The following is a 72,089-nucleotide window of genomic DNA, read 5'->3' as shown; positions in this document are numbered from 1 at the left end:
TGAACTATTTAAAAATCATGAGAAATTAGTCAGTTACGACTACCTCTCATGGAAATGGTCATACGTTTGAATGACTTACTTAACGCAGTTGAATCCCAAAAATGATATCTAATATAATGCACTGCGTAAATCCCCCATACTTAAATTCAAAAAGAGTCAAGGGATCTCTACTTGAATGGTTCATGAGGCACAATACTTGCTAAGGTTTTGCAAATGGGGTAGCAAGCTAAGTGGGCTTGATTGTGGGGAAAAACTCCACAGTTAAGCGCGCTTGAGCCAGAGGAGTTCTGGGATGGGTGACCTCCTGGGAAGTCCTGGTTACCGGGTGCAAGCCCCGGAAGTGATGATTGATGCTATGTGATTCGTTCTCCACATTTCACTAGTTTCAATCCCACTTCTTCACCCCTGTGAGCACCCGATGCAATGAGTGCTAAGTGAACTATTCAAAAATCATGAGAAATTAGTCAGTTACGACTACCTCTCATGGAAATGGTCATACGTTTGAATGACTTACTTAACGCAGTTGAATCCCAAAAATGATATCTAATATAATGCACTGCGTAAATCCCCCATACTTAAATTCAAAAAGAGTCAAGGGATCTCTACTTGAATGGTTCATGAGGCACAATACTTGCTAAGGTTTTGCAAATGGGGTAGCAAGCTAAGTGGGCTTGATTGTGGGGAAAAACTCCACAGTTAAGCGCGCTTGAGCCAGAGGAGTTTTGGGATGGGTGACCTCCTGGGAAGTCCTGGTTACCGGGTGCAAGCCCCGGAAGTGATGATTGATGCTATGTGATTCGTTCTCCACATTTCACTAGTTTCAATCCCACTTCTTCACCCCTGTGAGCATCACCCGATGCAATGAGTGCTAAGTGAACTATTCAAAAATCATGAGAAATTAGTCAGTTACGACTACCTCTCATGGAAATGGTCATACGTTTGAATGACTTACTTAACGCAGTTGAATCCCAAAAATGATATCTAATATAATGCACTGCGTAAATCCCCCATACTTAAAGTGAAGTAATACTTTAAATTACCAAAATAAAAATAGTAATAACAAAATAAATTATTGTCTACCATAAATAAAATACTTCAATTTGCACCTTAATTTTACATAATTTTATATAGAGATATAATATAACCAAAAGTAAAAATAATAATAATAATAATAAAAAAATTAACTTTTAGTATGAGAAAGAAATGTAATTTCTTCACTACTTAAGATTTAGATGAAAGAAAATAGTATTATTGATATTACATGGTGTGTAATTCATTTTACATTCAGTTTACATGTGATATTTAATACAAAAAAATATTCCACCATCAACAATAAGTAAAATATTTCAATGTCCATATTAAATAACATAATTTTATATCTACTTTATATGGAGAACAATAAATTCTTATTCCATTAATAATTTCTTTCTAATTCATTGAATGAATGATCTTTGTAATTCTTTCAATTTTTAATATGGGCTTGATATGTAAGATTTTAAAAATATTAATAATAAAAATAATTAAATGTATGCATACATGAAAAATTTTGAGGGGACATGTTTTAACATTTTAAGGTGGAGAACTTAAATTAAATAAAATATTTCAATGTCAAATACATATATATTATACCAACATAGATCCATCTTAACTCTGAATCTACCAAGGAGGATCAAATCTCTTTTAAGAGGATTGCATCTCAAAATATTTGATTGAAAAAATTTATTTCATCATTTTACTTATTAATACACTCTATATTCTTAATACTAAGGCAATTGATCCATCTTAAAATAAAATGATCATATTACTTAGATATTCAACAAATTTTGTGTGACTTTGCAAAATGGAACCAATCTATATCTTAACTCTCGATCTAGGAAATGCCTAGAGGGATCAAATCTCTTAGGGTGCAAACCTTTCCTCAAGTTTCACACTAAAAAAAGAGGTTTGAAGCTCAAAAAAATTGATCCCTCTAGTCACTTAATAGACCCAGAGTTAAGATAGATCTAAATTTTTTATTAAATGGATCAGATTGTTGAATGTATTAATGACTATTAAAAATATTATATGATTTATCTATTTAATGGATATTTATAATTAATTTTAATTTAAATTTGATCAAAATTTTAATAAGTTTAATGATTAAGATTTAGAGTTCATATACAAAATTAATAGTAATTTGAAGAAATTTAATGGCTAGGATTTTGAATTGAAATCTATCGTAATTTGAATAGATTTAGTGGTTAGGATTTTGAATTGAAATCTAGAAATTATTAAAATATGTCTTAATAAAAAAATTTGAAAAATATAGGAAATGAAAAGGGTGTCATAAGGATTACATACACCAATGTATTACTATTGAATGAATAAATCGGGATGCACTTATTTTTATTTAGTGAATCCACACGAACTATGAATTTCACACTTTTTGATTGATGGTGTTTTGGGTCGATGGTGTTTTCCACTCTCTGCCCTTTATTCTCTCCCTTTACCACTCTTGGACCATTTGCACCCCTCTCACCTGCCTTTACCTTCGATGGGGCTTGAGGAACTCGTCACTCCCTTCCCTCCCCGGACCTTTTCTACTCATACTCATGCTATGTTCCCCTGACTCTCACTTCTATCATGGCTTCCCGGAATGGTTTGTATGTGCTAAGGATGCCACCGATTTCTTGGGTGGTTTAGGAGCAATGTGGAACCCAAAAATTATTTTTATGTTGCCTTACTATTATGACACTAGAATTCTCCTGACAGGGCATCTATCGATCACCAGCTACCGCATCTGCATCATCAATTTATATGCCCCATATGCTGGCAGGTGGACCTTCTGGGAACAATTCGCTATCTCTAACATTCTATCATTGCACTCCATCATTTTATCTGGAGACCTTAACCTCTCAATGAGTAGATAGGAGATATGGGGGACACTCGTCGCTGTTGATCTGTTGACCAATTTATTCAAGGACTTGTCTTGCTCCCTTAGCATGTGCGATATTGTTTCAGATTCCATAGTCCCGACCTGGCGGAATGGACACACAAGGGTGGCTAGCATCTCGAAGAGGCTCGACCGTTTCCTCATAAGCTCCTCACTGCTTGGGGTTCTATAAGGGGTTAAATTGTCAGTCATCACTTCCTTTTTCTTTGACCATATCCCTATTATTCTATCATGGGAAGGAATGGGAAATAAGGGGAGCATGCCTTTCAAATTCGATTCATCTTGGCTCAGAAATTCGGAGTCAAAAATGGTCAAGGAGGTTTGGTGTTGCCTAGTCACCACCTCAATAGGAGGCCCAATGGACATTATAGTAACCAAGTTGTGGGTATTAAAGAAGGAAACCAAGATCTGGATAAAACATAAGAAAGCAGCAGACCACGAGAATCTTTCTGACATCGATATTTCTATGAGTTATTACAATGGCCCCATTGATCCTCTTTTTTTCTCTGAAGCATAAAAGAGATGCTTTATTGATTTGGATGGGGTTAAAAACAATATCCTTTTGTCACAGGAGGTAGAGAGGAGATTGCAAAGTCGTGCTATTTGGGTGGCGGTTGGGGATAAAAACACTAAATTTTCCACGCATTTGCTAATAACAGGAAGCAGAGGAACACCATTAGGAGCATCAGAGATTCTGATGTTCAATCCATTCATGACCAAGCTGAGATCAAACGGGAAACATTCTATCATTTCACGACCCTATTTGTTGCCTGGGAACAGGACTTTGCTTCTTAATGTGTTATGATTGAACACTTGCCCATCATGTTTTGTTGGAAGTTTGACAAAAATTTTTGTAAATTTGGGTAAAATGTAACAAGTTAGTTTTATACCAAATCATCAGTTATGTAACTGAGGAGGCACATATAAAACCAAATGAATGCCCAAACTATTGTATGGAGAATCATTATTGATTGAATAGAGAATCCAATCCCTTGCCCCGTGGATGTTTCCTTAACACCCTGTCAAGGTTTTACCATGTAAATCCTATGTAGTTACCTGTGTGTGTGAATTCAGTTTTCCAATCAGTTATATGCTTTTCTTGGTCAATGTTTAACTAAATGTTTTTCCTTCTTTCCTCATTTTCCCTATTTGAACTACAAATGGTATCGGAGCTAATGCGTTGAGTTGAGTCTTGCGTGAAGAAGAGGTTCAGAAATCTGCCTGTGCGTGAGGGAGAACTCATTGCTTGAGAAATCATTCTACGTCTGTGTGAAAAGTGACCAGTTTGCACTGCCTTGCGCCATTGCTGCGTGAAGAAGCCCATTTGCCTGCATTAAGGAAAGGAGGACGAGCCTACCTACAGACATCATTGCTGGAAGACTAGAGCTGACCATTGCTGCGTGTTATGTGACCACTTTGTGTGCTGTCCGGAGTCCCCTCTGCGTGTTGGTTGGGTGAGAAGCGTGGAGCAGTTGCAGAAGCGTGGAGTAGTCAAAATCCTCTGCGTGTTGTCCAGAGTCCCCTCTGCGTGTTGGTTGGGTGAGAAGCGTGGAGTAGTTGTAGAAGCGTGGAGCCGTTGCAGCCGCCAAACCCTCTATGCGCTGTTATCGAGAGGCTTGCGTGTTGGGTGTCTGCCGTTTTTGTTTTAAGGAGACAGTGCCTGCATGAAGGACTTGCGTGTGAAGGAGCATATGAAGGCTACCCCTGTGTGAAGGGCAACACTGCTTCGATAGAGGAGCCTACGTGCCGCCAAAAGCGCTTCCAGTTGCTAGAGCAGAGCCTGTGTGCTGCCAAAGGCCTAGCTTGGCTTGTGGATCTAGGTAATTTTTTAATTTTGAGAGAATTTTTTTTTCCCGAGAAATTTTTTCAGAATTTTTTTTGAAAAAAACAGAGGGGTTGATTTGTTTAAATTGAAGGAAAGAATTCATTTAATTTGAACAAAAAAAGCAAACAAAGGATTTGAAAATAAAATCTGTACAAGGGTTGTTTTGGGGGAATTTTTTTTTTTCATAAAATGTTTTTGAAGGAAAAATATAAACCCTAGTTGAAAGACTGAAGACTGAAACCCTAAGAAAAAAATGGCCAAGATGTCGAATGCAAATTTCGAGGTGGATAAATTCACCGGCAAGAGAAATTTTTCTCTTTGGAAACTGAAAGTTAGGGATCTGCTTGTGCAACAAGGGTTGCACAAGCATTGGATGGGACAACTAAGAAACCTGCAACCATGACTGATTCGGACTGGGAGGACTTGGATGCCCAAGCTCTCAATACCATCAGGTTATGCCTAGCGGATGAGGTTCTCTTCAACATTTTTGAAGAGAGTACAAATTCAGGATTATGGGAAAAACTGGAAAAACTCTATATGACAAAGTCGTTAACCAATAGAATTTATCTGAAAAGACAACTGTACAGTCTTTGAATGAAAGAGGGTTCAAAAGTTGTAGAACATTTGAATGTTTTTAATACACTTATATGCCAATTAACAAATATCGAAGTTAAAATTCAGGAAGAAGATAAAGCCATAACTTTGCTGTGTTCTTTGCCCGAATCATGGGATCACTTTGTGACTTCAATCAGCTTGAGCACTGCTGATTCTTTAAAGTTTGAATCAGTCGTGGGAGCTCTCTTGTCTGAAGAAGTATGAAGGAAATCCAGTACTGAAACATCTGCATCAGAAGTCATGATAGCTAGAGGACGGTAAAAGGAAAGAGAAGAAAAGACAAGGGGGTCTTCCAGATCTAAATCGAAGGGAAATAAGTGTAAGGCAAAATGTTGGCATTGCAATAAAATTGGACACCTGAAGAAAGACTGTTGGAAACAAAAAGAATCTGATAACTTGAAGAAAAAAGCGAATCAGGTCGATTCAGGTATGATAGACGAAGTTTTATCTGCTGAAGAATTATGTATGATAGATGAAACTTCACCTGAATGTAATGCCTCTCAGGGTTTAGAAAGCCGGTTGTTAGACTCTGGTGCTTCTCATCACATGTGTCCACACAGAAATTGGTTTACTTTGTATGAAAATGTAAATGGTAGTTCTCTGTTTATGGGTAATAATGTCAGACTATTGGGATGCGAAATATCAGGATTACAATGTATGATAACACAGTTAGAACATTAACTAGTGTTAGACATGTACCTGATTTGAAGAAAAATTTGATTTCTTTGGGAGTGTTGGATTCGAATGGTTATAAGTTTACAGGTCAAAATGGCATGCTGAAAGTCTTTAAAGGATCCCTAGTGATTATGAAAGCAGAAAAGGTCGGAAATCTTTACAGGTTAAAAGGAAGTACTCAGGTCAGTAAAGCAGCAGTTGCGTCAGAAAAGGAAGAAGCAGGTACTCGTCTATGGCATCAGCGATTGGGTCACATGAGCGAGAAAGGTACTTCAGATACTGATGAAACATAAATCTCTTCCCAATCTGAAAACTTTGAAGTTAGATTTTTGTAAACATTGTGTATATGGAAAATAGTGTAAACAGAGATTTTAAACTGGAAATCATAATAGTAAAGATATTTTGGACGATATTCATTCTGATCTATGGGGACCATCCCCTGTTGTATCATATGGAGGTGCTCTATATTTTTTAACGTTTATTGATGATTTCTCCCGTAAAGTTTGGGTCTTTATGGTAAAAAGGAAAGCTGATGTATTTAATGTCTTTAAACAATTTAAAGCAATGGTAGAGAAAAGAACAGGCAAATCTATTAAATGTTTAAGAACTGACAATGGTGGTGAGTTCACTTCCATTGAATTTGAACAATATTGTAAGGATGAGAGAATCATTAGACACAAAACTATTGTTTATACTCCTTAGAAAAATGGTGTTTTGAACGTATGAATCAGACTCTTATGGAAAGAGCCAGAAGCATGATCAGCAATGCTAACTTGCAAAAGGAGTTGTGGGCAGAAGCAATATCTACTACTTGTTATTTAGTTAACAAATCACCTTCAGTAGCAATTAACTGTAAAATTCCTAAAGAAGTTTGGACAGGTTAGTCTTGTGATTATTCGAATTTAAGGATATTTGGCTGTGATGTTTATTCTCTTATTCCTAAAAATCAACATTCAAAATTAGATCCAAAATCGAAATGTTATGTGTTTGTTGGATATGACTATGCAGTGAAAGGATACAGGTTGTGGGATCTTACATTGCGGAAGATAGTCATTAGTAGAGATGTAACATTTGATGAATCTTCTCTTTTAAAATCAAATGTTGAAAGAATTGAATAGGAACAGGTATCTCCAAATCAACAAGTTTAGTTGGAGGCTAGACCTTTCGGTGACAGTCAAAAGGAAGGAGAGACTTCTAGAGAAAAAGGTGTTGAAGATACAAAGGAAGCTGTTGAAGTTTCTGAACCAGTTCAACAACCAGTCACTCTAAGAAGGTCTACAAGGGAAATAAAAACTCCCAAAAGGTATGAAGATTCTGCTTCATCTTTTTCTTTGATTACTCAAGATGGGGAACCTTCTTGTTATCAGGAAGCAGTAGATGATACAGATAGCAAAAAGTGGAAAACGACTATGGAAGAAGAAATGGATTCCTTAATCAAGAACAATAACTGGGATCTTGTAGAACTTCTTGAAGGGAGAAGTGTTGTTGGATGCAAGTGGGTCTTAAAACTAAAACGAAAAGTTGATGGAAGTATCAAAAGGTATAAGGCGAGACTGGTAGCAAAAGGGTATTCTCAAGTTGAAGGTATAAAATTTCATGAGATTTTTTCTCCAGATGTAAAACTTGTTTCTATTCGTACTGTGTTGGCACTAACTGCATTAATTAACCTTGAGTTAGAATAGTTAGATGTTAAAACAACTTTTCTACATGGTAATTTGAATGAAGAGATACATATGGAACATCCAGAAGGTTTTGTACAAGGTTGCAGTAGAAGATTAGTTTGCAAGATTAGGAAATCATTGTATGGTCTGAGGCAGTCTCCCAGACAATGGTACAAGAAGTTTGATTCCTTCATGGTGAGCCAAAACTTTATAAGAAGTGAGTATGATCATTGTGTATACTTCAAAAATTTCAATGGCATATTCATTATCTTAGCTTTGTATGTTGACGATATGCTTATTGCAAGCAAAAGCATGGAAGAGATCAACAGGTTAAAGGCTCAACTCTCTAGGATGTTTGATATGAAGGATCTTGGAGCAGCAAAACATATCTTGGGCATGTAGATACACAGAGACATGAAAAATGGTAAGCTTTGGTTATCACAGCAGAAGTATGTGGAGAAAGTACTTGAAAAGTTTTGCATGAACAATGTGAAACCTGTTAATGTTCCATTAGCTTTCCATTTTAAGCTTTCTTCGGTTTTGAGTCCTAGAACTGATGAAGAAAAGCAGTATATGTCTCATGTACCATATGCAAATGCTATAGGCAACTTAATGTATGTGATGGTATCTACAAGACCTAACATTTCACATGCAGTTGGAGTTGTCAGCAGGTTCATGGCAAATCCAGGTGAAGAAAATTGGTGAGCAGTGAAATGGGTGCTTCGATATCTAAGAGGCACAAGTGACCATTGCATCATCTTTAGTGGTAGTGAAGGATCAGTCTACGGATATGTAGATGCTGATTATGCAGGTGATTTGGACAAAAGAAGATCTACTACAGGTTATGTCTTTACTCTTGCAGGTGGAGCAATTATTTGGATGTCAAAGCTTCAAGAAATAGTTGCATTGTCCACTACCGAAGCTGAATATATAGCTGCTTCAGATGCCAGTAAAGAAGCAATCTGGTTAAAGGGTCTGCTTGATGAGATTGGAAGGACACGGGAGAAAGTGAATGTACTTTGTGATAGTCAAAGTGATATTCACTTGGCTACAAATCATGATTATCATAGCAGAACCAAGCACATTGATGTAAGGTATCATTTTCTGAGACATGTGATCGATGGCGGAAAAGTATCCCTTCAAAAGGTCCACAAGTGAGAGAATTGTGCAGACATATTCACAAAGCCAGTTACAATAGAGAAGCTGCGATGGTGTTTAGCTTCTCTTGGCTTGCAGAAAAGAGGATGAATGGGCATGGGCAAGGGATTAGGAAAATTGTTGTCAAGGTAGAGTTTGTTGGAAGTTTGACAACTAATTGTGTAAATTTGGGTAAAATCTAACAAGTTAGTTTTATACTAAATCATTGGTTATGTAACTGAGGAGGCACATATAAAACCAAATGAATGCCCAAGCTATTGTATGGAGAATCATTATTGATTGAATAGAGAATCCAATCCCTTGCCCCGTGGATGTTTCCTTGACACCCTGTTAAGGTTTTACCATGTAAATCCTATGTAGTTACTTGTGTGTGTGAATTCAGTTTTCCAATCAGTTATATGCTTTTCTTGGTCAATGTATAACTAAATTTTTTTCCTTCTTTCCTCATTTTCCCTATTCGAACTACATGTTTACACAGATAAAGAATGCGAACCTGGGCCAACCAATTCTGAAAGAGGAGATCTTGGAGGTCATCCAAGCCACTGCAAAGGATAAAAGCCCAGGACCTGATGGGTGGGGCGTGGACTTGTTTCTTCATTTTCATGAATTGATGATCCCAGAGATTCTCGCAACTACTGAGGAATCTCATATCAAAGGTTTTATTTTTGGGGCTTTAAATTCCACCTTTATTTCTCTTATCCCTAAGAAGGACGTCCCTATCTCTTTTTTGGACTACAGGATAATCTCCCTCTGTAATGAACTCTATAAGATCATCACCAAGAAAATTGCTAGAAGGATCAAGAAGACTCTCGACATTCATCTCCCCTAAATAATTTTATTTTTTAGAAGACAAACAGATTCAAGATGCTGTAGGTATTGCTCAGGAATGCCTTCATTTGATGAAGGTTAGTAAAAGATGAGCTAGCTTGATCAAGGTGGATCTGATTAAGGCCTTTGATTGCATCGATTGGAATTCTTGAGGATGGTATTACACAAGGTGGGCATTTCCTTGGGAAATATCAACTGGATAATGGCATGCATATTATCCATGAATTTTTCCATTATTATCAATGGATATCTGACTGGTTTCTTTAATGCCCACCAGGGACTCCACCAAGGTTGCGCTTTATCACCGCTTCTCTTTATTCTTGTCATGGACTGTCTGAGCCACAAGTTGGGAGAGGCAAAGGCTAGGGGAATTATATAGGGGATGAAGGTCATAAAGAACATGTAGATAACTCATTTATTATTTTTCAATGACCTTCTTTTTGGCGGTATGAATGACACCGAGGATTGGTGGCACATTCACCAGATCCTCCATACCTTCGGTGAGACAACCAGCCTATACATGAGCCATGAAAAATATGTCTTGATCTCGGATGACTTGGGCGACCCACGCTGCTAGGAGATTGGTAGCCTTTTATGGATTACAGCGACAGACGTAAATGTGGGAATCCAATACCTCGGTTTTCATTTAAAGGAAAACAATTATTGTATCCACGATTGGGACTGACTTCTGGATAGATTCAATAGGAAACTGAATGGATGGGCTCATAAGCGTCCTTCTCTAGGGGGTCAATTGACTCTTGTCCACTCTGTCCTACAGGACTTATCGGTGTACTCGATGCATTTTTTTATGATGCCGATGGAGGTCTGCCATAAGACCGATGCACTCATGGCTAGATTTATTTGGTCGGGTGCAGAACTAAAGGGGAAGAATCACCTATTTCATTGGAAGGCAATAGCTAGACCGACTAAAGAGGGTGGATAGGGCATTTTGTGCACACAAAACTTCAACCGAGCCCTGATCATTAAAAGCCTTTGGAGGGCCACAAATGTCAATGGCTTATGGGGGAACTGTAATATCCCTCCCCTTAATAATAAATAATAAATAATAATCTAATAATAAATAATAAATAATAAAATAATAAATAATGAAAAAATAATAATAAATAAATCACTTAATAATAAATAATAAAAATAATAAAGATAATAAATCATAAATGCTAAGTAATAAATGATATTAAAAATATATACAAGAAAATAAATAAAAATAATAAAAATAAAAATAGTAATAACCATACTAAAACTCTAAATAAGAATAAATAGAAATAAATTAAAAAGAAGGAAATAAAACAAGAAAGCTAAAAATCAAAAGAAAAGTAAAGAAATAAAACAAGAAAGCTAAAAATCAAAAGAAAGTTGCATGTAGACACAAGGAGTGTGTGCATGTGGTTCCCCTTCCAATGTTGTTCTATTTAATAGATGGTGAGGAAGGTGAGAGGCATTCATGCATTCCATCATTCCGAGATTCTATCTTTCATTATTTTGGGAGAATGGTGTTTTAAGACTTAGGAGTCACTAGCAGTAATACGTTGATTGAGGGCTCGGGGGTGGCCAGTTGTAGCAAGACTATGCACAATTGAGCCTACGGTTAGGTGGAGAGTTGTCCCCAAAACCTTGTTGCGGTAAGCCTACTTCTACCACAAGTAAACAGGTAAGCACTATTCATTAAATTTGAATTTAGTTAATTAATTACATAGGTAAGTGCCACTCTTATTTAAATTTAATGTTAATAAGTTAATTAGATATTTATTTTGAGCTGTTACATATGGTATCAGAGCGGGACTTAACCCTTAGGGCCTATGGGCATCTAATTTTTTATTTGTCAGGATATTTAACTTGACTTGTTCCGCAATTCTGAGTTGTTTTCATTAATTCGTTAGCCATTTCTAACAATTGTTTGCAGGCTCTGCCACACACTGAGTGGTGTGTATTATGATAGGCATCAGATAAAACTTGTTTATCATAAATTTATATATTGTGGTTCTGAAGGATAATTTTGTTCTGCGATCATTTTGTCTGGAATTTTTTATTTATTTATTTGAATTTAGTCTTCATATTTGAATTGTCTCTAGCCCATAGACGTCTTCCACAGCGTCTAGAATATCAAATTGGATTCAATCAAAATTTCAAAAATCTAATCTAAAATTAGAGCGTACTCGACTAGAGCTGAGTCCCAAACATCTGAATGTTGCCCCTAGCATAGGGCTAGCCGTTTTGTGCATTTGCAATTTCGTAAGTGGAAAAGGACCCCAAGCAGCAGAATGATGGGACATTGTCCATTCTTCACCGCGCGACCCAACTTTCTGCCTCTATTGAACTTGCAATAGCCTCTGCTATAACCATCCCCTAGCTCCCCTTGCCACATATTGCTACCATAATCATGTGACCTGAATATAGGTCCACCAGATGAATTAGTCCAATCCTGTAAAGGTTCGCTCCCCTGCCTGCATAAGGCCATGATAAAAATTACGAATTTTGAGATAAAATGTCCGCAAGATGCAGGATTCAGGATGTTCGTACAAGCGAAATTTTTCGATGCGTGAAGATTCGAAGTTTACCCAGCTGATTCCACCATTTTGTCTCCCGAAAATAGCGAAAGTATGAAGTTAATTCAGCTGCTTTCAGCAGTTTATTTCTGAGATCCCTCGACGAACCGAACCAACCGAACTTTCAAAAGCTCCCTTACCTGCGGTGCGGTGCGGTGAGGTGCGGAAACCACCTGCAACAAAGCTGTAACCAAATACATCACTTCACATGCTTTGCTTTGAATTGGATTACGTGTGTGGTATTTTTATAATTATAATTAAAAAGGTTAATATCAAATTATTTTCGCTTTTTATTTCACAATTTCACCCGTTAAAAATAAATCTGTAATTTATTGCAACAGTTAAATGTTTGTTATTTTACTACAAGGGTCGTAATTATATCCATGATTTTACCATCCATCGCGATGATCAGTACTCTAGCTTGTTACATGTTTTATTTTGATTTGAAATTTAAAGTTTTTATATATCTTGGGATAAATAAGTTGAATAAGTTAAAATCCACCGCCATTTCTAGGACTCTCGATTTTTGTGGCTCGAAGAGATTAATTTCTATTTTTTTAGGCATGTGAACCATTTATTTCTCAAAGGAAAAAAAAAAGAAAAGAAAGATTATCTCTCTTTTAAAATGACAATGAAGAAATCTGCAAGGACACCTGTCACGTGTTAAACCGAATGTTTCCTCGTTCTCTGAACATTTCATTTATATCAGCACTACTGTATTTTTTGATTGCTGTAAAAAGTAATTTTTATAATTGTATTGATGGGTGTTCAGATTGGCTCTTGGTAAGAGAGCGCCCAGAATGCCTTTATTTTCTTTACAATTTGTCTTATTTATAAATTATTTCAAGTTCAACGAGGATTGGAAGTCACAAGTCATAAGTGGATTAATTAAGCATAAAAGAGAAATTTGATAAGTTATTTTTGGAATATTCTATATATATAGAATATTAATTAATTGACAAATTATATTTAAGATTGTGAACCAAGATTGATTATAAGTGAAGATTTTTAAGAGCACTTTCTAGCATTAGAGTTAGTGTTCTAACATTTTTATCTAATTATCATTTCCTTTACTTGCTTTATTGATTATAAGTGAAGAGGTATTTCTTTTTGAAGCATCTTGTTTTGAGAGATGAGAGTTTGACATTGAGAGAACCAGGTGACAGTTGAGAGAGAACTCTGTGTGAGCCATAGAAAATTTTAGGGGCGAATGTTCACCCTTTAGCGAAATTAAGGGGTTTTAAATTTTTAGTGGCGAATATTTTGTATCATAGTACATTTTTACAAATCACTTCAAATAGCCCACCTTATTTTAAGGGAGAGGTAAAAAAAGTAAATTGAGCCCTTGAAAGTAGGAGTTACAACCTTCCATTCACCCATTTTCAAGAATAGGTTTTATTTAAGTGAATCCATTGGCCCATTTTGAAATAGGTTTTATTTAAGTGAATCTTATGGGCCAAAGGCCCAAATACCATATGGTAAATTAATAAAAATATAAATAAATGAGAGCTATGATAAACAAATAAAACATTTTTTATATGTACTCCATAAGTCACCTTATATTTACGAACACTCAAAAAATGTGTTATATTTAGGTGAAACCTATGGGAAAAATACTATGGGACAAATACCATGGACTAGATTGTTATTAATATCAAATATCGTGATATGCAAACTAGCATAGAGTGAAAAAATATTTGATCCGATCAAGAGTAAAAGTGGATGTTGTAATTTAATGTATGTTAAACATTTTAGTTTGGTTAAAATAAAAAAATAAAATAAAAATCAACTATTAATTTTATTAATTTTTATAAATTACTAATAGTAATTTTTAAGCTCTAGGTTTATGATAACCCATGGTATTGACCTATGATAATACCATGGTATTCATGTGAGCATAGACTATTTAAAGGGGAAATTCTATCATCTTAGATCCATCTTAATTCTGGGTCTACCAAGTGCTCATAGGGATAAATAGATTTCATCCCCCTAAAAGTGGTAGATGTGGAGTTAAGATGGATATAGGTTGGTTTTTATGATAATGAAGATATGAAGACAAAGCCAGATTATCTTCCACCCCTTTATTGGCAAGGAGGTCCGCTAATCTATTTGCATTCCTTCTGATATGAACGAAAATAATTGCTCGCCTTTCTGCAATGATTGCTGCTAGTGGTTAAACACCGTGGTCCAAGCGCCAACAACTTTTGCATTTGTGAGCTGAAGAGCCACCAAGTATGCAATTGGCTATTTGAGTGGGTGGAGATTATGTGATCGGGCTATTATTATTCCTTGCATGAGAAAATGGTACTATTAACTGTGTAAATGGTACTATTGACCTTATAGTGTGTGCAGATTTCTCGACATTGTTGTCGAAAGGAACAATGGAAATTGCAGGAAAACGCATAGCCATGGCCACAAGCTTATAATCTTATGTCTTATGTAGGCAATTTTATGTCTTATCCGAGAAATTAATATGGCTAAATGTATTGTAATTTAAGGGATGGTGTTGCCTTCGTGGGTGCGCTTGCAGGCAGGCCATATAATTAATAAAATGATTTTATTTTGTGTTGGGGAGGGATAACATTCCCAGTCATCTGATCCAGTTCTGGGTCGGGTGGCGGTGTCTTTTCTTTATGGTGTGGAATATTTCTTTGGTTATTTGATTTCTTAAATTTCTTTAGAGTAATCATTTAATAGCCATAAGAATCTCAAGATACATTCAATAAATTTGTTTAAACGATTTATTTTGTTAAAAGCAGTCCATTTAATTCTTCTAACATAAGTTATGATTGCTTAAACAAATACTCACAATATTTCACTCTACAACACATAATTTCAATTTATCCTAGCACATAAGGTTATGAATTTGTAGACTTAATCATGGTGTGACATATCATTTCAAAAGTCATGGTGAATTTTCTTTCAGAATTCAAGTACCTTCTTAAAACAATACTGCCACTAATATTCTTAAGCTTTACTCATTGGAATTTTGATTTTTATGGAGACAATTCTCTAAGTTTTAATACTACAAAGTTAGTGATTATTGATAATTTGCAATGGTCTGATTGCATGCTGAGCAATAGGGGAAAAATATATAAAACAACAAATTGAAATGAATCAAAAATATTCAAAACTTTGTTGAATAAATTTGGCATGGTTAATACATACCTGGTTAAAAATTCACTGCATAATTATCACAACAATAATCTAAGTATTTTGGCTCTTATTTTATGCTTCTTCAGTGACAAATCTTGATATTGAGTGACTGATGACAGTGTTTGACTATCATTGCACTATTGATATGGTATGCTAGCATGTTTTTTTTAACAAATCTTTAATGCTGGTGTAACTACTCACCACCGGTTCATTTTACAACACAGTTTACATAGCACTTGAAGTATTTGGATAATTGAAGTTGAAATTCGTCACCAATTAAAGTGCTTTAAAATAGTGAAATATGTTCCAATTCACAATGGATAAACTCTGATTACCTTTAGATGATCATTGTTCACTAGCATATGTTCATTATTTTATTGTTCAATCTGATCTAAAAACACAGAGATAACATTCCTTGAATGTTGATCATACTATTCACTAATTATTTGGGTTGGATTGTTGTTCTCATTGTCCTTTAGCAATAACAGTTGCTTGGCATTTCTCTGGTCTATTATTACAAGAACACAACTCTCTCAATATGATCTTCTAATAAATTTAATTTTGCACTGCCATTGCCATTCAGATTACATGTATCTGCTCATGTACTATTATATTCTCAATGGAAAATTGTACAGACTTGGATTTCAGTTTAGATGTTGAGTATAATGTTACATGAGGTTTCGTGATTCAAGTTTAATTGCATATAGTGGATAAATATGTCTAAAGAGAAATGGAAAGGAGAAACTTGCTAATGATAGTTCATGTGATTATGGCCAACTTGGATCAAATGTTTAAGGCGGTAGAGAAGAAGTATCACAACAGGGGTAAGAAATCAATATGGAGAAACAACCTAATTTAAAACATAATGGAAGAGTTTGGTATAATCATGACTTGGTACTCTAAAGGTATCACTATAAGGTCTATCTAAGGATAATGCACATAAAGAAGAAAGTATTGGCAATCAACTAATGAAGTTGAAAAATCAGGGTAATAATGAAGGTTATTTTAAGGAACCTGTAAGGTATGATAAATAGAATGATTGGAGAAGATAAGTTGTGTGCATAACAACATCTATAACAATGGAGAGCCACATTGTAAATATTTCATAGGTGACTAACTATATGAATGAATTATGGATAACAAGATGTATGATCAAGAGATTTTATATATTACCCAAGTTGGAAATAGTAACAACATTTCCAAGGATATCAATGCTATAGGAGAGAAGGAGAAGAAACCACAATTCAAGTCAATTTAATGAAGTGAAGAAACTTCCATGGAAATCAAGACAGGGAAAAAAATAAAAATATATCTATGAATATCGGGTAGGAGGAAATGAAGGGATGTTCTATCAAGAAGAAAGTTCTTTTAAAGGTATTGATGAGTAGAGCTAGAAACATGATTGGTAATGGTCATAATGATGATCTACATATTTTTAAAAAAAAGTGAAGGTGAAGTTGCATGATGACCAAATGATAATAAACGAGAAATATATAGGAAGGAATGTTGCTAGAAATTTTATACGGATACCTTGAAAAGGATTGTGTACATAGTGACAAAAGAAGTAAAAGTCAATTAATAGAGATTGTACTTGACTCATTATTTCACGAGTAAGACTTCCCATAGCAGAGGTGGTTTCCACATAACACCTCACATATAAGTTGCCCATGGATAAGGGTGGTAGTAGTGTTTCCCACTGTTTCAAAATCTAAAATAATGATACTATTTAATAAGAAAGAGTCTTTTGCCCAACTTGAGGAAACTGAATTTATGATCAAGAAATCAAGTGGTATTGAGATACGAACTTTACGAACTCGATGAGATAAGAAAATATTTTTGGTGGATGAAGTGCTAATTGTTAAATAAGTCAACATGGATCAACAAATCCTCACGATATAAAGATTAAATCATGATGAAATAGTGTTTATATGCAATTGCATATAGCGATATTGGAATCAATAAGCCAAAGGGTAAATGGATGTAAAATCAAGGAAGAATATATGACGAGAGATTAAGACTCAAGATGATGAAGCTTATGTGAAATTTAATGATATACCGTTGGTGTAAATGATCAACTACCTAGAAGAAAGAAGTCGAAATGATTATTGAAAAGTAATTGACAACTTGATGAAAACATATTGACAATGTTTCATGGTAGGAAGATAATGATTTACATATGGTTCTTATAGTGATAATGTATCCATATGATAATAGCGATATGCATAGGCATTATGACGTTATGTCAAGGTATATTGACATATTCATTTACTACGTGATGATAGGTATTTAATGTTCAATACTCATGATGGATATGATATGCATAATGTGGCATAGGAATTATGATGCTATAATATGAGGATTATTGACATGTGGTTCATTTATGAGAAGTCATGATATGTCTTTAATATAATTATGTTGATGGTATCACTGAAGCATGCGATAGTTCCGTACAAATCTATGACATGCATGAGCATGCAATTCCTTATTATTCATAATGTCACGATTAACAAGATGAACGTTCTCATGATGACATGCAAGAGTTGGCATGTGGATTATTTCCTATGATACTATGATGGTATGGTTAATGCATTGGATGCATGTTGAGATGTGATGATTCACAGGACTCCACAAATGGGCCGAGAGGGCCGGTTTATTTGATGATCTCGTGCGAGCCCATACGCATGAGGGAGAATAAGTAACACCATATGGGCTGGGGACAAAGACTCAATCAACACTACATATGCCAGTGGTTCCTTTGTCTTGTGTATAGCTCTTGATGGATAGCTCTTGAAGAGCTATGAGACCATCTTGAGAAGGCCAAGTGCATGATGTTCTAGGCTAGGTGCCTATTATTGGATTGGGATGCCGAAGTCTGGAAGGGATATAAAAGACTTCGATGCCTGGGGCTGTGCACCTTAAGTAGTTGTGCAGGGAGTGGGCCAGCCTTGCGAGATGCCTGGGGTCATTGAGTACCAGATCGGATGCCTGCCTTGGGGAAGATGAGGTCTGAGTCAGGCGCGAGCCTTGGGGCCAGCCTTGGACTAGGATACAGACCGGGCCAGGCTTATGTCTGGTGCCGAAAGTGGGAAAAAGGACAAGAATTCCTTGAGATTTCCCGGGGTGTTGGGGACTTTCAATGCCTACTGGTTATACTAGTTCAACAGAGGGTGTTGGCAACATGAAGTTAATAAATAATAAATAATAATAAATAATAAATAATAATATGATAATAAATAATAAATAATAAAATAATAAATAATGAAAAAATAATAATAAATAATAATAAATAAATCACTTAATAATAAATAATAAAAATAATAAAGATAATAAATCATAAATGCTAAGTAATAAATGATATTAAAAATATATACAAGAAAATAAATAAAAATAATAAAAATAAAAATAGTAATAACCATACTAAAACTCTAAATAAGAATAAATAGAAATAAATTAAAAAGAAGGAAATAAAACAAGAAAGCTAAAAATCAAAAGAAAAGTAAAGAAATAAAACAAGAAAGCTAAAAATCAAAATAAAGTTGCATGTAGACACATGGAGTGTGTGCATGTGGTTCCCCTTCCAACGTTGTTATATTTAATAGATGGCGAGGAAGATGAGAGGCATTCCTGCATTCCATCATTCCGAGATTCTATCTTTCATTCTTTTGGGAGAATGGTGTTTTAAGACTTAGAAGTCACTGGCAGTAGTACGTTGATTGAGGGCTCGGGGGTGGCCAGTTGTAGCAAGACTATGCACAATTGAGCCTACGGTTGGGTGGAGAGTTGTCCCCAAAACCTTGTTGCGGTAAGCCTACTTCTACCACAAGTAAACAGGTAAGCACTATTCATTAAATTTGAATTTAGTTAATTAATTACATAGGTAAGTGCCACTCTTATTTAAATTTAATGTTAATAAATTAATTAGATATTTATTTTGAGTTGTTACAGGAGCATCATCAAAGAAAAATACATGCAGGGGCAAACCCTCTTGACTTGGACAAGGAAGGGGCCAAATAGACAATCTTTGCATCTTATATCTGAAGGAGCATGTCCAAAAATTGTCATTGGTTGTTGGGGTTCATGAGATGGTCTATTGGGGACGGTAGAATGGTGGAGGTTGGGTTGGACGCACTGAAGGGATTCAACCGTGATTATTCTCTCTTGGATGCCCTCATCAACAACATTCGAGAATAGAAAATCATTAATTTTTCTCACATAGCCCATGGGAACCAACGGCTTACAACCCACCCTTCTTGGATGCGGTCCATTGATATTGGACTGACCGACGCACTAGCTATCAAATGGGAGGCATATCTCACTAATATATATAATGTTGGTATTTGCATTGGCGAAGGAGTGGACGGTCTATAGTGGGAAGGCCCTATGAAGAATGGAATCCCCAAAGTTAAAGAGATTTACAATAATATTCCAGTGACAGAAAATTCTTTCTGCTTTATTTCTTGGTTCAAGGCTGCGTGGGGGTGGGAGATTCCTAAGAAACTTCTTTGTTTTAGGTGGTTATCTATTCATAACAGGATTCTCACCTGGAATAACTTGCAATCTAAAGGCCTTAATGGCCTATACATCTGCCCTATGTGTCGATTACAGGTGGAGGAGATAGATCACCTTCTTATCGGTTGCATTTCTTCGAGGGAGGTGTGGTCTGTATGTTTTAACCCTGTACAAAAATTACCTATAGACGAATTCTAAAAACAAAAAATAAACAATGACAAGAATATAAAACAAATACATAGATATTTCCCTTGGATCCCAAAATCGGGACTACCAAATTAATTTTTCATTATATTGCTTTCAATGTTACAACACATATATATACGTGTCAAAACATTCATAAACCCCAATCCATTAACTTTGGATTAGAACATAACCGTAATTCCCTTGACCGGATCTACAAGATACCATAAGCAGTAAACCATCATGCCCAAAACCATGTGCAAAACCCATGCACAAAACCATTGGTAGGTCCGCCTACCTAATATATGATGCAAAAAAAAGCTCTCGGGGCACTACCCCAGACCCCATGCAAGGGGGCTACCGCCCCTTGCAAACCCCCAGATAGATCCCCCTATTGCGCCGAACGCAACGAAGGGGTGGCTATCGCCCCCCCTCTAATCCCCCTGCTTCGCGCGAGGGGCTAGTCATGGAAAGAATATAACACACCCAACATGGTTTGGGGTGACATATTTTCTAAAGCTCGACTATCTAGGAACCTTGCTCACACTACCACAATGCTTCACTTATTGGACAAAGGATAACCCTGAATATCAAGCTCTCCCATTCTATATCATCTAGGGCATTTCGCGTAGTTTGAACGCCTCGCTATTTGAACACAAGTCTCCAATGGCTTGGGAGGTGATTTGGAAGGCCATCACTTACTTTTCAGAGATTGGGCCAAAGAAGACAGTTATAAAACTAAGGAAGAACATTCACAAGAATATCAAGGGGCTCTATCATAAAGGATCCTTTGATGGTGCTTTCCAATTGAGGAGATGTGGCTATGGAGTGGTCATCACTCTTGAATGAGGGCGCTTTTACTATTTCTGGTGGCAGGGAGGCAGGGGGACTAACAATAGCACTCGGGTCATTGCTCTTTGGGGAGCCCTCACCTTCACTAAATGGTTTGGGTTGGACACTATCCACATCCATGGAGACACAAAGAGCATCATTGATTGGGTTAAAGATCATACTCTCTTTTTCCCCCACATCATTGATTGGGTTAAAGATCATACTCTCTTTTTCCCCCACATTTTGTCCAACTGGATGAGCCGTTCTGGCTACCACCTTCTGGCACATCTCTTATACTCACATCTACAGGGAGCAGAACCAGGTTACTGATCTTTTGTCAAAATAGGGCATTGGCGCAGAGACAGGTAAGTATCACTTTGCGGCATATATGTAGGCCAAACTCGCGAATGTTGGTTGCATTGATACCAACTAAGGATCCACTCTAAAATGAAAATGTTGTTATTTCTAATCTGGTTTTTGCTGTATGTGTTAAAGAACTGACATCCATTTTGCATTTAATAACTTATCATAGAATCTTACTCTTAGATAAAGTAGAAATATGCAAACCTAGGTAATGTTTTGGAACTCTTTCATTTCAAGAACAAGACTATAATCTCAATGTATGAACCAAGTGTTCTAAGAGAAAATATTCGAAACAGTCAATGTACTCTTTTTTATCAATGAAAACAAGAGAAAAAGAAAAGGTTTTTTTTTATTTTATTTTAAAATCAACAGAAATGAAGCTAGTGCACATGATATGTCTTCCTTTTTTGCAGTTCTAATTCACCCGAGAACCACGTATTTCCTAACCATTTAATACTGTCACTCTCCTCGTTGTCTTCTCAACGAACTATTTCCTAACAATTTAATACTGTCGCTGTCCTCGCTCTCTGATTTTGGATGAGAAGAATCACCGTTACTGCCGTATGGCTTCAATTTATTGCAACAATAATTGACCGAGCAGCCACATATTTCCTTAAAATTAATGCCATCGTTCTCTTAGTTGTCTGATTCTGGATGACAGAAATCACAATTCCACGCTACAGCCTTAATCTGTCGGTTTACGTGGGGACGCTGCATGTCTGTTACCAAATTGACTGTTGAATAATATTGTCTGTTACCCATTCGAATAATGTGAAGAATTGGGCCCTCAGGTCCTGCCCAATATCGACAACAAATTTTGGACGAGAAAATTAAAAGCAACAGAAACCAATATCAATTTGTTATCCTGAAGAAGATCCTTATATGGCTATTAATTTAAACATGAAGCACATCCTGAAGTAGATCCGCATATGGTGTGGCCACAAGTCTGATTTATAACTAGTTTAAAATACGGGAAAATGACGGTCCTAAAGTGGATTCTGTCATGTGTATGTCGCCCTATTACAAATATAGAGCCTATCAATGAATTTAAAAATGCTTGACAAACTAAAATGCCTGTGTTTTCAGAACATCCAAAGATAAAAGCTTCATAACTAGATTTTGTCATTTCAAAATTTATTTTTAACTATCTAACCTTTTTTTCCTCATTTTAAGGGCTATTGAGGATAAAAATTTTGAAATTTTGAAAATATTATGAAATTTAGTTATTTAAAATGTGCTTTCGAATGCATAGATGTATTTACTTTAAAGATATTAGATACAATAACTTTGTGGCGGAGTAGCTCAATTGGTTATGGTTATAAAAATGAAATATTATGAAGAGATTTAATTCACTTGTATTTATGGAAAAATATATATAACCACGAAAGAATTATAGTGATAACACTTAAAATAGACCCATAACAGTATTACATTATTAGTATAAAACCAACTATTAAGGTAAAAAAAAAAAAAAAAAATTAAAAACTACAGGGTGGGGTGTCGGGAATTTCTGGTTATTCCAAACAAAATACAGTGGAAAAATCTTCTGTTTCCACTGTTCAGAATTTTCTGATAAATTCCGAAAATATGAACAGAGAGCAATACTCTGTTTTCTGATAATTCAAAAACACAAGAACAGAGCATAAAATAATACTCTACTTTGCCTCAGGATCAAAAACTGATCAAAATAATACTTTGTTTTTGACACAGAAAAATACTCTGTTTTAACTCAGAAAAACAGAAAAAATTCGTTCTCTGGAAACGGTGTTGCAGCAACACAGTTTTTTTTTTCAGTTGTTGTTCATGGTGTCGCAGCAACGCTGTTCGTGGTGTTGCAGCAACGTAAATTTTTTCAGTTGTTGTTCGTGGTGTTGCAGCAACGTAAATTTTTGGTGTTGCAGCAACGTAACTTTTGACGTCAAGTATTTTTCGACTTACGGTGTAACAGCAACAGGAAATTTTTGACAAAATAACTTTTGGTGTAACAGCAACACACAGAAAGAAATTTCTATTTATGAAAATAAACCAACAGATAAAACTAAGTCTTCCTCACGTAGAGGGATCTTCACAAAATATTATGCTAAAGAGCATCTTCCTCTTGACAGAGGGATTACAACAGGAACGCTTCAGTTCCACAAAACAACTATCTCAGAAAATTTCAGCACTGCTGTGCAATACAAAAAAAACTCTCTTGTTCTACACTGCTGTGTGTTACAAAAGGACTTTCAATCTATTTCCTCTCTCTATTTCTACACTGCTGTGTCTGCATTTTATAGTGCGGGAAAGGGTCTTCACCGCCTTAACTTGCTGATAAAGTTTCTGCTGTTCATAATGAACAGATCTGATCTTTTGCTGTATTTCTTGAGTCGGTGGTGATGAAATCTATGATTGATAAATGCTACGTCGGCTCGAGGCTGGTTCTTTTCTCTTTCAGCCGTTCTGCTCATTAATATGGTTGTTGAAAAGTAACGGTGTGGCGCTGGATCTGATCTTCATCCTTCGGAAACACAAAAATAATTAAAGAGTGAAAAGATGGTAATGGCGGTGACATAAAAGATCGGGAGAAAATGTGGGGCGCCGGATCACGACAAATGAATAAAGTAGCTGCTGCTGTTCTGTTCACTGCAGTTGAAATTATAATTTCAACACTCCCCTTTAATTTCAACTGCTGGGTTATCAGTCATACCCAGAAGTTTCCTTAAAAACTCAAAACTTTTCTGATCCAATGGCTTTGTCAGAATATCTGCAACCTGTTCCTGAGTCCTGCAATGTTGTAAAATGATTTCTCCATTGTTCACCAATTCTCTGATGTAGTGAAACTTTGTGTCTATGTGTTTTGTTCTCTTGTGGAATACAAAGTTCTTGGATAATGCAATAGCTGAGCTATTGTCACAAAAAATAACTGTTGTTGTTGCCTGCTCCTGGCATAGACTTCTCAACATTCTCCTCATCCAAACTGCTTGACATGCTGCTGTTGTAGCTGCCACATACTCTGCTTCTGCTGTAGACAATGCCACAATTGGCTGTTTCTTGGAAGCCCATGAAATGGCTCCTGAACCTATGTGGAAAATGTAACCAGATGTGCTTTTCCGGTCATCTACACTTCCAGCCCAATCACTATCTGTGTATCCAACTAAATCTGAACATTCTGAAACAGTATAAAATATGCCATACCTTTTTGTACCTTTAACATACCTCAGAATTCTCTTTGCTGCCTGCCAATGTGTTTCTTTTGGCTTCTCCATGAATCTGGAAATTAAACTAACAGCATACATTATGTCTGGCCTAGTTGCAGTCAAATACATGAGGCTGCCAACTATGCTCTTGTACACACTAGGGTCAAAATCTTTGCTGCTGTCCTCTTTGCTGAGTTTTAATCCCATCACTGTGGGAGTGATTGCTGCCTTGCTGTCCTGCATGTTAAATCTGCCCAACACTTCATTTACATATTTTGCCTGTGAAATAAAAATTCCATTTTCATTTTGATCTACTTCTATTCCTAAGAAGTATCTCAGCAAACCCATGTCAGTCATCTCAAATTCCTCTTTCATGACTGATTTGAAATTTTCAATGAGGTAGTCATCATTACCTGTAAAAATCACATCATCAACATATAACACAACAATTAAAATTTTACAGTCTTTTTCTTTGATCTAAACAGTGGGTTCTCCCTCACACTTCTCAAATCCGTTCTCCAGTAGATAGGAATCTATCCTACTGTACCATGCTCTTGGCGCTTGCTTTAGCCCATAAAGAGCTTTCTTCAATTTGCAGACTTTGTGCTCTTGGCCTTTCTTCTCATAGCCTAGAGGTTGCTCGATGTAAACCTCTTCCATTAATACTCCATTCAAGAATGCTGACTTCACGTCCATTTGGTAAACTTTCCATTTGTTTTGTGCTGCTATGAACAGCACTGCTCTTACTGTTTCCATTCTTGCAACTGGTGCGAAAGTCTCCTCATAATCTCTCCCATATTGCTGCTTGTATCCCTTGACAACAAGTCTTGCCTTATGCCTTTCTATCTTGCCTTCAACATTACTCTTGGTCTTGTAGACCCATTTAACTCCAATGACTTCTTTACCTTTTGGTAGCTCAACTAAATCCCATGTCTTATTTCTTTCTATGGCATTCATCTCCTCATCCATAGCTTCTATCCATTTCTCATCTTTAATTGCATCTTCGAAATGAACAGGGTCATCAACATGACAATACAAAGAAAACAAAGAATTCATTCCTTCATCATAAATATCACTTAAATTTATGAATTTCTTACCTCTTTCATTCAGTGTGCAAGTGCTTGTAGATGCACTTGAATTTCCTCCTTGTGGTGTGCTTGGAGAAGCACTCTCATTTCTCCTCAAGGGTGTCTTTTGTTGTTCTGTTGTTGGCGCTGCTGTTTGGAGATGTGTTTCAGCCAACTCCTCCTCATCATCATCATGAGACAAATAGTTTTTAACATTAACTGTTTTCTCTATGCTTCCATCCCAAGCTTCCTCTTCAATAAATTGAACATCTCTGCTCACAAAAAACTTCTTGGTAGATGGGATATATAACCTGTAAGCTTTGGATTCTTCACTGTATCCAATGAAAATACATTTCTCCCCTTTGCTGTCCAATTTCTTCCTTAGCTGATCTGGAATGTGTGCATAAGCCACACAACCAAAAACTTTCATGTGGGTGACTCCTTGCTTTCTCCTACTCCATGCTTCTTCTGGCACTTTGTTCATCACTGCTTTTGTAGGACATCTATTCAAAATATATACTACACAATGTACAGCTTCAGCCCAATAATCATTTGGCAAATGCTTTGCCTTCAACATGCTCCTCGCCATATCCATGATTGTTCTGTTTTTTCTTTCAGCAACTCCATTTTGCTGCGGGGTGTACCTTGCTGTAAATTGCTTATGAATTCCATTTTCTCTGCAGAAACGTAAAAATTCTTTGGAGATATACTCACCTCCTCTGTCAGTTCTCAAAACCTTGATACGCAACCCACTTTGATTTTCTACAAGTGCTTTGAAATTTTAGAATTTTTCAAACACTTCACTCTTATTCTTCAGAAAATAAACCCAAGTCTTTCTGGTAAAGTCATCAATAAATGTTAGAAAATATTGGCTGCCTGCAAGTGATGGAGCTTGCATCGGTCCACATAAATCTGAGTGGATAATTTCTAAAGGTGCTTTTGTCCTTATGCTTTTCCCAGTTGGAAAACTTTCTCTGTGTTGTTTTCCCAATATACAACCTTCACAAAGGCTGTCTGGCTTTTCTATCAATGGTAATCCTCTTACCATTCCTTTTCTACTCAACAAATTAAGACCTCCAAAGTTGAGATGTCCAAATCTCAAATGCCACAACCAATTTTCATCCTTTGGTACACTTTGGAGAGCCTCTTGTGTCACTGCTGCAATTACTTCTTTATTTTTCAGATCTGCCCTTATTCTGAGAGGGAACATCCTATTCATTGTCATCTTCACTTCAGCAATACAACGTTTGCTAGGTAATCTGTCCATGATGGTGCATAAATCATTCTCAAAGAAAACATTGTAACCCTTCTGAACAAGCTGTCCAATACTCAAGAGATTACACTTCATTCCAGGAACATAATAAACATCTGATATGGTTTTCTTTTCACCTTTCTTTGTAAATATTTTAACTTCTCCTTTTCCCATAACAGAAATTTTACTATCAGTCCCAAGTGTGACTTGTGACTGCACACTCTGATCTAAAGCAGAAAACAGGGCTATGTTTCCTGTCATATGGTTGCTGCAACCAGAATCTAGAAACCATATATTTTCACTGTTTGTTTCAGCCATATTACAAACTAACAACACATTATCTTGACTGATATTTTCTCTAGTGATATTTGCACTAGATCTATTACTCATATCATGCTGCTTTTTCCTACATTCATTTGCATAGTGCCCATATTTTTTACAATAATAACATTGGACATTGGATTTTTCATACCTTTGTCCTTGAGCATGATGTTATCCACTTTGCTGACTGCTGCCATGGCCTTGGTTCTGATTTGGATTGCTGCCTCTTCCTTGAACATTTGCTGAACTGTTTCTTCCGCCTCTGTATTGGGTTCTTCCTCTTCCTCTCTTGTTTTCTCTGCCTTGACCTCTTCCTCTTCCAAATGACATCTGGGTCTTGAAGGCTTGCTCTAGAGATGAGTTTTCATTTCTACTCAACCTCTGCTCATGAGTTATCAGTGATGCATGAAGTTCATCAATTGAAAAATTTGAGAGGTCCTTTGTCTCTTCTATGGTGGTGACAATCACATCAAACTTTGAAGGTAGACACCTCAATAGTTTCTCCACAATCCTCCTTTCTTCAAGAGTTTCTCCATGAGACCTTATCTGTGTGACCAAACCAATTGCTTGTGTGAAGAATGAGTCAATATTGTCTGACTCCTTCATACGCAGGTTCTCAAAATCTTTCCTCAGCAACTGTAGTTTTGCTGTCTTTACTTTCTCCATTCCTTGATAGGCTGTCTTGAGAGTTTGCCATGCTTCTCTTAATGTATTGGCTGCTGCTATCCTCGGAAACACACTCTCATGCACTGCTTGATATAAGAATACAAGGGCTTTTGAGTCCTTCTTGTTATTGCTCTTCAACAACTCTTTCTCTGCCTGATTTAATCCAATAAACTCTTCTTCATTTGCTGGCTCTTCAAATCCATATTCAACAAGTTCCCATAAATCATGTGAGGCAAACACGGCTCTCATGGTTATTGCCCAGTAGTCATAATTTTTCCCATTGAACTGTGGGAGCTGGGTATTAAACATACCCACGCTGGTGCTGGCCATTCTTGCAATACTTGACTGTAAAAAAATCACCTAAATGTCTTCAGCAGCTACACTAAAAACTAATCTGAAAAATACCTTGACAGTGTTTTCGCTTTGCTGTATAATTTGCTGCAGCAACAAATCTTCTTTCAGCTTCTTTGATGTCTTCAAAGAGCCTGGACAAGCTCTGATACCATGTCGGGAATTTCTGGTTATTCCAAACAAAATACAGTGGAAAAATCCTCTGTTTCCACTGTTCAGAATTTTCTGATAAATTCTGAAAATATGAACAGAGAGCAATACTCTGTTTTCTGATAATTCAAAAACACAAGAACAGAGCATAAAATAATACTCTACTTTGCCTCAGGATCAAAAACTGATCAAAATAATACTTTGTCTTTGACACAGAAAAATACTCTGTTTTAACTCAGAAAAACAGAAAAAATTCGTTCTCTGGAAACGGTGTTGTAGCGACACAGTTTTTTTTTTTCAGTTGTTGTTCGTGGTGTTGCAGCAACGCTGTTCGTTGTGTTGCAGCAACGTAAATTTTTTCAGTTGCTGTTCGTGGTGTTGCAGCAACGTAAATTTTTGGTGTTGCAGCAACGTAACTTTTGACGTCAAGTATTTTTCGACTTACGGTGTAACAGCAACAGGAAATTTTTGACAAAATAACTTTTGGTGTAACAGCAACGCACAGAAAGAAATTTCTATTTATGAAAATAAACCAACAGATAAAACTAAGTCTTCCTCACGTAGAGGGATCTTCACAAAATATTATGCTAAAGAGCATCTTCCTCTTGACAGAGGGATTACAACAGAAACGCTTCAGTTCCACAAAACAGCTATCTCAGAAAATTCCAGCACTGCTGTGCAATACAAAAAAAACTCTCTTGTTCTACACTGCTGTGTGTTACAAAAGGACTTTCAATCTATTTCCTCTCTCTTTTTCTACACTGCTGTGTCTGCATTTTATAGTGCGGGAAAGGGTCTTCACCGCCTTAACTTGCTGATAAAGTTTCTGCTGTTCATAATGAACAGATCTGATCTTTTGTTGTATTTCTTGAGTCGGTGGTGATGAAATCTATGACTGATAAATGCTACGTCGGCTCGAGGCTAGTTCTTTTCTCTTTCAGCCATTCTGCTCATTAATATGGTTGTTGAAAAGTAACGGTGTGGCGTTGGATCTGATCTTCATCCTTCGGAAACACAAAAATAATTAAAGAGTGAAAAGATGGTAATGGCGGTGACATAAAAGATCGGGAGAAAATGTGGGGCGCCGGATCATGACAAATGAATAAAGTAGCTGCTGCTGTTCTGTTCACTGCAGTTGAAATTATAATTTCAACATGGGGAAGATTTAAACTATAGCTTGTACTTATGAAAAGATTTTAACTATGGTTTGTACTATGGTCCAGACTCCTACCATTCAGAGATCCTTCCATTCTGAATATGTTAAGCAGTTATGGTGCTCCGATATAAAATGTGTTTGATGTCAGTATCATTGAATGGACAAACGCGGTTATCCCCTTCCCATGGTCAGACAAATCCATTCAACCCACAGACGTTATCCGTGTCACATGGTTGGACAAACATCCCTTTCTACCGGCCCACCTGATAATTCTCGCTCTTCGTCAATATCGACCATTACTTAATTTCTGTAGCATGTGTAAGTGGACCAAAAGGCACATGTACGAGCACTCCCCATGTGCTGCTTACCGAACAATACCTCATTTCGTTCAAACATCAACTTATCAGGAAACTACTTTAGATACAGAGACTTTTTATTGCTACAGCTGATGGAAGGATATAGTAATAATACATCTATATATAGACTGCACAAGCCTCATTGCAAATCCAACCAAACAAGTCCTCCCCCTTTAGGCTTCAGATCTCTTTGATTCTCAGACTAACCCTTTTAACTTAGAGTTACTGCCCTAAGTAGTTCCAGTGGTGGTTCTTATTGTAGCTTAATATGAGATCGATGGAACTGGTAAAGAGCATTGCATTGGCGTCATTGTTAACATTCATCTGGTTATTAACTGGAGCTCATGGATATGGAGGCTGGGAGTCTGCCCATGCCACATTCTACGGTGGCAGTGATGCTTCCGGGACAATGGGTAAAGTTCCATAACCTTGTATCTTTGGCTATATTTCATATATAATGCGGTTTTAAATGCATTAGGATCTCCTTTGGTTGTTTTGGGCCCTGAATTCCTGGCTGTCAAAACGCTGCAGGAGGGGCTTGTGGATATTGTAATCTTTACAGCCAAGGCTATGGAACCAATACTGCTGCTTTGAGCACTGCCCTTTTCAACGACGGACTCAGCTGCGGAGCCTGCTATGAAATGCAATGCAATGACGATCCCCAATGGTGTTTGCCGGGGATTGTCACGGTTACGGCTACCAACTTCTGCCCGCCAAACAATGCTCTGCCCAACGACAACGGTGGATGGTGCAACCCACCGCTGCAACATTTCGATATGGCGGGGCCCGCTTTCCTCAAGATCGCGAAGTACAGGGGTGGGATCGTCCCCATCCTCTACACAAGGTATTTCTTTGCCCCAAAGATCATTTGCATAACTTAATTCATTTTCTCATGCCATTTCCAGTCTTTCTCTTTCTCTCTACTAATTTCTAAGGGGCTGGCAATGCAGGGTCCCCTGCTTGAGGAAGGGTGGAATTCGTTTCACCGTGAATGGCCACTCATACTTCAACCTCGTGCTCATCACAAATGTTGGAGGAGGTGGAGATGTCAACGCTGTTTCCATAAAAGGGTCAAGGACTGGTTGGCAGCCCATGTCACGCAACTGGGGACAGAACTGGGAAAGCAATTCGTACCTCAACGAACAGAGCCTTTCGTTCCAGGTCACAACCAGCGATGGGCGGACAGTCGTTTCAAATAATGTTGCTCCCTCAAACTGGCAATTCGGCCAGACTTTCGAAGGAAGCCAGGTCTAAGGATAAGCCGAAGTCGATTGTAGACTCTGTATAGCCATGAATTAATGAATGTGTCATTTGGGATGATGTGGTGACTCAGACTGTCCACACTCTCTCCCTGTTGTCAGCATTGTAAGGTGATTCTTGAATTGTAATCTATATCGATCGATTTTTGTTAATGATAAAGAACCTGTACGCCGGAGTCTGTTCAGTTTCTCCCAACATAACATTACTCTATTAACAGATTCCTTTCAAGAATTGACTTGTTTGTTGCAGCTTTTATTGGTCCCGGCCGGCCTAAAAATTACTGTGTTGCTTTTGAAGTTCGATTTAAAACAATACTGTGTGTAAACATTCGATGAGGCATCCAAAACTTTTGGTTGATTACATCCACTCGCTTTTCAACTGAACATCAAGCGTTTTCAGCAATCACAAAAAGGTGAATGTAGCGATGTGTCAATGCAATAGTGTGTCGTTGTCTTGTGAGTATGCGTCATCACTTGTCTCATTGCTTCATGCTTTCTCACGAAACGTTATTTCCAATGCCCATCCATTGTGTTCCTGGGATTATAGTTATGAAATTCTAATCATAGTTGCCAAGTTCAAGATGGAGTTAGAGTTCTATGGCTTAAAATTCATCATTGAAAAAATTTGGTAGTGACGTTTTACAAAGAAAGAAAAATATATATATATAATTTTAAGATTTTAAAAATTGAAATATAAAATATAATATTGAATAGTTAAAAACATTTTAAAAATTGTTTTCATATATTTAAATAAAATGAATAGTTAAAATGAGTAGTTTTACATCAGAATAATATATTGTGAGAATTTTTGTATTTATGAATATACACAATTATACCATGTATTATGAAATGCCTAATATAAAATAAAATAAATTATCATTCAATTATTATACAGTAGAGTGAACTATATAGATTCCATATTAAGTAAATTCATATATGATTAATCTAATCAAACCAAATTTTGCATTCTAACAATTAGCAATAATATTTAATATTTATTTATATAAAATACAAAAACTTTATTATAATTAAATATTTATACAAATTTCTATTAAAAAAACATCTACCTTTAAACACAGTATCAGAGCTGCAGGGCTATAATCTTGTAGGCTGAGTGAAGGGAGCGACTATAGCAAAATGGTCACGAGTATTGTGTGGAAAAGTGCGAAGACCGCCCTGTGTTACTTCTTCTCATCAACCTGTTCATTAATCGGCGCGAGTGGTTGATAGAATTTCGCGGAAACGTGTTGTTTTTCGGTGAAGATCTTCGCGATCCCGTGGTGTGTAAAAGCGCTGAGTGGATCCATGGTGGCTGAAGCTACGTGACTAGAGAGGGCTGCGTGGTGGCTCCCTGTCCACTTGAGGGAGAAGCATGGACGTGAGGTGCGGTCACCGACTGGACCTACGTCGAGAGGGAGGCCTTGTCATTTGACGGTGTAGAGGCCGATCGAGGCTGCGTGGAGATCGATAGAGACTGCATGGTGGCTGTGTAGGTGGCTTGGAAGCTGCGTGGGCGCAACGAAAATCAGTGGACCTGTTTTTTGTGTTGGGTTTTGCAACGTGCAGAAGGTTGTAAGAATGCCGCTGAGAGGAGATTGCACGTGCCTGAGGGAGGCCGTGAGGCAGAGAGGAGCTCGGACCAGCCTTGCCGCGTGGATTGCACGTGCCTGAGGGAGGCCGTGAGGCAGAGAGTAGCTCGGACCAGCCTTGCCGCGTGGAGGAGCCGGTGAACGTGGAGCACAGGTCTGATCCCACAGTCTATGAGAAAAAGGTGATACGTTGTTTGTGGAAGTGTGTTGTTTGTTGTTCGGGATCGGTGCAGAAGCAGATCGAGGTTGGGTGGAGGTACTGGAGCTATGGAACGTTGAGTAGAGGCAACGTCTTTTCAAAATGTCAATCGTTTGCTTGTTGAGAACAACCACCATCTAGAGGAAGTGGGTTGTTGTTGGTATGCGGAACTGCCAACAGTTGGAACAACACTCGTTGAAGGAGCCATGAAATCCGGTCAATGTGAGCTGCCAATGCCGTTGTGGACTACTACGACCATAGAAGCCGCCACATGTTAGTCTCCAGTTCAAGCACTATACGAACATTATTTTCTTATTCTGTCGCCTACACAATAATAGGCAATCCCATTTTGGATTATGACCAGAACAAATTTTGTTTTATGGAAAACAATTAAGTAGGCTTGAGAGTTTTAAATCAAGTTTTTTTTTTTCAATTTTTCTTTGATTAAAGGGAATTCTTCTTCTAATATTAAGGGCGCTGGGGTTAGCATTTTGTTTGGAGATTTGGGTTTGTTGAAATTATTGGAGATTTTATTCATTCAAGATGAATAATCAAATTGCCGAAGCTTATCTCAATGAGAGAAATAAATTTGATGGTTCCAATTACACAAATTGGAAGTTTAAGATCCAGACTTTGCTTAAGGGAAAGAATTCCTATGGCATTGCCACCGATGATGACATCAAGTCGGCTACTGCAACTGGTGGATCAAACACAACGATTCAAGACTGGGAGAAAAGGGAGATGAAGGCGAAGGTTCTTCTCAAGTTATCAGTCAAAGATTGCATCATTCCTCACATTTGGGATTGCAAGACAGCAAATGACATATGGACGATTCTCAAAGAGATGTACGAGATTAAGAACACTAGTCGAACCTTGTACCTTAGGAAGAAGATTCTCTCAATCAAGATGGAGGAGAATGAGTCTGTTTCTTCATTCATATCCCGGATAAAGGAAGTTAAAGATAAACTAATTGGTATCGGTTAGACTGTGGTGAATGATGATATGGTGACAATTACCATAAATGACATGACGGATGATTATTAGATGTTTATAATGAGATTGAATGCAAGAGAAAAGCCTCCAGGCTTTGAAGAGCTCATGGGGATTTTGCTACAGGAAGAGGAAAGGAGGTTGTCTCTCAAACCTCAAAATGCAGATCTTGCATTAGTGACAAAGTTCAAGCCAAAGGGGAAAGCAGTGGCTGATCACAGGAAAGGCAATGCATCACAAAAAAGGACGCCACAAGGTATGACCTCACATAAACATGACTCTGCTCCTAAATGCTTTTATTGTGGTAGGATAGGCCATATTGCTAAATTTTTCCATAAGAAAAAGGCAGATGGGGAGAGGTACAAGCAGAGAAGACATGCAAGTTATTTGGCTGATGCAAATCAGAATCAGGATGTCAGATTATTTATGGTTGAGACTGCACTAGCCACTGAGGAGGATGAATTAGATATTTGGTTTGTAGATTCTGAAGCCTCCTTACATATGACAGGTAAAAAGCAATGGGTCAGAAATTTTAGAGAATCCAACACTAGAGTAAAAGTATACCTTGGAGATAATAAAGGGTATGAGATCAAGGGACATGGTGATGTCCTTGTTACTCTGCTTGATGAAAAGATCAGGAATATATCTAATGTGTGGTATGTTCTTGGTATTAAGAAGAACTTGATTTCTGTATCAAAGATTACAGATCAGGATCTCAAGGTAGAATTCTTTAAATCTCATTGTATTATTAAAGACTTGTTGGACCAGATGAAGCCTATTGCTATAGGTATTCGTATAGGAGGACTCTACAAACTGGATGCAAAGAGTACACCATAGCAAGCATTGATGTCATCAGATAAGTCTGCTAAAAATTTGTGGCATCAGCGACTTGGGCACATCAATTTTGGTGACCTTCTTCTGTTGCAGAACAAAGGTATGGTAGATGGTCTTCCTGTTTTGAAAAACTTGCATATTGATTGTGAAGCATGTGCATTCGGTCAACATCATAGAGATGAATTTCCTACTATTAAAGATAGGAAACAGAGGGATATACTTGAACTTGTACACACTGATTTATGTGGCACTATGCAGACAAGATCGATAGGTGGGGCCTACTATTTTCTAATCTTTGTTGATGATTGTATAAGATTCACATGGGTGTATTTTCTTAGAAATAAGAGTCATGCCTTTGAGTATTTCAAGCAGTTTAGGAACATGATCGAAAGTAGACATGAAAGTTCATCAGGATTTTTCGATTAGATCAAGGCGGAGAATTCAAAAAAGGGGATTTCAACAAATACTGTAAAGAGCTTGGGATACAGCAGTAGTTTACAACACCTTACACTCCTAGCAGAATGGAGTAGCAGAGAGGAAAAACAAAACACTGGGGGAGTGTGCTCGCAGTATGTCGAAAGGTAAGAATCTAACTAATCGGTTTTGGGCAAAAGCTATCAATACTGCAGTATATTTGAAGAATAGGAGTCCTACTAAAAGTCTTGATTATAAAACTCCTTTTGAAGCATTGTTTGGCTTCAAGCCTACAGTAAGTCATCTTAGAGTATTTGGTTGTAAAGCTTTTGCGAATGTTCCCAAAGAAAACAGGAAGAAGTTAGATTCAAAGGCCATTAAATGTACCTTCATTGGATACTGCAATGAGTATAAGGATTATAAATTGTTTGATCCTTCTACTCACAAGGTGTTTGTTAGTAGAGACATAGTATTCCATGAACAGGTTGATGATGGAAATCCTATTCAAAACAATGAAGAATGACATGTACCTTTACTTTCAGATGAGGATGTTGAAACAGGGATCAATCAACAACAACAACAGCAGCAGCAGCAGCAGGATAAAGAGGAGGAAATTGAGTTCAGCCCACAAAGAGAATAACAAAGTAGAATAGTTGACACCCCACCACTCAAGAGATCTAGCAGGCTGAAACAGTTACCAGCTCTGATACCATGATAAAATTCTACAAAGGAATTTCTATATCATATTAATCAGATATGCAATTACATATATACAGAGTGTTGTCTCAAGATAGGAAAACTATCTTGGACATACAATTTGTTGGTCAAAGGAATATCTCAACCATACACCAAACTAGGGAAACCACTCCTACAGAATAGGAACAAAGTCTTTACATAGAAAGTCACAGCTAGAGAGAAGTAGAAATTAATATTCCAACAACATGTTCATGAAATTTTTATCAAAAATATTGTTAATTAAATTTGATAAATATATGTGTGAACTTTTTAATAAAAATATTCTAATTAAATTTGATAAATATAAAACACATATATAAAAATTATAAATTTATTACTTCCTTACTACATATATTTATCCTTTATTTTACAAATCCTATTACTAAATAGTCTATTCTATTCACTGCACATACTAGCATCATAAACCATAATTTTTAATGCATTTCTTTTAACAGCCTTATTAAAAAATTCACTTGAAAAATATGATTGTATAAGAAATCAACCATGTCATATATCCAAAAGGGTTTTTAAAGCACAGATGACCACGAAAAATCGATAATTCTGAGTGGTTTTAAAGAACAGCTGACCACGAAAAATTGATAATTTCGAGTGGAAACATTCTCGTCTCTCCTTGTAAACCGGAAAATCGCGTACCTATGTTCATTAATGGAAAGTTGTCAGCAATTTCACATATGCAACGCAGATGGGCGACTTGTAAACCTATTGTGCTCTTTGAATATATGTCATACCGAACTACGAATTGGCGTAATAATTCATGCAAATGGGCTATTGTGCTCTCTCTATAAACTGAATATGATTAAGGATGTGAGTGTGATTTTGGTTATGTTTTTGAGTTTTTAGGTTCGAGGAGGAAGTTCTTGCTTCCATCTCTTTAGAGTTGGATTTGAGAACCCTGCGTAGAGTGAGAGCTCTAGTGAGAACCTAAAGTGGCCAGATTCTTAGGTTTTTGAAGTTTGTAGGTTTCGTAAGAATTCAAGTTCTAATACATAGTTTGTGAAAGGCCAGGAAGCCTTCAGATAGCTTCTTTCTTGACCAGTCGCAACATCTGATAAATGCTTAAACAATCTATTTTTGGAAATGAGCTTTAGAATTTCTCTCTGAATTTGTAAAGAAACTTCTGCATAAATATATGAGTATCCATTTTCTGAGCATGATACATTCTGCTTGAGTACATTTTTTCATTTCTGCATGTGTTAAAACTGTCTGTTGAGGCAGTATCTGTGAGACAAGAGGTTCACTTGAGGTTCGCCGAAGGTTCGTCGAGGTTTGAGGAACACCAGTTCGTTAAAGGTAGGAGGCCGTGTGTCAGATGCTAGAGTGTGAAAGTCCAAAGATTCATGTACGAGAACTAAAAATTGGCATATTAATTCATAATTGAATCTAACCACCATATTTTTTCGAATTTTTTCCGCCAATTTGACTGTATTTTATTTAATATGTAATTTATTGTTTTGGACCAATACAGACTTATTATTTTCTTTTTCAGTTAAAAAAAAATAGCTACTTCTTTATATTAATAAAAAGGCAGTATGTATATCTTGGAACATTTATCTATCTTCTCTACTTTAGATTACATATTGCTGAGTTTTCTTTTCAAGCTATTCATTTTTTTTACATCAAATCTTTTCTTTTTGAAAATGTTTTTTTGCTCCATAGTGTTTTGTCTATTAACTGAACTAATATTAACTATTACAAAAAACTTTATGATATTTCGACATTATGAAACATAAAATTACATTCTTTGCATGTCTTTCTCTATGAATAATTGATGTTCCCTGCATTGGTCATGACACCTTGTTCAAAAGCAGAGAAATAAAACTTACCTGTGTCCCTTACTATGCCTCTTTTTGATAGCTTGATACCGGATCAACTGTATTGTTTTGTTCTCTATAAATATGATCAAAATTTACTTGTTGGAAGGTCTTTGCCCGCGTTTTACGTGTTTCATCCAATTGGTTAAGATAGGAGGGCTTAAATCATTGAGTCCCTTGACCCATTCTATTATTCCCTTGGCATCGCTATAAATCTAGATCTATTCTATTCCAAGCCATTTGGCCATGATCACTACTCCCCACAATGAGATAACTTCAACTCTACTATTTGTTCCTTTCCGACCTTCCCACCAGAAATGGTAAAATTTATCAGTGTCCAAAACCACATTCTCTCCTAGAACATGGGCCATCAAAAAAACAAACAAGAACTGTTGGCCATATATCTCTAGATTTAAAAATGTTGTAGCTTTTACTTCGGCCACTGTCTTAATAATATCCTCACTCGCCTCCATTCTTTTCTGATAAAAAATGATAGCATTAGGTCTCGGCCATATAATCCATAATATACACAAAGACAGTGCTCTGAAATAATGGTATTTGATCCATGCCCTAATACATAAGAACAACGGAAAGTGTCCCATAAAAACAATATTAAAATAATCCAACACCCCATCCCATATTGCCTTCTCATAATAACCATGTAGAAAAAGATAATTTATATCTTCCTCTCCCTTCCTACATATAATACAAATTCCCTATCCTATGATATTTATATCTTCCTCTCCCTTCCTACATATAATACAAATTCCCTATAATATGATATTTATTGTATTTGACAAGGACAAACAAATAAAGAACCAAATTGAAGAAACCAATTTCTAATTTTTTTTTGTGCCAATATAGCCGAAGTTGGTAACTATAGTTGGCATCTCTCTTCAAGGACATTGGTCCTTTTTGGACCTCTCTCATACGAGAACCAAATCTAAGGAGCCAATCTCTGATTTTTTTGAGGCAATATAGTCGAAGTTGGTGGCTATAGTTGGGCTTTCTCTTCAAGGATCTTGGTCTGTTTTGGATCTCTTGGTTCGGTTTTGGTCTTCCTTTATATCTGGGTTCAAATTTCACAAGATTTATATGGTGGGAGAGTTTGGTATATTTTTTTGGGTGAATTTGATGATTTACAAATTATTTTGATTTTAAATCTGGTTTAAATTATTAATAATTTTTATGATTAAAAATAATATATTTTGATTTTTTTTTAAATATAGATTATTGGGATTAGACTTCTAAATTATATTTTATTTAAAAATATTTTTTAATAATAACTAATAAATTTGATCCTGAATTTGTTAGAAATTTATAAGACGAGACAGATTGCACACACAAAACACACACTGTGATTTGTGACATTTTTATTGATCATAACAGTTACACATATATAGGACATAAATCTTTGACTTCCACACTTCTAGATCATCGCTACAACTCATACGTAGGTAACAACAACTTCTAGATTGACGCTTGGTAACTCTCAATAACAACTCATGACAACACATGGAAATATTACTTTCCTTTTTTTGCTAAAGCAAGAGTGTTTTCTTCTCATTCATTGACTAAAAAGTTACAAATATATGTTACAAACCTCGGCTCCCCCAAACTTAATAAACCGAGCCAAAGCATCGAAGACTAGCAAAAGTAGGAGCTCAACTGGCACACCTAATATCTAACACAATGAACCTGAAAAAAAATTGCTATTTCACTCTCGGGCTATTTCACTGCCCGAAACCCATACGAAGCAGACGAGACACATCCATGTGCGTGAATAGCTCGGCGGTAAACACCACCAACTAGCTCGATGAATCATAGTCGTAGATCATCACAAGTGAGATCTGATGATTGATGAGAATATTGGGCGAAGAAGAAGCACGAGGAAAACCCGCGCAATATGGGTAGTTTTCTCTCACCTTCCTGCAGCCACGTGTTGAATGATGAGTGGCATTAGGTGATCCGGATTTAAGCAGGAACGCAATAGACTACAGAGATAACCATAAATACAGAGATGCGATAACCATAAAAACAGAGATGCAGCGGAAATAATACTTCATTTCACTAATGGAGAATACTGAAATATGCTTACAAATAGAAATGACCCAGCTAGGGCGATGGTAGCTTATCTCTGAGAAGAGATGTGTCGGCTACATGCCTCTGAACTGTTCCGAACTGTCTTTACAATGAGGCTCGAAGGCCTATTTATTATTGAGAAACAATGGAAAACCCTTAACATTCCAAAACCTAACCCTAGAAGATGAAAACGCCAAACTATGGGCCCCGTTTGGGTAAATTGGTACATCAACTTCCCGGGGTCGTAACTTTGGCATACGATCTCCGTTTTACGCGTATGATAGCCCATTGAAAAGATCTTTCTGAGGACTATAACGCAAACAACGATTTTTTATCAAAAAAATCGCAAGAAGCGGGATTTCCCAAAAAACATCGTTTAGGGCCTCAAAACGGCTCCGGAAGTTCAGGACCCGAAAACTGCTAAAAATAGTAAATTGTGCTATAATTAAGGAAACTGAAAATGTCAAGAGGGACAATGGTGGGGGTCTAGGTGGACTTGGCAGGTGGCCACCAATATCCACCTGGATCATTCCTCCCCCCTTAGGAAGCAATGGTCCCCATTGCGTTGAGTTCCTCCATGAGATGGGGAAACTTTTGCTGAACTTGGTCCCTGGTGAGCCACTTGCCATTGTGAAGGAGTTGGCCTGCTTTGACAACTCGATACAGTTGAATATTCTGTTGGCGAGTATTCTTGATCTGTGTGTCCATGATTCGATCAGTTGCAGCTTGTTCCATGCAATCTGGATTTAATTCTGTGGGGGTGAGCTGTTCTGCAATGTCGGATGTATCTAGCAATGGTGGAAAGTATGGCCGAAGGCGGTCCACATTGAACACTGGGTGCAGGCCAAGGAATGGGGGAATGCTGAGTTCAAATGCATTGTTTCCCACAGCCTTAGTAATGGTGTAGGGACCATATCGGAGTGGTCTCAGTTTCCGATAGGCTCCAGTAAGGCGTTCCTTTTGTAAATGCAACCAGACTTTGTCACCCACCTGGAACTTGTGTGGCACTCGATGTTGATCATGTCGCTGCTTGAACTTGGCATTTGATTTCTCCAGAATGTCATGGACCTGCTGGCGAATATGTTGGATGTGCTCAATGAAGCTGGTCGCCTTGTTTGTTTCAGACTGGACATGAGCAGAATCTGCGTGAGTAGCTGCAAATGGCATGGCCACATCAATGGGGCATAATGGCTGGAATCCCAAGCCCACCTGAAAAGGGCTATGGCCAGTGGAGTTGTGAAGAGCTCGGTTGTAGCTGTGTTGAACATAGGGGAGGCTCTCGTCCCATGTGCGTGGATGCTTTGAGTTGTACATGCGCAGAATGTGTACAATCATCCTATTGACAACCTCTGTCTGGCCATCAGTTTGAGGATGGAAGGCGGTGGACTTAGTGAGTTTGGTGTCCAGCATTGACCAGAGACTGGACCAAAATGTACTGAGGAACCGACTGTCCCGATCTGAGATGATAGACTGTGGAATCCCAAAGTGCACCCAAACTCGTTCAAAGAAGAGTTTAGCAGTGGCTTCTGCTGTGATGTTCTTCTTGCAGGCCGCCATGATGGCCATCTTCGAGAACCTGTCGACGACTACAAAAACACAGTCATTTCCATGCTTAGTGGAAGGAAGGCCAGACATGTAATCCATGGAGATGGATTCCCAAGGTTGGCTAGGGGTAGGCAGTGGGGTATAGAGGCCTTGCTTCTTGATGGTCGGTTTGGCAATGGCACAGGCAGTACATGATCTGGTGTACTTCCCAACATCCTGTCGAAGATTCGGCCAATAGAAATACTTTTGCAGCACTGCCACTGTTTTCTCGACCCCGAAATGACCAGCAACTCGACTATAGTGTGCTTCCCAAATCATCTTGGCACGCTCGCTTGAAGGAACACAAAGGTGACCCAAGTGGCATAACAGGTCGTCCTGGAGGTGAAAATCTGGAACATGCTGACCCTCCAAGAGGTTCTGGTATGTGTGGCCGAATTCCGGGTCGCTTTTGTAGAGCAGTGGCCAATCAGAAGTCTCGTGCCCACAAGAGTTGAGGACGGTGGTTAACGCCATGATTGGTGGTCGACTGAGGCAATCTGCAACATTATTGGTGCTGCCCTTCTTATACTTGATATTCAAATGGAACTGTTGCAGGTATGTGGACCACTTCTGATGGCGATCATTCTGCAATTTCCCTTGGGTCTGTATGAACTGTAGGGGTCGGTGGTCTGTGTGGATGACCGTTTCCTTCCCCAAAATATAGTGCTTCCATTGCCGACAAGCCTGTACAATGGAATACATCTCTTTATCATAAGTGGGATACTTCCGGACCGTGTCTGAAAGTGTTTCACTGTGATATGCCACAGGATGCCCGTGTTGAGTAAGGACTGCCCCAATGGCATAGTCAGAGGCATCTGTCTCGACCTCAAATGGTTGTTGTAAATCTGGTAAAGCGAGCACTGGTGCTGTGCAGAGGCGATCTTTCAACTCTATGAATGCCTTCTGTTGAGATTCAGACCAAAAGAATTTTGCCTTCGCCCCGCCCTTGGTGACTTGACTCAAAGGCCAAGTGATATGAGAAAAACCCAACACGAACCTGCGGTAGAAGTTGGCAAGACCTAGAAAGCTGCGGAGCTCTGTCAAAGTGGTCGGAGGTGGCCAATCCCGAATGACTTTGATCTTGGCTGGATCCACATGCACCCCCTGTTCATCAATAATGTATCCCAGATACTGAACCTGGGTCATGCCAAAAGTGCATTTCTCCAAATTGGCACATAGCTTGTGTTGCCGCAGTGTTTGGAGAACCTGTCGGATGTGGTGGAGGTGCTCTTCCCAACTCTGGCTGAAGATCAGAATGTCATCCAAGTATACCACTACAAATGAGTTGGTGTAAGGCCGCAAGATGTCATCCATTAGCCTCATGAAGGTTGCAGGAGCATTTGTCAACCCGAAAGGCATAACCAACCATTCGAAAAGGCCCTCTTTGGCTTTGAAGGCAGTCTTCCACACATCAGAGGGTTCGATTGGTACCTGGTGATATCCTGACTTCAGATCAATCTTGCTGAAATATTTTGCCCCCTTTAGTTGGTCTAGGAGGTCATCAATCCGCGGGATCGGGTACCTATTACGGACAGTGATCTTGTTCAGCGCTCGATAGTCAATACAGAGTCTCCAAGTCCCATCCTTCTTCTGTACCAACACAATTGGGCTCCCGCAAGGCGATGAACTCGGACGGATGTGGCCTTTTTGCAGAAGCTCCTGAATCTGCCTCTTGATTTCATCGTTCTCCAAAACGGAGCGCCGATAAATTGGTCCATTGGGTAAGGGTGCACCTGGGGTCAGATCGATGGAGTGCTTGACCTGACAGTGCAGAGGAACCCCTACGGGGGAGGTGAAGATGTCCTCGTACTCCTCCACGACCTTGTCCATCTGTAGTTGTCGTGTAGAGGGGCCCTGTCTGGAGGTTGTGGCCACCGTCTTCTTCTTTCCTTGAGGGCGTATCATCAGGAAAACAAATTTTCCAGTTTTTGAAATGAGCTTACTGCATTGTTTTGCAGTAATCAAAGAGATGGCAGTAGGCGGTGCTACCTCTGGTATCCTGTACAACTGATTTCCCAAAGTAATAATAACAGCACGGGGCCTTGATTCATACACAGCATGTCGCTTCCACAAGTATGGTTGTCCTAATAATACATCACAAACTTCAAGTGGAGCAATGTCACACAATACCTCATCTGTGAAGGGCTTGATGTTATATGGAAGGCGACACTGTTGGCTCACGCGAAGATCCCGTCCTTGGTGCAGCCACCCGATAGTGTACGGTTGTGGATGTGCTGTGGTCGATAAGCCCAACCGCTTCACGACCTCTGCCGAAATGAGGTTCTTTTGGCTCCCGCTATCGACAATGAACTGTAGTGGGGAGCCCCTTACCCACATCTGGGAGTGGAAGAGACGCTCCTCCTCCTCTGGATCTTCGGGTTCATTTTTCTGGATCTTGGCAGTAGCAACAGTGGCGTTGGGATCCGCATCAATGATCTGCTTCCCTTTGTCATTCCCCTTGTCGGTTTCTGACTCAGAGTCGGAACATGCATCTGATTCTGAAACCTTTAGTTCAGCCATCAGTGACTGCTTGGCCCGACACTCACTTGTGTTGTGAGTGGAGCTCTTATGGAACTCACACCATTTTCCCGTGTCCTTTTTCGGCTTTGCGGCACTGTTCTTTGCTTGTAGCTTTTGCGGGTTGTCTTGGGCTGCCCCGCCTTGGCTTTGTCCCTTGTTCTGCGGTTTAGGAGCACCTTTCCCTTGCTTTGGATTTGTAGATCCAAAGTCTCGCTTCTTTTGTTTAAACTTCTGCTCGATCTTGACGGCATATCGGTATGCTATGCCGAGCGATGAGATGTTCAGGAATTCCATTTCTTCCTGGATGTACTTGTGCAGGCAGCCGCGGTATTTGAGTATCAAATGCTGCTCCGAATCCTTGATACCCAACTTCGTGCGAAGGGTATGGAAAAGATTGGTGAACTCTGGCACATCTTGATCCCTTCCCTGCCGCAGCGTGGTCCACTTTATGTATTCATCCTCATAGCTTCCAACAGGGTAGTATTGCTCCTTGATGGCATCTCGGAATGAATTCCAGGTGGGTGCGGCTGAGAATAGCGAGCCTGTAGTTTCATCCTTCTGCTCGCAGTAGGTCTCCCACCAGTCCTTGACGTGGGGGGCTGCTTTGAGAAGAGCGAAAACAATCTTTTCCCGACTTGAAAATTCATGAACAGAAAAATACCCATCTAGTAGATTTAACCATTTATCTACGGCATCTGCGTCTATTTGACCCTCGAAGATGGGGATGTCAAAATTAACTTGTACCTTAAACGGTGTGGCGTTTCCAGAGTCGCTGCTGGAAGCTGATGCGTCACCTTTGGGTAGCCGCTGAAGGATTTGGGCAAAGTTGTCCATCATCGCGTTCCGTTGTCGCTCGAGGGCTTCTTCGAGCAAGATTTTGATGGGATCTCCTGCTCCCTCGTCTTTCTTATCCGCCATGGGAGGCCGTCGAGATTTGCGAGGCTGGTCTTGCAAGGGTTCGACCAGCTCAAGCCCTAACTCCTTATATCCTGACCTCGTCGGGGACATGCAAAGAAAAACAGAGAAAAAGCAGACCGCTCTGATACCACTGATCCGGATTTAAGCAGGAACGCAATAGACTACAGAGATAACCATAAATACAGAGATGCGATAACCATAAAAACAGAGATGCAGCGGAAATAATACTTCATTTCACTAATGGAGAATACTGAAATATGCTTACAAATAGAAATGACCCAGCTAGGGCGATGGTAGCTTATCTCTGAGAAGAGATGTGTCGGCTACATGCCTCTGAACTGTTCCGAACTGTCTTTACAATGAGGCTCGAAGGCCTATTTATTATTGAGAAACAATGGAAAACCCTTAACATTCCAAAACCTAACCCTAGAAGATGAAAACGCCAAACTATGGGCCCCGTTTGGGTAAATTGGTACATCAACTTCCCGGGGTCGTAACTTTGGCATACGATCTCCGTTTTACGCGTATGATAGCCCATTGAAAAGATCTTTCTGAGGACTATAACGCAAACAACGATTTTTTATCAAAAAAATCGCAAGAAGCGGGATTTCCCAAAAAACATCGTTTAGGGCCTCAAAACGGCTCCGGAAGTTCAGGACCCGAAAACTGCTAAAAATAGTAAATTGTGCTATAATTAAGGAAACTGAAAATGTCAAGAGGGACAATGGTGGGGGTCTAGGTGGACTTGGCAGGTGGCCACCAATATCCACCTGGATCATTCCTCCCCCCTTAGGAAGCAATGGTCCCCATTGCGTTGAGTTCCTCCATGAGATGGGGAAACTTTTGCTGAACTTGGTCCCTGGTGAGCCACTTGCCATTGTGAAGGAGTTGGCCTGCTTTGACAACTCGATACAGTTGAATATTCTGTTGGCGAGTATTCTTGATCTGTGTGTCCATGATTCGATCAGTTGCAGCTTGTTCCATGCAATCTGGATTTAATTCTGTGGGGGTGAGCTGTTCTGCAATGTCGGATGTATCTAGCAATGGTGGAAAGTATGGCCGAAGGCGGTCCACATTGAACACTGGGTGCAGGCCAAGGAATGGGGGAATGCTGAGTTCAAATGCATTGTTTCCCACAGCCTTAGTAATGGTGTAGGGACCATATCGGAGTGGTCTCAGTTTCCGATAGGCTCCAGTAAGGCGTTCCTTTTGTAAATGCAACCAGACTTTGTCACCCACCTGGAACTTGTGTGGCACTCGATGTTGATCATGTCGCTGCTTGAACTTGGCATTTGATTTCTCCAGAATGTCATGGACCTGCTGGCGAATATGTTGGATGTGCTCAATGAAGCTGGTCGCCTTGTTTGTTTCAGACTGGACATGAGCAGAATCTGCGTGAGTAGCTGCAAATGGCATGGCCACATCAATGGGGCATAATGGCTGGAATCCCAAGCCCACCTGAAAAGGGCTATGGCCAGTGGAGCTGTGAAGAGCTCGGTTGTAGCTGTGTTGAACATAGGGGAGGCTCTCGTCCCATGTGCGTGGATGCTTTGAGTTGTACATGCGCAGAATGTGTACAATCATCCTATTGACAACCTCTGTCTGGCCATCAGTTTGAGGATGGAAGGCGGTGGACTTAGTGAGTTTGGTGTCCAGCATTGACCAGAGACTGGACCAAAATGTACTGAGGAACCGACTGTCCCGATCTGAGATGATAGACTGTGGAATCCCAAAGTGCACCCAAACTCGTTCAAAGAAGAGTTTAGCAGTGGCTTCTGCTGTGATGTTCTTCTTGCAGGCCGCCATGATGGCCATCTTCGAGAACCTGTCGACGACTACAAAAACACAGTCATTTCCATGCTTAGTGGAAGGAAGGCCAGACATGTAATCCATGGAGATGGATTCCCAAGGTTGGCTAGGGGTAGGCAGTGGGGTATAGAGGCCTTGCTTCTTGATGGTCGGTTTGGCAATGGCACAGGCAGTACATGATCTGGTGTACTTCCCAACATCCTGTCGAAGATTCGGCCAATAGAAATACTTTTGCAGCACTGCCACTGTTTTCTCGACCCCGAAATGACCAGCAACTCGACTATAGTGTGCTTCCCAAATCATCTTGGCACGCTCGCTTGAAGGAACACAAAGGTGACCCAAGTGGCATAACAGGTCGTCCTGGAGGTGAAAATCTGGAACATGCTGACCCTCCAAGAGGTTCTGGTATGTGTGGCCGAATTCCGGGTCGCTTTTGTAGAGCAGTGGCCAATCAGAAGTCTCGTGCCCACAAGAGTTGAGGACGGTGGTTAACGCCATGATTGGTGGTCGACTGAGGCAATCTGCAACATTATTGGTGCTGCCCTTCTTATACTTGATATTCAAATGGAACTGTTGCAGGTATGTGGACCACTTCTGATGGCGATCATTCTGCAATTTCCCTTGGGTCTGTATGAACTGTAGGGGTCGGTGGTCTGTGTGGATGACCGTTTCCTTCCCCAAAATGTAGTGCTTCCATTGCCGACAAGCCTGTACAATGGAATACATCTCTTTATCATAAGTGGGATACTTCCGGACCGTGTCTGAAAGTGTTTCACTGTGATATGCCACAGGATGCCCGTGTTGAGTAAGGACTGCCCCAATAGCATAGTCAGAGGCATCTGTCTCGACCTCAAATGGTTGTTGTAAATCTGGTAAAGCGAGCACTGGTGCTGTGCAGAGGCGATCTTTCAACTCTATGAATGCCTTCTGTTGAGATTCAGACCAAAAGAATTTTGCCTTCGCCCCGCCCTTGGTGACTTGACTCAAAGGCCAAGTGATATGAGAAAAACCCAACACGAACCTGCGGTAGAAGTTGGCAAGACCTAGAAAGCTGCGGAGCTCTGTCAAAGTGGTCGGAGGTGGCCAATCCCGAATGACTTTGATCTTGGCTGGATCCACATGCACCCCCTGTTCATCAATAATGTATCCCAGATACTGAACCTGGGTCATGCCAAAAGTGCATTTCTCCAAATTGGCACATAGCTTGTGTTGCCGCAGTGTTTGGAGAACCTGTCGGATGTGGTGGAGGTGCTCTTCCCAACTCTGGCTGAAGATCAGAATGTCATCCAAGTATACCACTACAAATGAGTTGGTGTAAGGCCGCAAGATGTCATCCATTAGCCTCATGAAGGTTGCAGGAGCATTTGTCAACCCGAAAGGCATAACCAACCATTCGAAAAGGCCCTCTTTGGCTTTGAAGGCAGTCTTCCACACATCAGAGGGTTCGATTGGTACCTGGTGATATCCTGACTTCAGATCAATCTTGCTGAAATATTTTGCCCCCTTTAGTTGGTCTAGGAGGTCATCAATCCGCGGGATCGGGTACCTATTACGGACAGTGATCTTGTTCAGCGCTCGATAGTCAATACAGAGTCTCCAAGTCCCATCCTTCTTCTGTACCAACACAATTGGGCTCCCGCAAGGCGATGAACTCGGACGGATGTGGCCTTTTTGCAGAAGCTCCTGAATCTGCCTCTTGATTTCATCGTTCTCCAAAACGGAGCGCCGATAAATTGGTCCATTGGGTAAGGGTGCACCTGGGGTCAGATCGATGGAGTGCTTGACCTGACAGTGCAGAGGAACCCCTACGGGGGAGGTGAAGATGTCCTCGTACTCCTCCACGACCTTGTCCATCTGTAGTTGTCGTGCAGAGGGGCCCTGTCTGGAGGTTGTGGCCACCGTCTTCTTCTTTCCTTGAGGGCGTATCATCAGGAAAACAAATTTTCCAGTTTTTGAAATGAGCTTACTGCATTGTTTTGCAGTAATCAAAGAGATGGCAGTAGGCGGTGCTACCTCTGGTATCCTGTACAACTGATTTCCCAAAGTAATAATAACAGCACGGGGCCTTGATTCATACACAGCATGTCGCTTCCACAAGTATGGTTGTCCTAATAATACATCACAAACTTCAAGTGGAGCAATGTCACACAATACCTCATCTGTGAAGGGCTTGATGTTGTATGGAAGGCGACACTGTTGGCTCACGCGAAGATCCCGTCCTTGGTGCAGCCACCCGATAGTGTACGGTTGTGGATGTGCTGTGGTCGATAAGCCCAACCGCTTCACGACCTCTGCCGAAATGAGGTTCTTTTGGCTCCCGCTATCGACAATGAACTGTAGTGGGGAGCCCCTTACCCACATCTGGGAGTGGAAGAGACGCTCCTCCTCCTCTGGATCTTCGGGTTCATTTTTCTGGATCTTGGCAGTAGCAACAGTGGCGTTGGGATCCGCATCAATGATCTGCTTCCCTTTGTCATTCCCCTTGTCGGTTTCTGACTCAGAGTCGGAACATGCATCTGATTCTGAAACCTTTAGTTCAGCCATCAGTGACTGCTTGGCCCGACACTCACTTGTGTTGTGAGTGGAGCTCTTATGGAACTCACACCATTTTCCCGTGTCCTTTTTCGGCTTTGCGGCACTGTTCTTTGCTTGTAGCTTTTGCGGGTTGTCTTGGGCTGCCCCGCCTTGGCTTTGTCCCTTGTTCTGCGGTTTAGGAGCACCTTTCCCTTGCTTTGGATTTGTAGATCCAAAGTCTCGCTTCTTTTGTTTAAACTTCTGCTCGATCTTGACGGCATATCGGTATGCTATGCCGAGCGATGAGATGTTCAGGAATTCCATTTCTTCCTGGATGTACTTGTGCAGGCAGCCGCGGTATTTGAGTATCAAATGCTGCTCCGAATCCTTGATACCCAACTTCGTGCGAAGGGTATGGAAAAGATTGGTGAACTCTGGCACATCTTGATCCCTTCCCTGCCGCAGCGTGGTCCACTTTATGTATTCATCCTCATAGCTTCCAACAGGGTAGTATTGCTCCTTGATGGCATCTCGGAATGAATTCCAGGTGGGTGCGGCTGAGAATAGCGAGCCTGTAGTTTCATCCTTCTGCTCGCAGTAGGTCTCCCACCAGTCCTTGACGTGGGGGGCTGCTTTGAGAAGAGCGAAAACAATCTTTTCCCGACTTGAAAATTCATGAACAGAAAAATACCCATCTAGTAGATTTAACCATTTATCTACGGCATCTGCGTCTATTTGACCCTCGAAGATGGGGATGTCAAAATTAACTTGTACCTTAAACGGTGTGGCGTTTCCAGAGTCGCTGCTGGAAGCTGATGCGTCACCTTTGGGTAGCCGCTGAAGGATTTGGGCAAAGTTGTCCATCATCGCGTTCCGTTGTCGCTCGAGGGCTTCTTCGAGCAAGATTTTGATGGGATCTCCTGCTCCCTCGTCTTTCTTATCCGCCATGGGAGGCCGTCGAGATTTGCGAGGCTGGTCTTGCAAGGGTTCGACCAGCTCAAGCCCTAACTCCTTATATCCTGACCTCGTCGGGGACATGCAAAGAAAAACAGAGAAAAAGCAGACCGCTCTGATACCACTGATCCGGATTTAAGCAGGAACGCAATAGACTACAGAGATAACCATAAATACAGAGATGCGATAACCATAAAAACAGAGATGCAGCGGAAATAATACTTCATTTCACTAATGGAGAATACTGAAATATGCTTACAAATAGAAATGACCCAGCTAGGGCGATGGTAGCTTATCTCTGAGAAGAGATGTGTCGGCTACATGCCTCTGAACTGTTCCGAACTGTCTTTACAATGAGGCTCGAAGGCCTATTTATTATTGAGAAACAATGGAAAACCCTTAACATTCCAAAACCTAACCCTAGAAGATGAAAACGCCAAACTATGGGCCCCGTTTGGGTAAATTGGTACATCAACTTCCCGGGGTCGTAACTTTGGCATACGATCTCCGTTTTACGCGTATGATAGCCCATTGAAAAGATCTTTCTGAGGACTATAACGCAAACAACGATTTTTTATCAAAAAAATCGCAAGAAGCGGGATTTCCCAAAAAACATCGTTTAGGGCCTCAAAACGGCTCCGGAAGTTCAGGACCCGAAAACTGCTAAAAATAGTAAATTGTGCTATAATTAAGGAAACTGAAAATGTCAAGAGGGACAATGGTGGGGGTCTAGGTGGACTTGGCAGGTGGCCACCAATATCCACCTGGATCATTCCTCCCCCCTTAGGAAGCAATGGTCCCCATTGCGTTGAGTTCCTCCATGAGATGGGGAAACTTTTGCTGAACTTGGTCCCTGGTGAGCCACTTGCCATTGTGAAGGAGTTGGCCTGCTTTGACAACTCGATACAGTTGAATATTCTGTTGGCGAGTATTCTTGATCTGTGTGTCCATGATTCGATCAGTTGCAGCTTGTTCCATGCAATCTGGATTTAATTCTGTGGGGGTGAGCTGTTCTGCAATGTCGGATGTATCTAGCAATGGTGGAAAGTATGGCCGAAGGCGGTCCACATTGAACACTGGGTGCAGGCCAAGGAATGGGGGAATGCTGAGTTCAAATGCATTGTTTCCCACAGCCTTAGTAATGGTGTAGGGACCATATCGGAGTGGTCTCAGTTTCCGATAGGCTCCAGTAAGGCGTTCCTTTTGTAAATGCAACCAGACTTTGTCACCCACCTGGAACTTGTGTGGCACTCGATGTTGATCATGTCGCTGCTTGAACTTGGCATTTGATTTCTCCAGAATGTCATGGACCTGCTGGCGAATATGTTGGATGTGCTCAATGAAGCTGGTCGCCTTGTTTGTTTCAGACTGGACATGAGCAGAATCTGCGTGAGTAGCTGCAAATGGCATGGCCACATCAATGGGGCATAATGGCTGGAATCCCAAGCCCACCTGAAAAGGGCTATGGCCAGTGGAGTTGTGAAGAGCTCGGTTGTAGCTGTGTTGAACATAGGGGAGGCTCTCGTCCCATGTGCGTGGATGCTTTGAGTTGTACATGCGCAGAATGTGTACAATCATCCTATTGACAACCTCTGTCTGGCCATCAGTTTGAGGATGGAAGGCGGTGGACTTAGTGAGTTTGGTGTCCAGCATTGACCAGAGACTGGACCAAAATGTACTGAGGAACCGACTGTCCCGATCTGAGATGATAGACTGTGGAATCCCAAAGTGCACCCAAACTCGTTCAAAGAAGAGTTTAGCAGTGGCTTCTGCTGTGATGTTCTTCTTGCAGGCCGCCATGATGGCCATCTTCGAGAACCTGTCGACGACTACAAAAACACAGTCATTTCCATGCTTAGTGGAAGGAAGGCCAGACATGTAATCCATGGAGATGGATTCCCAAGGTTGGCTAGGGGTAGGCAGTGGGGTATAGAGGCCTTGCTTCTTGATGGTCGGTTTGGCAATGGCACAGGCAGTACATGATCTGGTGTACTTCCCAACATCCTGTCGAAGATTCGGCCAATAGAAATACTTTTGCAGCACTGCCACTGTTTTCTCGACCCCGAAATGACCAGCAACTCGACTATAGTGTGCTTCCCAAATCATCTTGGCACGCTCGCTTGAAGGAACACAAAGGTGACCCAAGTGGCATAACAGGTCGTCCTGGAGGTGAAAATCTGGAACATGCTGACCCTCCAAGAGGTTCTGGTATGTGTGGCCGAATTCCGGGTCGCTTTTGTAGAGCAGTGGCCAATCAGAAGTCTCGTGCCCACAAGAGTTGAGGACGGTGGTTAACGCCATGATTGGTGGTCGACTGAGGCAATCTGCAACATTATTGGTGCTGCCCTTCTTATACTTGATATTCAAATGGAACTGTTGCAGGTATGTGGACCACTTCTGATGGCGATCATTCTGCAATTTCCCTTGGGTCTGTATGAACTGTAGGGGTCGGTGGTCTGTGTGGATGACCGTTTCCTTCCCCAAAATATAGTGCTTCCATTGCCGACAAGCCTGTACAATGGAATACATCTCTTTATCATAAGTGGGATACTTCCGGACCGTGTCTGAAAGTGTTTCACTGTGATATGCCACAGGATGCCCGTGTTGAGTAAGGACTGCCCCAATGGCATAGTCAGAGGCATCTGTCTCGACCTCAAATGGTTGTTGTAAATCTGGTAAAGCGAGCACTGGTGCTGTGCAGAGGCGATCTTTCAACTCTATGAATGCCTTCTGTTGAGATTCAGACCAAAAGAATTTTGCCTTCGCCCCGCCCTTGGTGACTTGACTCAAAGGCCAAGTGATATGAGAAAAACCCAACACGAACCTGCGGTAGAAGTTGGCAAGACCTAGAAAGCTGCGGAGCTCTGTCAAAGTGGTCGGAGGTGGCCAATCCCGAATGACTTTGATCTTGGCTGGATCCACATGCACCCCCTGTTCATCAATAATGTATCCCAGATACTGAACCTGGGTCATGCCAAAAGTGCATTTCTCCAAATTGGCACATAGCTTGTGTTGCCGCAGTGTTTGGAGAACCTGTCGGATGTGGTGGAGGTGCTCTTCCCAACTCTGGCTGAAGATCAGAATGTCATCCAAGTATACCACTACAAATGAGTTGGTGTAAGGCCGCAAGATGTCATCCATTAGCCTCATGAAGGTTGCAGGAGCATTTGTCAACCCGAAAGGCATAACCAACCATTCGAAAAGGCCCTCTTTGGCTTTGAAGGCAGTCTTCCACACATCAGAGGGTTCGATTGGTACCTGGTGATATCCTGACTTCAGATCAATCTTGCTGAAATATTTTGCCCCCTTTAGTTGGTCTAGGAGGTCATCAATCCGCGGGATCGGGTACCTATTACGGACAGTGATCTTGTTCAGCGCTCGATAGTCAATACAGAGTCTCCAAGTCCCATCCTTCTTCTGTACCAACACAATTGGGCTCCCGCAAGGCGATGAACTCGGACGGATGTGGCCTTTTTGCAGAAGCTCCTGAATCTGCCTCTTGATTTCATTGTTCTCCAAAACGGAGCGCCGATAAATTGGTCCATTGGGTAAGGGTGCACCTGGGGTCAGATCGATGGAGTGCTTGACCTGACAGTGCAGAGGAACCCCTACGGGGGAGGTGAAGATGTCCTCGTACTCCTCCACGACCTTGTCCATCTGTAGTTGTCGTGCAGAGGGGCCCTGTCTGGAGGTTGTGGCCACCGTCTTCTTCTTTCCTTGAGGGCGTATCATCAGGAAAACAAATTTTCCAGTTTTTGAAATGAGCTTACTGCATTGTTTTGCAGTAATCAAAGAGATGGCAGTAGGCGGTGCTACCTCTGGTATCCTGTACAACTGATTTCCCAAAGTAATAATAACAGCACGGGGCCTTGATTCATACACAGCATGTCGCTTCCACAAGTATGGTTGTCCTAATAATACATCACAAACTTCAAGTGGAGCAATGTCACACAATACCTCATCTGTGAAGGGCTTGATGTTATATGGAAGGCGACACTGTTGGCTCACGCGAAGATCCCGTCCTTGGTGCAGCCACCCGATAGTGTACGGTTGTGGATGTGCTGTGGTCGATAAGCCCAACCGCTTCACGACCTCTGCCGAAATGAGGTTCTTTTGGCTCCCGCTATCGACAATGAACTGTAGTGGGGAGCCCCTTACCCACATCTGGGAGTGGAAGAGACGCTCCTCCTCCTCTGGATCTTCGGGTTCATTTTTCTGGATCTTGGCAGTAGCAACAGTGGCGTTGGGATCCGCATCAATGATCTGCTTCCCTTTGTCATTCCCCTTGTCGGTTTCTGACTCAGAGTCGGAACATGCATCTGATTCTGAAACCTTTAGTTCAGCCATCAGTGACTGCTTGGCCCGACACTCACTTGTGTTGTGAGTGGAGCTCTTATGGAACTCACACCATTTTCCCGTGTCCTTTTTCGGCTTTGCGGCACTGTTCTTTGCTTGTAGCTTTTGCGGGTTGTCTTGGGCTGCCCCGCCTTGGCTTTGTCCCTTGTTCTGCGGTTTAGGAGCACCTTTCCCTTGCTTTGGATTTGTAGATCCAAAGTCTCGCTTCTTTTGTTTAAACTTCTGCTCGATCTTGACGGCATATCGGTATGCTATGCCGAGCGATGAGATGTTCAGGAATTCCATTTCTTCCTGGATGTACTTGTGCAGGCAGCCGCGGTATTTGAGTATCAAATGCTGCTCCGAATCCTTGATACCCAACTTCGTGCGAAGGGTATGGAAAAGATTGGTGAACTCTGGCACATCTTGATCCCTTCCCTGCCGCAGCGTGGTCCACTTTATGTATTCATCCTCATAGCTTCCAACAGGGTAGTATTGCTCCTTGATGGCATCTCGGAATGAATTCCAGGTGGGTGCGGCTGAGAATAGCGAGCCTGTAGTTTCATCCTTCTGCTCGCAGTAGGTCTCCCACCAGTCCTTGACGTGGGGGGCTGCTTTGAGAAGAGCGAAAACAATCTTTTCCCGACTTGAAAATTCATGAACAGAAAAATACCCATCTAGCAGATTTAACCATTTATCTACGGCATCTGCGTCTATTTGACCCTCGAAGATGGGGATGTCAAAATTAACTTGTACCTTAAACGGTGTGGCGTTTCCAGAGTCGCTGCTGGAAGCTGATGCGTCACCTTTGGGTAGCCGCTGAAGGATTTGGGCAAAGTTGTCCATCATCGCGTTCCGTTGTCGCTCGAGGGCTTCTTCGAGCAAGATTTTGATGGGATCTCCTGCTCCCTCATCTTTCTTATCCGCCATGGGAGGCCGTCGAGATTTGCGAGGCTGGTCTTGCAAGGGTTCGACCAGCTCAAGCCCTAACTCCTTATATCCCGACCTCGTCGGGGACATGCAAAGAAAAACAGAGAAAAAGCAGACCGCTCTGATACCACTGATCCGGATTTAAGCAGGAACGCAATAGACTACAGAGATAACCATAAATACAGAGATGCGATAACCATAAAAACAGAGATGCAGCGGAAATAATACTTCATTTCACTAATGGAGAATACTGAAATATGCTTACAAATAGAAATGACCCAGCTAGGGCGATGGTAGCTTATCTCTGAGAAGAGATGTGTCGGCTACATGCCTCTGAACTGTTCCGAACTGTCTTTACAATGAGGCTCGAAGGCCTATTTATTATTGAGAAACAATGGAAAACCCTTAACATTCCAAAACCTAACCCTAGAAGATGAAAACGCCAAACTATGGGCCCCGTTTGGGTAAATTGGTACATCAACTTCCCGGGGTCGTAACTTTGGCATACGATCTCCGTTTTACGCGTATGATAGCCCATTGAAAAGATCTTTCTGAGGACTATAACGCAAACAACAATTTTTTATCAAAAAAATCGCAGAAAGCGGGATTTCCCAAAAAACATCGTTTAGGGCCTCAAAACGGCTCCGGAAGTTCAGGACCCGAAAACTGCTAAAAATAGTAAATTGTGCTATAATTAAGGAAACTGAAAATGTCAAGAGGGACAATGGTGGGGGTCTAGGTGGACTTGGCAGGTGGCCACCAATATCCACCTGGATCATTAGGGGAAAACCTTAAAATACCACTTAGGGTATTGGGGCCACCCGAAAACCACTAAACCATTAAAACTTTGTTTACCTCGAAAAAGCATCCCGCTCTCTCTCCACGTCCAAACTTTCCTCTGGGATGCCCAATCACACCGGGTCAGAGGTATTCAGCTTGTTGAACCCTCGTCCTTCAACATCTTAATTTTCAAAATGCTGCTTCTCCTTCATTCTATGATAATGTGCCCTATCTGCGTTTGTCAGAGTGTGGCAATCCTCAAGCAGTTTCCCTATGGGTGCCAACTCCCATTTACATTTAATGTTATCTTTATTACAGCGCACCCCCTCATTTTCCAGTCGATCCGCTAATTTGTTGGCGTTTCTGCGTACATGAGCAAAATTGAGGGTTCTCAAGATTCTGAGATGTGATTTAATACGATAATAGACCTACAAAAGTCTCCAATGGTTTGAAACCTTTTCTGGTGCGTAGCCATTAACTAGTTTCCTGACAGAATTAATTGTTAATTCAGATTCTGCCTCAATGATTGTGTTATGCATATTGAGATCCATCAATATTTCTAAGCAATGCTCTATGGCCATTAGCTCCGCCATATTGTTGGTGGCATTCCCTAAATGGCTATGAAAGATAACTTTTATAATTCCCTTGTCATCTCTTATAACTTCTCCGTAACCAGCATCCCCTGGGGGGTGGTTGCCAGAAAGCCTTCCCCACTGTAGTGTGTATAGCAGTCCTATTTGTGCCCTGGGGGACAAGCTTCTGGAGGCCTAAAAGCAAAAGAATGCGAGCATCCTAGTGAGAAGGAGGATTCTTGGGAGGTTGCTTCAGAAGGGTATTTACAGTTTCTTTGAGTTGTCTTAAGATCTATGCTATGATGCTTTGGGTAGTGCCAGATTTATCCTTGAAAAATTTATTGTTGAGTTCTTTCCAAACATCCCAGATCAAAAATCCTGGAATCAGAGACCAGACTATGTTGACTGTCTCATTTTTTAGTAAGTTTCTCCAATTCTTTAAAGTTTTAGTGATGTCGTTTTCATCCCTGCCAGTTTTCTTGAAGATTGAGGCAACCCAGTTCATGGAAACATTCCTTTCAATACAACATTGAGAACACATATTACAACTACAAGTATAATCTATGTTTGACTGGTCCTCATCAGCACTCACATCCACCATCGAATCTTGCAAACACTGCTCATTCACCACCACATCTTCAAGCTTTCACTTGACCTCCATTTAGAACATAACCACCTATGACCATTATTCATGAACATTGCAAGGTCAACAATATTGACACCTCGGCTCGTCGGGGCTTCTGCGATAAGAGTCGTCAAGCAATGAACCATCCTATGGACCAACCACCATATGTTGGATATTTCACTTTCAACTATTCGTTAGTTGCTAGGATGTAGGTCTGGATACTGAATGTGGTCAAAAGTTTTATCAAACAACTTAACCTTACTAACAAACAAGAATTGATGTTTTGGACACCAAGGCTTCTAGTTTAAGAACCACCAACTCTTTTTATAACCAATAAAAACACACAAGAATTAATATTTCAAACACTTGGGCTTCTATTTTAAGAACCACCAACCCTTTTTATAACCAGAATAGAAAACTACTTAAACTCACATTACATAATAAATCTAAATATTAGTGTTTTTCATCAAATTTGCATCGTTTGGATCATTATCTTTGGATAACTAATACCTCAATTTTTATTAGTTCAGATCTAGAATGAGAAATTCCAACATTTCTCCTGCATGTTGCAGTTGTACATCTTGCACCATCTGATAATCTCGAGAACCACCATTTAAAACATGTAGACATTGCTCTCAATTGTAGATCCACATTAGATCAAACCGAATCTATGTTGATCCAACTTCTTTACAAGTAGATCTCCTCTTCTTTTACAAATATTTGTCCACAATAAAAATTCCCACAATAGCGGCAACAATTCTCCTTTGCATGCAACTATCCACAATCCACACACAAATCAAATATTCACAAAACCTATATATCAAACACCTCATTAAACTAATCTATGTGCAAAAGAGTAACATGGCTAAAATTGCATGATCTCATCCCCTCTCCTGAGAGATTTAGGGTTGAACCAACTTTGATACTATGTTAGAAATTTAGGAGACAAGAGATTGCACACACAAAACACACACTGCAATTTTTTTATTGATCACAATAGTTACACATATATAGGACATAAATCTCTGACTTCCACACTTTTAGATCATGACTACAACTCATACATAAGAAACAAGAACTTCCAAGTTGACACTTGGGAACTCTCAATAACAACTCATGACAACACATGGAAGCATTACCTCTAATAGAATCTGGACAAAATCATTGCACTAAATTACCAATTTTACATTGTTAAAAACACAATGATTGTTCGAACTCTTTTAATTCTCTTAATTTAAAATTGATGAGTGACTTTTGAATGTTCTAAGAACACAAGAATGTACCCAACAATGGCTCATTGTTTCTATAAGTGACATGGTCTACGACACTAGCACGACAATGGAAAGATAGTTTAAGTGTAAATGGGCGGTATTCTTGTTAACAATATTTGTGTGTGTAAGATTTGCAATAAGGAGTTGAAGCGTACTTCAGGTATCTTGCCCAAATAGCTCGTGCATGTAAGATTTTATCTTGCCTGAACTCTTTATAAATAGTAATATTTGCTTTGATGTTTGTTTCGGTGATTCATTTGTTTGATTGGTTTTTGAGGATTTGCTTGAATGTATATTTTTAAATTTTTGATTTATTTGTAGATTTGTTTTTTATGAAATATTTAAATTTAACTTCTTTATTTTAAAAAGAATTAAAGTTAATTTATTATTAATTATAAGTTTAAGGGAAAATTAACTTAATTGTAGTTATAGAAAACAAGAGATAATTATAATTAGTGGAAAATTGATTATAGGTCACAAAGAACAACCATAATTGGTGGAAGACTTAAGGATTTTATCCTTTGATTATTGTTGTGCATGTGTTTGATGAATAAATCAGCTCAGCTAAAGAATATGTTCACATAATATATGGGTAGATCATGTGATGGATGAAGCTAAAAAACTCTAGGGGATATCTTAAATACCTAGGTATGGATCTTAAAGAAATCTGAGTAAAAAGAAATCAATCCCTTTGAACCTATCGATAACAACTTATTCATGTTACAAACGAGTTGTTAAGAAATATATAAAAGGGAAAGAAATAAAATTTAATTAGAGAATAGTGTCGCACACAGCCTCCATCAAAGATACAGACATATGGAGGAAGGCCTATAATGTTGTGCTGACTTCATTGAGACTATGGATGATTATGATAGTGGAGGAAGACATGAGGATTTTATATTCCATGTTTGTTAGAAACTCTCCAAGTCTAAATAGGCCCTAAGGTTATGGTTGTATATTCCATGCTTGTTAGAAATTCTCCAAGTCTAAATAGGCCCTAAGATTATTGTTGTAACTTTGATTATAGACTCATGCTATAATTAATTTTATTTTTTTTGTCAAATTTCCTATTTGAAATAGATATTTGGCTTAGGTGTTAAGTGTTTCAAGTTGAAAATTGATCATTAATTACAAGTAAACCTATGAAATTTTTTCTTATGCTTCAATCCTTATGCTTTGGTGAAAAAATGAATTTGCCTTTACTAAGGTTTATTTCTCACTCTATGGATTTAATTAGAAACTATTTGTTTGATCTATCATGTCACCAGTTTTTTAATGCCCTCAACATACACTAGGTATTATTTAAAAAAAATAGTTTCACCAATCATATGTTACTATCATTTGTGGCTTAAGTTTTTAGGAAATTAATGCTCCGAAAATGACTTTAGTACTTAAGTTTCACTTGACTGCTTATGATTGGATGACTTGTGCCATCTTTACCTTGAGTTTCATTAAATGACTGGCTTGGGATTGATGGTCTTTTGAATCTCTTTCAATTGCTTTATGCCTTATGGTGTGTTGAATTTAAAGCATGCCCACTCATGATAATCTCACTTGAAGATGTTTAGTTGTAATGTTTTATGATGATTTAGGATGACCAATGAATGATTTATTAATATTGCAAATGCATTACATGTATGAACAGTAAAAGAATAAATGTTTTGTGTTTTAGTTTTATACATGAACAATGAAAAATAAAATCACTCACATTATTATTTTTTCAATGTGGTTCATGGTCCCCAAAGATCGGTGACTGCTACATCCACGAAATATTTATATAGGGTAGATCCACCTTAAGGAATCACTTCTTGTTAGCTCAACCACAGAACCTAACCCTGAGAGTGTCGAGAAAATTGAACCCATGACCTATCAATAGAAAAAGTACCTTAATGATGGGAAATCAACCAATTGAGCTAACCCTTGGGGCTTAATCACTTGCATTATAAGTGAAGGCTTAATTAAATATTATATTATATAAATACTAGTTAAAACACTAAAAATAAAATAATTTATTAGCATTGTATAAGCACATCTATCATTGGGAAATGTCAAATAACATTTGAATGATGCTATGAATCATTTCTTAAGCTTAACCCATGTATTGTCCTATTGTTTACAATGAAGCTTTTCCAAATAACACAATTCGTAAAGATAAATAATGAGCACAAAGAGAGTAAAATAAAACAATCCAAGTTATGAGAGGTTACAACAATGGATTTGTTTTGACTATGAATCGTCTACCTTTATATGTGTAGTATTGGCTTCTAGAGTAAATATTTTGTCGTAAAAAAACATGAGAACAAAGGGACTCCTTATATCTGCAAACAAAACAACACAAAATGTTATAATGCTATGACAATGACACAAGCTCCCATATTAATCCATAATGCATATTAATCACATTAGAGTAGAACCTCACTCATTAATGCATTGGTTATTATTCATTCACTTGTATTTCTTTATTACATTAGATTATAAGTACCTTGAAGGAGAAATAAACATCTAACTTTGTGTATAGAATTGTAGTTCATCGTATGAAACACAAATATCTCATCATGAGTTATATTAATGAGATCTATTAATAACCATGCATAACGAAGATGGATCTCAATCCCCTATAGAAATTCAAACCAATCCACAGATGCAAACAAGAGAGCATTACATCCTCCAAAATTCACATAATCAACTACTCAAGATGTAGCATATCTACACGGGAAAAAAATTAAAGTAATTAAAACCTAAATAGAGAAGGACCTACTCATCAAACTAACTAAATTGCACTTTAATTAAACCTAAAAAAGATTCATTCACTATTTACTAGAGTGTTTGAATTCATTCTCTTCTCCTCTATTCGTTTCTCTCATTTCTTCCTTCTCTCCCTAATTTTTTTATAAATTAAATAACAAAGAAATGGAACACACGAAATATTGTGGAAACACAAACACAAATATATGTGGTTCACCAAATTTGGACTACGTCCATGGAGAAATAACCAATACTTCCTTTATATTATCCAGAAAATTGAAGAGATACAACCTATAGAAAATATGTTGCAATTTCTTCTTTGCTCTCACACAATCCCTCATCTTTTCTTCACATGTAGAATAATACACAACCGCAATACAATTCCCTCGTATAAACCAAGGGTTACCTTCTACGAAGAAAACCCTAAATTAACATAACTTCTACCATCATATATTTGGTCAAATAAATGACCCAGATTGACTACAAAATTACAATATTTCACCAGTCAACTTCTACCCCCCCGTCAGGTGTTGTGATCCAGCCACGACTGGAACAAAAACCTCTGAACAATTAGGAAGATAATCAAGCTCCACACCCAACAAAAATTTTATTTATTTTCCTCCATTTTTTTGTCATTTATCCTCTTTTTTCTCAATCCTTTAGCTCTTTTTCATTGTATTCATTTTTAATGCGCTAGTAGACCTTCTTATGTATTTTATCCCTTTTTTCTTCACACAACCTTTGACATTCCCACCAACTACTTCTACATTGGAAAAAAAATAAGGATAATAATCCTGTCGTATTATACTTTAATGTCTTTCATATGAGTCTTCTTGTTAGGTCCCTATACTACTAGTAGTGTCCCTTATTGTTATAACTGCAACCCCCTTATTGTATTGGTGTGCCCATGTAGTCCCCATATTGTTATTATTATGCCCCATAGAAGCCCAATATTGTTATTCTTGTGCACTTACATTATTATTGTTATGTCGGCTCTGATTATATTGTGACCCCTTAGAGTCCTATATATAGAAAGGAGGTCTTGTCATTTGTATCATCCAATAATTATTCATTTGTGTAATGTAAAGGAGGTTGCCCCCTCAAAGAGGCTACTTTTAAATTCGTTGATCTATCTTTTCTTCTATTTTGTGAGTTGGTTGAATAACATTTGTTATTAGAGCCATAAAAATGTTATAGGTGACAAGCTCCCAGTTCAGACAATATTGTTGGAACTTGACGAGGAAGGAAAAATAATATTGGAACCTGAAGCAGTCACGAAAATAAGAACTTGAAAACTACGAAATCAATCATTTTCAGAGTATCTGATCAAGTGGAAGAACTTACTCGTTGAATATTTCACATGGGAGGATGAGAATTTTATGCAGAAGCATCTAGAACTACTCAAGTTTGAGGACAAAACTTTTTGAAGGAGAGGGGCATGTTAGGTCCCTATACTACTAGTGTAGCCCCTTATTATTATTAGTGCAACCCCCTTATTTTATTTGTGTGCCCATGTAGTCCTTGTGTTAGGTCCCTATACTACTAGTGTAGCCCCTTATTGTTATTAGTGCAACCCCCTTATTGTATTGGTGTGCCCATGTAGTCCCCATATTGTTATTATTGGGCGCCATAGAAGCCCACTATTGTTATTGTTGTGCACTTACATTATTATTGTTATGTCGGCTCTGATTATATTGTGACCCCTTAGACTCCTATATATATAAAGGAGGTCTTGTCATTTGTATCAACCAAGAATTATTCATTTGTGTAATTTAAAGGAGGTTTCCCCCTTGAAGAGGCTAATTTTGAAGTCGTTGATCTATCTTTTCTTCTATTTAGTGAGTTGGTTGCATAACACTTCAATAATTTTAATCTACCCCCATTTAATCAATTCAAAACCTAAGAAATAATTGGAAGTCTAATCAATTTCCACACATCTTTTTTTTAAAGGTTCTTAAACCTTTGAATCAAAAAATTAAGATGTTGATTAGATTCCAAAAAAAAGAAATCTAACTATTGGATGGTTGAAGACAAGTATCAACATCCCCCCCCCCCCCCCCCCACAAACAAAAAATTTCCAAACTTAGAGTGTAAGAAATGATGTGGGAAATGTACAAGAAATAGACTAATGGCCATAATCATGTTGGATGTTTCACACATGGGAATCATCCTTGCATAATTATATCCTTTGGAAAAATGGCTACAAATATAATGGTTAAGGTGCATCGATGAATGAATCACTATTTTGCAAATAATTTTGACACTAAGGAAAATAAATAGCATATGGAAACTTAATACTCCTACATCAGACTCTCCGAGTAATAAGAAAATATTGACTTCAACCTAATTATATACCTTGCAATTAAAAGTGCATTGTCGCTCTATTAATATTCATGTTGTGTCAAATGCAATACTTTTACATCAAACTCTACAGTTATTAAGAGAAGCATAACCTCATCCCACTTCTATACCTCGTAAGAAAAACTGCACTGTCACTCTATGTGAATTATCAAGCGTAATATTTTATCAAGTTCCTCAATATATATCCACCCTATATTTTCAACTATTATCATCAATTCCAAATATTTATAGGAATAATGAGGTTCCACGTGGATTCTACTAGTTATTCCAACAATGATGTTTATCCTTTCTACTACTACCATCATTATATTCCCTTTAGTCTCAACATCTCCTACAAATTCATAACTTTTTATATCAATTTGCTTAGATGATTTAGAATCCATTAACAATTCCTATAAAAAATCGGCATGGACAATTCCCTAGTCTTACCCTCCATCCTTATGTTCAAAACGTTCATATATTTGTATAAAAGAGTAAGGACCAAAGGCTCTTTAGTCAACTTCATGCAATATTTTGTACTTCTTCTCAAAAAATTAATACATGACAATCTTCTATTAGATATATAGAAACTTAGGAATTAGTTATGATCAACTTATTCTAATGTATCTTTAGGTAAAATGTGTATCTTTAGTTTGATTCCTTAGTAATAGATTTTTTTCACGATATAATTGATTTGTCATGATATATTCTAAAGATAAAGTGATATGATGGTTCAAATTCTTCTCGACAGTAATGGTTATATCAATTTTTGGCTTAACACTCAATTATTCCATGATCCCTATTTAAAGAGCATGGAAGGGCATTTCCCAAGATTGATTGGAGAAAAATAATATGTAAAATTCCTTTATTTTTCATTAACATATTGCCTTAAGTGGTCATGTTGACTAGTTCCATCGAAATTTTCGCTTTTGAGTGTTTTAACAATGCAATACGTGTTGTTATATTGGTCTTTTATTTGTTTGTATGAAGGCTTTCTTAAAGTGTTTGAATTATGTGGAAAGATCATGTCTTGTTCAACATGGTATCAAATCTCATACAAAGACTAGCTCTGCATTGTTAATCGAGATCATGAGCTAATGTCAATGCATCCATCAAAAGATTTATGTATTTTGTTAGAGTATGACAACAATTAAAAGAAAATGTAAAACCAAATTTATCTAAGTAAATTTTTTATATAATTACTCTATTGGTGTTGGAAACTAAGATAGATTTCATGACAAATTAAACAATGTCTACCTGATTTAAGAAGCCTGAGAGGCTTTGTGGCTATAAGTTTGAGTATGAATTTTACTCCATAATAATAAATTAATTGACTTCCCCTTGGATGTTTCCTTGATAAACCATCAGGGTTTTACCATGTAAAATCATGTGTACTATCTATTTGTGTCATTATTTCTTTGTCTTATAATATTTTTACAAGATTTGAATTCCAAGAAATGGTATCAAAGCACAAAGTTGAGATCCAAATGGAGCATCTTGACTAACTAGACTAGAAGATTTAGTTTAGAACATAGTCTATTTGTAATAGAAGAGGTATGATCCCATCCTCACTGTGCAATAAAGGCATGAAGGTGAAGACACTATATATTTTTAAAACCTAAACATCAAGATGTGGATACCTATGCATTTCAAATATTGTGAAATGAATAAGACGAGGGAGTTCATAGAGATGTTATCTTGATCCTATCAAACCAAGTCAGTAAGGGAGGTTGCGGAGGAATTATATTTAGTTATCATTTGTAGAGTGTGCAAATGAGGTTCAATCCATGCAGTGAAACATGACCATATTATAACATTGTAGCGAAGCCTCAGTCTCAAGGTGGAGTAACTCAGTCTACGTGAGGACAGTAGAAGCCACAAAAACCATGGCCATTGGAAATCAAGGATGATTTGTCTCACACTCAAGTGGTCAGTTGTCAATCCGAGTGCACATGAGAATTTGAGTAGGCTGAGGAAAAAGGTGTTGAGTCACTAAGGAGTTACAACCACTAAGGATATGTGTAATTTTTTTGGTCCACTGTGCCGACCAGTAGAGTAATTTTATAACTAAGAAAATAATTTAAGAAAAGGGAGTGGATATATTTAGTGTACATTTAAACTTTCTTAAAGAAGTTCAGTTTGGAAAAGATCATGGGGTTTTGCTCTTCCGTGAAAGTATACAAATGTTTATTCTAAAATTTCTAAATTGATACATTAAAAATCCATTTTCGATTTGGATAAGTATAGGTGTGTAGAATAATGGAAAAGGTGATGAATACTAAATTCGAAGTTGAAAATTAAATGGAAAAAATAACCGTGGATTGTTGAAAATTAAAATGCAAGATTTACAAGTACAACAAGGCTTCCATAAGGAATTAAGGGGCATGAGTAACAACCTTGCAACAATAATCAATTACGATTAGGAGGAACTAGATGTCATAGCCCTCAGTACTAGTTTGTTATGTCTTGTGGATGATGTCTTATTTAACATTATCAAAAAAGTAACAACAGTAGCCTTTTGGACCAAGTTAGAAGGCCTTTCATATGATGGAGTCCTTAATGAATCAGATATAATTGAAGAGGCAGTTATACAGTCTAAAAATGAAAAGAAGTATGAAAATTATACATCACTTGAATGTGCTTAATACTCTTATTTATCAATTGAATAGTATAGATGTTAACCTCAATGGTGAAGATAAGAAATTTACTTTGTTGTTTTCATTGCCTGAATTGTCGGATCATTTAGTAACTTCCATTATCTTTAGTACAACTGAGACTCTTGAATTTTATTTTATTGATGGAACATTGCTATCTTAGGAGGTGAGGAGGAAATCAAGTATTCAATCCTACACACCATAAGTAATGTAGCTAGAGGATATTGAAGGAAAAAGGAGAAAAATAAGAGATACATCCATATCGAAGTTGAAAGGAAAAAAAAAAAAAAAAAAAACTCAAATATCAACATTGTAACAAGACAGAGCATCTCAAGAAGGATTGTTGGAAGAGATGGAAATCTAAGGAAGACTCCAAAAAGGAGGTAAATCCAATTTAATCAGGCTCAAGTATGATTGATGAAGTATTGTCTACTAGTAATGTTCCTCAATACTATGAAGAATGGTTATTAGATTCCAATGCTTCTCATCATATGTGTCCACACAAATAATAGTTTTCTTCGTATGGAGAAGTTCATGATGGAATTGTTCGTATGGGAAATGACATTTCTTGTAATATTGTCGGAGTGGGAATTAGCATAAAAATGAAATTTTTTGATGGTATTATAAGAACGTTTAAAAATGTTAGAGGTGTGCCTAAACTAAAGAAGAATTTAATTTCTTTAGGATCTTTGGATTCTATAGGTCATAAGTTTACAAGTCAAGGTGGAGCACTAAAGGTGGCTAAGGGCACTTTAGTGGCAATAAATTCTACTAAGATAGGAAACCTTTACAAGTTAGATGGAATTTCTCATATCAATGAAGTAATTGTGGTATCTAAGGAGGCAATTTAATCCACTCATTTATGGCATCAACAACAGGATCATATGAGTGAGAAAGGAGTATAGGTATTGATTAATAAGTACTTAGTAGAATTTCCTAAATATAGAAATGTTATTAGATGTAAAGCGTTCTACAAATTGAAGAAATAAGTTGATGGTAGTGTTGAAGGTATTAAGCCAAATTGGTCAAAAAGGGTTACTCTCTAATGAAAGGTATAAATTTCCATGAAATATTTTCACCATTTGTTAAGCTTGTATTTTTTCGTATTAAGCTGGCACTAGTAGTTTTGCTTGATGTGGCGTTAGATAATTTAGATGTTAAAAAAACTTTGCTACATCAATATTTGGACGAGAAGATATACATGGAATAGCCAAATTTTTTTGTGTAACATCGCAAAAGAAGATTAGCTTGCAAGCTCAAGAAATTAGAGTATGGTATGAAGAAATTTCTTGGGAAATGGTACAAGAAGTTTGATTCCTTCATATTGATCCAGAGTTATACCAAAAGTGAGAATGCTTATGGTGTGCACTTTATAAGTTTAAAATATATATTCATTATCTTGGTGCTATATGTTGAAAATATTCTTGTGAGAAAAAGCATGGATGAGATGAATAGGTTGAAGGCTCCAATGGTATGCTCTTTGATATGAAGGATATAGGAGTAGCTGAATAAATATTACACATGAAAATACACAAAGATAAAGGAAATCATAGTAAGCTCAAGGGCTCCAATGGTATGCTCTTTGACATGAAGGATATAGGAGTAGCTAAATAAATATTATGCATGAAAATACACTAAGATAAAGAAAATCACAGTAAGCTCAAGTTTTCACAACAAAAGTATGTTGAGAAAACACTTGTCAAATTTGGGATGAATAATGTGAAACTTCTAAATACCCCTTTCGCTCCGCATTTTAAGCTTTCTTCGGGTTGATGTCCTAGTAGTAAGGAAGAAAAGGATTATATGCCCTGTGTACCTTATGATAATACACTAAGAAATCTAATATATGGTAGGTATCAAACTAACTATTTCACATGTAGAGGTTATTGTCAGTAGGTACATGGTAGATCTCGAAAAAAATATTGGAATGCAGTGAAATGGGTGTTTTGGTATATGAGAGGAACAAGTGATTATTTTATCACATTTAATGGTAGAAATAGTTCTATATGGATAATTATGTTAATTCAAATTTTGTTCATGATTTCGATAAGAGGATGTCTACTTCAGGTTGTGTCTCTACTCTTCTAGGGAGATCTATTAGTTGGATGTTAAATATGCATGAAATAGTTTCTTTATCCAGCATAGAGGAAGAGTATATTGTTGCTTCAGATGCTTATATGGATAGCAACAATTTCAAGTGAAATAATTTTCTTCCCCAATATCATCACATGTACGAAATAAAGACTCCACTCATCTTCCTCTAATGATGAAACATTTCTCCCTTGGTCTTTTCTTGAAAAAAGTTGCAAGCCTACCAACTCCCTCAAGAACCTCCTTTGGTTATGATACATTTTCTTCCACAACAGACACTTCCTCTTTTATTGGATTCAACATGTTATCCCTAGTCTATACCAGCTTAGTGAAATTCCCCTTCAATGAGTAGTCAAATGGTTAATTCTCCTTGAAACACAAGCAACACTCCATTTCCTCTTCTTCAGTCATTTGTCATTGCAATAAATCATCATAAGTGATATCTAACCTAGTGAGAAAACCCCCTCATTTTTCTTAACTACAATATCTCTCCATGGTCACATGCCCACTCTATGAATCAAGGAAAAGAAGGAGCATTTGGTCCTTTTTCCCACCTATTTATTTAATTAATACATATTTCTTCTCTTGGAAACATGCACCTACATATGTTATTCCAAATAATTTGAATTAGTGACAACTTGAACCACTCGGACCCTTGTTATATTTTCAAGTCTCGTCTCTTCCTTCTTTGGGTAGAATTCCACAAGGTGTTCTCCAAAACATGTGCAACCTTTTATCCCTTCAATTTTTTCATTATGTTATGTGATGATAGAACCTATCTTTGCTACTTCCACCTAGAATGCTTCAATGTCACCCAATAACTCAATCACCTTCCTCTTACACTCATCTTGTCATGTAAAGATCATGCATCTAGGCCAATATTTGGTTCATGGAACCAATTTTTTCTTTCCAACACTCATCATCATAGAATTTCCCCTTTTGATCATGGTTCATCTTCCCTAATATAACCTATAACAGATGTAATAATGGTGAAGAGAAACCCACTATCTTTGGTCTACTCTAATATCATCTTTGATACCACTTGTCACAAATGAGAAGAACACCACTCTATCTTCATCTTGCTCTGATATCATCTCTAATACAACTTGTCATGGATGTGAAGAACACCACTTTGTCTTCAACATACTTTGACACCACCTATCATGTGTAACAACCCTGGTCAAAATTCCATGTAAAAGTTAATAAAGGAAAAAATAAGACCAAGGTCATGGGACACGTATTCAAGATGAATGTTGGGCAAGAAATACTAGTTTGGGTGTTTGTTTGGTTTATTATGGCTAAGGAAATTGGAAAAGGAAATGGAAAAGGCTATGGAAAGGCATGAGGCATTAATTTCCATTTTATTTATTAAAATAATGGAAATTAACAGAAAAGGAAGGTGAAGGGTCACATGTTGTATGTGAGGAGTAAAATGAAGAAAAATAATGGAAATTGAATGAAATAAAGGCCTCATTGATAAAAAGTCTTATGAGGATCAATTGGTAACCTTTGTCAATTTAGTTTTGGATCTCTCTCTCTATTCTCTCTCTCTCTCTAACTTTTGGACACAAAGTTTTCTTGGAGCACTCTAGCATTGGATCCAGAAGAGAAAAGAAGGAAAAGGGAAGAAAAGATCAAGAAAGGAAGAGAAAGATCAAGCAACTACAATAGTATTATTTGTAGGTGTCGAGTCACATGATTTCCTTGCTAGTTTTCATACGCATGGTTATGCGTGTGTGTTCTTGGTTCTCTTGTTGTCATTGGCATGGGTTTTTCCAAGTGTGACAGTTTTTTCAACCTAGCCTTGCCATTTTCGGATAGCCATGGTGTGATGGTTTCTCATGTTTTTGGTTGAGATGGATTGTCGAATGGACTTGAAACTGAGTAAGGTGGTCTTTAAAAGAAAGAACACATGGCCTAGTGATCCGATGTGGATTGCAGTAAAACCTTTGTAACATCCCTAGTTAAAAATTCATGTAAAAATATATAAGACCACAGTCATGGGACACGTATTCCAAGTAGAATGGTGGGAAAAATATCCTAGTGGGTGTTCATTTCAGTTATTATGGCTAAAGGAAATTGGCAAATGCTTTGGAAAGGCAAAATGGCATTAATTTGCATTTATTTATGAAAATAATGGAAAATAGGAGAAAAGGAAGGCGAAGGTCATAGGTTGCATGTGAGGAGGAAATTGAAGGAAAATAATGGAAATTGAAGAAAATAGAGGCCGCATTGATAAAAATTCTTCTGAGGATCAGTGGGCAGGCTTGGTTAGTGTGACTTTTGTCAGTTCATTCTTGGAGCTCTCTCTCTATTCTCTCTCTCTCATACTCTTACACACTTAGAGTTTTCTTGGAGCATGCTTGGATCAACAACTACATCGTATTTTTCTTGCAGATACTGAGTTGCATGTATGTTTTCCTCACTAGTTTTGGCATGCATGTCATATGAATGTGGTTTATTGGTCATGATCTAACACTGGCATGGAGGATTGCCTGGATTGGCAGTGGATTTTCCTAGCCTTGCCATTTCTTGGATATCCATGGTGTTATGGGTTTATTTCTTTGTTTTCTGGTTGGTTCTCATGTTCCTTAAGCTTGGGTTGAGTTACTAGTTCGAGGAACCTTGGCTGGAAAAACACTTTGGAGCCATGTAACAACTTGGGTTGAGTTACTAGTCTTGGAGCCTTGGTTGGACAAATGTTCTAGAGCCCTTGGTGGGTTGAGTTACTAGTCCTGGAGCCTTGGTTGGACAAATGCTCTAGATCCCGATGGCAGCGGTGGGTTGAGTTACTAGTCCTAGAAGCCTTGGTTGGAACAAACACTCTTGAGCCCTGGAAGGCTTGGGTAGAGACCAATTTGGTGATGGCTTCGTGATGTCCGACCATGTGGTGGAATCACTGTTTGATGGGTTGAGATGGCTTGGCCTATGGAACCCCTAAATGGTTTTTATTGATGTGTTTTATCAAATCCCACATTCATGCTTGGAATATGGCACAGGGGTGACTCGCTGAAGAGAGATTTGGCTCAGCCATGTCTACGGTCAAGTGGTTCGTGGAAATCCCACAACTGGTTGGCCTTTGCATAATTATTATGAGGTTATTTCTCCTTGTTATTTCATGAGTATTATACTCGTTTATATGTGGATTATATGGTTTTGTTTCCTTGGTATTTATGTTTCTATCATGCTAGTTATGAGCATGTATTATGACAGTAGATATGTATGGCTCTCATCATGTTTTTTTATTGTAAAGGAATTAACAATGTATCTATGGCATAATGGATGAAATTGCATCTAATGTGTTGAGGTAACAATTTTTCTTAACGATTCTCAGATGAGTGTGAGACCCCTATACTCAAATGTGTTTCTTAAACCTGTAGACTACATATTTTTGATACGTTTGACGAAATGTCTATCATGGATAGTAGGGGTCTAGTCTAGCCTTGTTTAAGTAATTGAATTTTTATCATTATTCCATTGTTATACTTTTGTTCTTCAGGTTTCATTTAGTTCTAGGTAGTGACCTAGGCTCTAGGCCTAAAAACATGGCTCAGATATTTGAGATGCAGGCACAACAATGGGAAGAAAAGCCCTGGACGCATGCATACCCATGTTGTGGGAGTGTCCAGACCCTCCTGGACGCTTGCATGCCCACATCAAGGGATCATCCGGGAGTTTAATGGTCTAAAACTTAAGTTTGTCTTAGGGGTTGGTTACC

The 72,089-nt window shown here is 38.7% G+C and overlaps 1 protein-coding gene across 1 annotated transcript; it reads left to right on the top strand.

Annotated features, from left to right (window-relative positions):
• The first annotated feature begins 29,944 nt into the window (after positions 1–29,944).
• Positions 29,945–31,308, top strand: LOC149160873 (expansin-A4-like). The gene is made up of 3 exons (XM_089435422.1): positions 29,945–30,208; positions 30,327–30,639; positions 30,746–31,308. The coding sequence occupies exons 1-3, from the start codon at positions 30,064–30,066 to the stop codon at positions 31,047–31,049; spliced, it is 762 nt and encodes a 253-aa protein (XP_089291548.1). The 5' UTR covers positions 29,945–30,063; the 3' UTR covers positions 31,050–31,308.
• The last annotated feature ends 40,781 nt before the right edge of the window (positions 31,309–72,089 follow it).

Source organism: Pinus tabuliformis, chromosome 5_2, assembly GCF_031772625.1.
Source record: "Pinus tabuliformis cultivar Carrire ecotype Pingquan chromosome 5_2, CPIR1, whole genome shotgun sequence".
Lineage (NCBI taxonomy): Eukaryota > Viridiplantae > Streptophyta > Pinopsida > Pinales > Pinaceae > Pinus > Pinus tabuliformis.
This window is presented reverse-complemented; position numbering and strand designations above follow the sequence as displayed.

What these genes read in the sequence shown, in the direction of transcription:
- LOC149160873 (XM_089435422.1), top strand. Translation starts at nt 30,064, where the DNA reads ATGAGATCGATGGAACTGGTAAAGAGCATTGCATTGGCGTCATTGTTA. An exon ending in TGATGCTTCCGGGACAATGG is followed by an intron (nt 30,209 to 30,326) that starts GTAAAGTTCCAT and finishes AAAACGCTGCAG; the next exon opens with GAGGGGCTTGTGGATATTGT. An exon ending in GTCCCCATCCTCTACACAAG is followed by an intron (nt 30,640 to 30,745) that starts GTATTTCTTTGC and finishes CTGGCAATGCAG; the next exon opens with GGTCCCCTGCTTGAGGAAGG.